Source organism: Camellia sinensis, chromosome 3 (genome assembly GCF_055761805.1).
Source record: "Camellia sinensis isolate YWXY chromosome 3, ASM5576180v1, whole genome shotgun sequence".
Classification (NCBI taxonomy): domain Eukaryota; kingdom Viridiplantae; phylum Streptophyta; class Magnoliopsida; order Ericales; family Theaceae; genus Camellia; species Camellia sinensis.
In genome coordinates, this window is record NC_138963.1 from 124,336,794 (window position 1) to 124,408,882 (window position 72,089).

General features: G+C 37.3%; 2 protein-coding genes and 2 long non-coding RNA genes across 4 annotated transcripts; 2 read left to right on the forward strand and 2 right to left on the reverse strand.

The window, feature by feature from the left end:
• Positions 1-15,057: 15,057 nt before the first annotated feature.
• Positions 15,058-21,010, reverse strand: LOC145821824 (uncharacterized). The gene is made up of 5 exons (XM_082918393.1): positions 21,002-21,010; positions 20,667-20,744; positions 18,244-18,370; positions 18,047-18,126; positions 15,058-15,524 (listed from the first exon to the last, which is right to left on the reverse strand). The coding sequence occupies exons 1-5, from the start codon at positions 21,008-21,010 to the stop codon at positions 15,330-15,332; spliced, it is 489 nt and encodes a 162-aa protein (XP_082774519.1). The 3' UTR covers positions 15,058-15,329.
• Positions 21,011-21,537: 527 nt separating this feature from the next.
• On the reverse strand, positions 21,538-24,010 carry LOC145822762 (uncharacterized). Its single transcript, XR_014364466.1, has 3 exons — positions 23,836-24,010; positions 23,413-23,728; positions 21,538-22,012 (listed from the first exon to the last, which is right to left on the reverse strand). It is a non-coding gene; the product is annotated as an uncharacterized LOC145822762 (long non-coding RNA).
• Positions 24,011-30,379: 6,369 nt separating this feature from the next.
• Positions 30,380-30,933, forward strand: LOC145821120 (uncharacterized). The gene is made up of 3 exons (XR_014363160.1): positions 30,380-30,485; positions 30,572-30,702; positions 30,793-30,933. It is a non-coding gene; the product is annotated as an uncharacterized LOC145821120 (long non-coding RNA).
• An 845-nt stretch (positions 30,934-31,778) lies between these two features.
• Positions 31,779-33,499, forward strand: LOC114271050 (transcription factor MYB124-like). Its single transcript, XM_082918394.1, has 6 exons — positions 31,779-31,831; positions 31,990-32,062; positions 32,373-32,428; positions 32,520-32,699; positions 32,788-32,972; positions 33,170-33,499. Exons 1-6 carry the CDS (start codon positions 31,779-31,781, stop codon positions 33,376-33,378), a joined length of 756 nt encoding a protein of 251 aa, XP_082774520.1. The 3' UTR covers positions 33,379-33,499.
• The last annotated feature ends 38,590 nt before the right edge of the window (positions 33,500-72,089 follow it).

The window sequence follows — 72,089 nt, forward strand, 5'->3', positions numbered from 1 at the left end:
GCAATTGGGCCTCCTCTGTCCAAAATTTCATTCTGCTTAACTACCGCTTGAGCGGCCAATCCATCGCACGTGCGACCAACATGGTAGGTTCAACCTATTTTTTCTGTCTATGTTTCTAACTTTTGTGCCTTCGTTTATATGGGTTTCAAGTGGTTTTCATGTGCATTTGCATTTCATAACTATGATAGAAATTAAGGAATGAAATGGAGAGATTTAGGGATGAAGTAACGAGTAAACCGAACCATTGAGACTATGTGCCTGTTTGGCAGAGCTTAATTACAGCTTATTTCAGCTTTCAGCTTAATTTAAGCTATTTTGATGTGTTTAGTTTAGCTTATAGCTTATAGCTTATACTTTTTTAGAAGTCAGAAATCAACTTATTCTTTGAGTGGGGCAGGAGATGCTTTAAGAATAAGCTGGAAATCAGCTTAAGCTGAAAGTTATAAGCTATAAGCTGTTAAGGCATAAGCTATAAGCACTTTCCCACAGCTCTACCAAACAGAGCCTATATGTTGAACCATTATGCTTGTATGTGTTTATGTAGGTCAGAAGCCGCATCCTAGCCACGTGGTACACGGAGCCAACAGTGAGTAACAATGTTGTAAAGATATGTGTAGTCACATTTCTTTTTTGCTTAATAAGATGCTTTATTTCACGTGATACTTGTTACTGAATGGATGAATATACTATTTACTGAAATGTATTCTTGGTCTATGCTCACGTGGCCCTTACTCGGGGCTAACAATACCGTGTTTGATGTTCACGTGGCCTTACCCGGGGGTAACAATACCGTGGTCGATGTTCATGTGGCCCTATTTAGGGTTAACAATACCGCGGTCTATGTTCACGTGGCCCTCACCTAAGTGTAACAATACCGCAACATATGTTCATGTGGCCCTCGCCTGGGAGTAACAATACCATTGCTAAATAATGTTGATTTATATGATCATTGATACCAACTATGGTCTTAATGACCACTTCATGTACACGCGGATCTTTATGACCAATTGAATTTATTGCTAATAGAAGCACCACGTGTGACTGCTATGAATGTAATACTATGTGCACTCTATTTTGTGAAATGATTCACTCCTGAAATTGATCAATTTAAATGACTAAAAGGATACCATTCATAACCTCTTTACACATTTGTTATTCACTGAGCTTTAGCTTACCATTTTATATATATGTGTAAGCTCAAGAGAGGACATAAGGGCGTCAACCTATCTTTTGTTTTTGTGAAGCCATCCACCGTTCCTCACTTTGAGGTTTCTTTTGGTCTCACTCTAAGGCTTCCGAGGTGATTACGAGTTCACCCTTTTGACTGTGATCAATAATATGGTTTTGAGTTAAGATTTTTTTTTTTTTATGAACATTTGTTATTGGGGATCATTTCCCTAGTTGATGTAAATGTTTTGTATTTGAATATGAGATGGACTATGTGCATATGTGTATAAATTAAATAAAGGTGTTAGGTCTCATGTATGTCACACAACTCATTGGACGCTTTTACTTTATTATTAATGGCTTCCGCCAACCCCTATTACTGTTTATTGTTAAGAAGGCCTTTGGTAATCTAAGATTACTGGCCGGTTACGTCTCTCATTCCATGGGGCGGGGATTGGGTCGTGACAAAGTGGTATTAGAGCACGAATTATACCACACACATACGTCCAAATGAGTTATAGGGTGTCCTAGAAAAGAAATTAGGGCATGTTAACTACATGTGTGAGTGTGTGTGGGCTTTTTATTTGTTGTGTGATGAAAATGTAAATCTAAAAACTTTGTTTCTTATGTTTATTATTACCTTGTTTGCATATAGACCAATGGAGAACACAAGACAAACGGATAAATCTAAATCTTCGAATGCGAGAATGGACTAGTTAGAAAGAATGGTAGAACTATTGGCAGAATCATTGAGGCAACAACAGAGACAATCATTTCCACCTCCTCCTCTGCCACCAATACTGGTTGAGCCACACAACAATGATGACATTATCGCCTTGACACAGAAATTTAATAAAATGAAGCCGCCAACCTTTTAGGGAGGTCTCGACCCTTTGAAAGTTGAAGCTTGGATTTTGGAAATAGAAAAGTTGCTTGAAGTATTTTTGTGTCCGAGGTACAAAAGGTGTCATTAGCCACCTTTACTTTACAAGAAGAGGCGAGACGGTGGTGGATGCTTGTCCGAGATAGCAATGGTTCCATGATATGGGCTCAATTTAAAGAGGCTTTTTATGAAAAACACACTACAAGAAAAAATACTTTTGGCGACCACCTATTTTTTTTGGTCGCAAATAGTCCACTTTCTGCGACTAAAATTTAATTTTTGGAGACCACAATTTTTTGGTCGCGAAAAATCACCTTTTGGCGACAAAAAAAAAAGTTAGTCGCGGAAAGTATACTATTGGCGACCAAAGGTTTTTTTGGTCATGGAAGATCACCTTTTGGCGAGCAAAAAAAAAGTTGGTCACGGAAAGTATACCCTTTGGCGACCAAAAAAAAAAGTTAGTCGCGGAAAGTATACTATTGGCGACCAAAGGCTTTTTTGGTCGCGGAAGATTACCCTTTGGCGACCAAAAAAAAAAGTTGGTCGCGGAAAGTATGTTATTGGCTACCAAAGGCTTTTTTGGTCGCGGAAAATCACCTTTTGGCAATCAAAAAAAAAAATTGGTCGCGGAAAGTATACTATTGGCGACCAGAGGCTTTTTTTGTCGCAGAAGATTACCCTTTGGCGACCAAAAAAAAAAGTTGGTCGCGGAAAGTTATGGCGGGATAAATTTTAAAAAAAAATGATACTACAATAATTACATGCTATTTTTCTATTTAGGCATTAAAAGTTTTATAAAATAATATAAAACCCAATTTTTATGGGTTATATATTTTTTTTGCCAAATATGAACAAGAAGTATGTTATTGGCAGAGTGGCAGAATGGATTGGGTGCATGGTGACTCCTTGGTCAGGAGTTCAAGTCCCAGGGAGCGCAAAAGAATTATTTTTTTTGGGTCAAGGCGCTGACTTTTGGCGACCAACTTATCTTTGGTCGCTAAAAGTTTACTTTTGGCTAATATGAATTGGACTTTCCGTGACCAAAAAAGTTGGTCGCGAATGGTCACTTTTAGCGACCAAAGGCTTTTTTGGTCGCAGAAAACTATCTGTGACGAGGCTTTAGCGACCAACTCGCGACCAACATATTTTGGTCGCGAAAAGGTTTTAGCGACCAAATATGGTACTTTTCGCGACCAAAATGTTGGTCACGGAAAGTGTTTTTTCTTGTAGTGACATTTTCCATAGTGTGTACACGACCTCAAAGTGTCGGAGTTTGAGCAGTTAAAGCAGGGCACCATGTCTGTGACTGAATACGAGGCTAAATTCATAGAGCTTGCTCGGTATGCACCACATATGATAGATACTGATTATAAGAAAGCCAGAAAATTTGAGGGGGGACTGAATGTTGAAGTGTTGGACTAGGTGAATGTTCTTAAACTAACAAAGTATGTCGATGTTCTTGATCGCGCTCTCATGGCCGAGGCTAACATTGCAAGTCTTAAACAAGCCAAGACGCCAGTGAATGAGTGGAAGGGGAAAAGACAAGGGTTCAATTTTAGGAAGGATCGGATCAATTCACAAAATAAGAGGCAGAATACAGGGTCAACAACTAGCTTCAGTTAGGCAAATAATTCTATACCACCATGCCCAGAATGTGGAAGAAGACATAAGAGGGTGTGTTATAAAATTTTTGGGGCTTGTTTCTGGTGTGGCAAAACGGGTCACATGTTTAAAGACAATCCTCTCCTATCCCAAGACTCCCAAGGCACAAACAGACCGTTGACAAGCTCTGCAGCATCAACCTCTACACCGAGATCAAATCCTAAAGTTGCTCCAAGAAAAGAAACGTTGAGGCAAGGTGGGTATTTGCTCTTGTATCGGGAGACATCCAGAATACAGAGACAATAGTGTCAGGTATACTCCCTATCTATGCCCAGAATACTTATGTTTTGATTGACTCGGGCTCTACGCACTCGTTTGTTTCATATGCTTTTTCTCAAAAATTAACTGGGCCCTTGGAACCGATGAATTATTTGTTAGTTATGTCTTCACCTACCAGAGGGTCCATGACTTGTACATATATATATCCTTCTTGCGAACTTGTTGTTGGGGATATGCATTTATATGTTGATTTGTTGCCTTTGAACATTAATCATTTCGATGTAATCTTGAGAATGGACTTGTTATCGAAATGTCATGCTACCATTGACTGTGAAACTAAACAAGTTGTTTTTTGCCCACTTGAATTGCCTAAATTTATGTTTTACGAAGTTGGTGTCGTGCCTCTCCCATACTTGATTCCATCTATGAAGGCGTGTAAATTAATTAGAAAAAATGTAGGGGATATTTATGTTGTGTTCTGACTGTGCCTATTGTTGACAAAGCTAATGTGGACAGTATCTCTATAGTCAGAGAATTTCCATATGTTTTTCCAGATGATTTGCCAGGGGATTTGATTAGCAGGGAAATTGAGTTCACTATTGAGATAATACCGGGTACACAACCGATCTCCAAGACTCCGTACCGAATGTCAACCACCGAATTGAAGGAATTGAAACTCCAATTACAAGAGTTGTTGGATAAAAAATTTATCAGGCCTAGTACGTCACCGTGGGGCACTCCAGTCCTGTTTGTGAAAAAGAAGGATGGTTATTGAGGCTCTATATTGATTATCGAGAATTGAACAATGTGACAGTTAAGAACAAATATCCGTTACCTTACATTGATGACCTGTTTGCTTAGTTGCAAGGTGCCCAAGTATTTTCTAAAATTGATCTTAAATCCAAATACCATCAATTGAAAGTAAAGGCTAAGGATGTAGAGAAGACTGCTTTCTGAACGAGGTGCGACCACTATGAATTTCTGTTATGCCTTTCGGAGTAACTAATGCGCCTGCTGCATTTATGGATTTAATGAACATAATATTCAATCCATTCCTAGATGAATTTGTTATTGTTTTTTATTGACGATATTTTAATTTATTCCAAAAGTCAAGAGGAACATAAACATCACTTGAGACTTGTTTTGCAAACGTTGAGGGAGAAGAGATTATATGCTAAACTGTCTAAGTGTGAGTTTTGGCTTGATAGTGTGACATTTTTGGGGCATGTAATAACTAAAGAGGGCATTTTAGTTGATCCGCAAAAGATAGAGGCAGTTGTCAATTGGCCTAGACCGACCAATGTTACCGAAGTTCGAAGCTTCTTGGGTTTGCCTGAATATTATCGCAGATTTATGAAAGATTTCTCCAAAATTGCTTTACCACTTACTCAGTTGACTCAGAAGGGAGTACCGTTCAACTGGACTAATCAGAGAGAATCATCTTTTCAAGAATTAAAGACTCAGCTTGTGACTGCACCAATTCTCACCTTACCCTCAGGTATGGATGGTTTTACTACTTTCAATGATGCATGTCATAAGGGTTTAGGGTGTGTGTTGATGCAGAATGGAAAAGTGATTGCATATGCTTCCCGCCAACTGAGGCCATATGAAAAGAACTACCAGACTCATGATTTGGAGCTTGCCGTGGTGGTTTTTGCACTAAAGATCTGGCGCCACTACTTATATGGGGCGACATGTGAAGTTTATACGGATCACAAGAGTCTCAAGTACTTTTTTACCTAAAAGGAGCTGAACATGAGACAATAGAGATGGCTAGAATTAATTAATGATTATGATTTGCAAATCTTGTATCATTTGGGGAAAGCTAATAATGTTGCCGATGCCCTTAGCCGGAAAGAAATTGGGAACTTGACTTGTTTACTCACCAGACAAAGTGAATTGCTCCAAGATTTAGAAAGATTTGTGCGATCGGTGATTATTGAGGAAATAAAAGAAAAACAACATCAAGATGTGTTTCTAAAGAAAGTGATTGCTAAAAGGGAATCCAAACCAAGATCGGGTTTTAGTATTGAAAATGGTGTATTGAAATTTCCATGGAGATTATGTCTGTCCAACGACATTGACTTGAAGAAGCAAATTATGCAAGAAGCCCACAGTTCTAAATTTTTCGTTCATCCAGGGAATACAAAAATGTATCAAGACTTGAAACTCAATTTTTTGGTGGCCGAGAATGAAGAAAGATATTGCCGAATTTGTGTCCAAATGCTTACAATGCCAATAGGTTAAAGCCAAGCACCAACGACTCGCAGGATTGCTCTAACCCTTACCAATACCGGAGTGGAAATGGGAGCATATCACCATGGACTTCATACTACCTCACTCCAATAGAGGTATGGACTCGATTTGGGTTATTGTTGACCGTTTAACAAAGTCTGCTCACTTCTTACCTGTGAAAACATTTTATAATGCGAATAAGTTGACTACAATTTATATTAATGAAATTATGAGATTGCATGGAATGCCAGTATCCATTGTTTCTGATAAACACTTGAAATTTAATTAAAGATTTTGGCAAAGCTTGCAAAAGGTGTTGGGAACTGAATTGAGGTTGAGCAGTGCATATCATCCACAAACCGATAGGCAACCGGAAAGAAAACCGATAGGCAATCGGAAAGAACAATCTAAACTCTGGAAGATATGTTGTGCATGTGTGTGTATTAGATTTTCAAGGAAATTGGGAAACATATTTGCCTTTGGTTGAATTTGTTTATAACAATAGTTTTCATTTAAGCATTGGCTTGAGGCTTTATATGGCAGAAAATGCCAGTCACCAATTTGTTGGGTAGAAGTTGGAGATGGATCGTTACTTGGGCCTGAACTTGTGCAAGAAACAACAGAAAAAGTCAAGCTAATTCATCAACAGTTAAAAATGACACAAAGCCAACCAAAAAGCTACGTAGATGTTCGTAGACGGGATAGAGAATATGAAGTGGGCAATCATGTTTTCATAAAGGTGTCACCAATGAAAGGGCAGACTCATTTTGGAGCCAAGGGCAAGTTAGCACCTCGGTACATTGGGCTATATGAGATTATTCAAAAGTTAATCTGGTAGCCTACCAAGTGGCTCTTCCTCATAGTATGGAGCACATGCATAATGTATTTCATATTTCCATGTTACAAGAATATCTTCGGGATCCTTTCCACGTCATTGAGCCTACTCACGTAGTCTTAAATGATGATTATACATACAAAAAACGGTCCATTCAGATTGTTAATCGCTGAATGAAAAAATTGAGAAACAAGGAAATCTCGTTAGTAAAAGTGTATTGGCAAAATCATGGTGGTGTATATGCAACTTGGGAAAGGGAGGACGATATAAAGAGAAGATACCCGGACCTCTTTCCTTTAGACCCTACATTCTTCGCGAAAGAAGGTACCTCGGTTTGGAAGACCAAACGTCCTAAAGGGGAGAGAATGCAACAGCCGCCTCCATGAGTAATTGTTAAATTATGTGATTTGCCTTAATTATGTGTTTATATGCAAAATTATATGCCATGTGTTATATGTGTCATGTGTTCTTTGTGCCATCTGTTAATTGTATTGAATTAATGGGAACAGATAGATGGAATGAAAAATAAACCTGTCTGAATCAGTAAATCATAAGATTAAAATTAAATATTTGGATTGGGCAATTAGAGCATGATTCACAGTGGCATGGATAAAGTTAGTGTGTTTTAAGGTAGTATGAGATGAGAATGGAATTAATTAAATGCCTTTGATTTATTAAGCTAAGTTATGATTGATTAAAACTTTATTTGGGTACCTCATTGAATTATTAGCTCAAGTCAACAAGTAAAAGGGGGAGATAGAGAGAGATATTTTTGTAGAGAGACTTGGGAGAGTTCTAGAGAAAAAAGAAGAGAACGGGAGAGAACTCTAGGGTTCAAGGAAAAGAAAGGGGAATTGAACAATCTTCATCAAATCATTAACTTAAGGTAAGCAATTTTCCCTAAATCTCATGAATTAAAGTTGTCCTTATCATGAAATTATGAAGAAAAATGGGGTGTAAGTTATTGTTTAGAACCCTAAAGAGGAAAATTCTTGGAAATAGCTCAAGGTGTTAACATTCATGGCATTATTCTTGGTTATTCATTTGTTTCTAACATAAGTTGTGAGATTTGAGGAGAAATCTTTATGGACTTTTAATTTGGGAACTCACCACATGCATAGTTTTGTTTTTCTTCTTAACTTCAAGCTTTTGGATCTTGTAAATGGCCAAATGGGTTGTGTTTTAAATCTATGTTTTTGTTTGAAGTTAGAGTTATAGAATTGAAGATGTTTTTTTTGAGTTTTGGGGATTGTTTGCATGAAGTTGAAGTTGGTTCTGGAAAAATGAAAGAGTCACTCACCGGCCTGAGCCACTGCACGAGCGACCTTGCCTCCTCTGTCAAAAATATCATTTTGCTTAACCACCGCTTGTGTGGCCAAGGCCACTGCACGAGCGGTCAATAGGGCAAGTTCAGTTTATTTTTCTGTATATCTTTCTGGCTTTTGGGCCTTCGTTTACATGGTTTGAAGTGGTTTTCATGGGCATTAGCATTTCATAACTATGATAGGAATTAAGGAACGAAAATGAGAGATTTAGGGATGAAGTAACGAGTAAACAAAATCATTGATACTATATGTTGAACCATTGTGCTTGTATGTGTTTATGTAGGTCAGACGCCACATTCTAGCCATGTGGTAGACAGAGCCAACTGTAAGTAATAATGTTGTAAAGATATGTGTAGTTATATTTCTTTCTGCTTAATAAGATGTTATGGTCTATGTTCACATGGCCTTTACCTGGGGGTAACAATACCGTGGTCAATGTTCACGTGGCCTTACCCAGGGGTAATAATACCGTGGTCTATGTTTACGTGGCCCTCGCCCGAGGGTAACAATACTGCGGCATGTGTTCATATGGCCCTCAGCTGGGGGTAACAATGCCATGGCTATATAATGTTGATTTATATGGTCATTGATACCGACTAATGACCACTTCATATACACGTGGATCTTTATGACCAATCAGATTTATAGGTAATGGAAGGACCACGTGTGACTACTACTGTGTGCACTCTACTTTGTGAAATGATTCACTCCTGAAACTGATCAATTTAAATGACTAGAAGGCTATCATTCATAACCTCTTTACACATTTGTTATTCACAAGGCTTTAGCTCACCGTTTTGTATATATATATATATGTACATGATTAAGCTCAAGAGAGGACATAAGGGCATTAACCTACCTTTTGTTTTTGTGAAGCCATCCGTCGTGCCTCACTTTGAGGTTTCTTTTGGTCTCACTCCAAGGCTTTCGAGTGATTACAAATTCACCCTTTTGACTATGATCAATGCCATGTTTTTCAGTTAAGATCTTTTTTTTATGAACGTTAGTTATTGGGGATCAATTCCCTAGTTGATGTAAATGTTTTGTATATGAATATAAGATGGACTATGTGTAAATTAAATGAAGGTGTTATGTCTCATGTATGTCACATAGCTCATTGGACGCTTTTACTTTATTATTAATGGCTTCAGCCAACCCCTATTACTGTTTACTATTAAGCAGGCCTTTGGTAATCTGGGATTACTGGCAGGTTACGTCTCTTATCCCGTGGGGTAGGGATTGGGTCGTGGCAGAAACTGTCTCTCTAACTTTCTCCATCTTTCTCCCTCCTTCTCTCCTTTCTTGTAGCAACTAATTAGCTTAGATTAAAAATAAATAAATAAATAAATAAAATAATAATAATTAGTTTAGGTCACTAATTGTTTTATTAACTTAAGCGGTCAGCTTTAACTCAAACTAATCATGCTTGGTTTCTAAGAAAGAGAATTTACTGAGTGATTGTAGTTTAACGATCTTAGTTTAACTTAAGCACCTCACTTAAGGTTTTCTAAATTACCTAAGTGTTCAATTCTCAAGTCCAAAATGATGAATTTAAATTCCTTTTGATTTTCTTTTTATTTCTCTTGCTTGCCTCTAACTTTCTTTTCTAGCTCTCAAGAAGAAACTCTCTCTCTAGCTTTCCCTATCTTTCTCCATTGTTCTACTATGGACCCAAGGTCGTTCTATTGTGGACCCAAGGTCGTTCTGCTGGGCCAGAGGCCATTGTATTTGCTGGACCCGAGGTCGTTTTGTTGTGGAATGAGATTACTTTATGGCTTTACTTTGCTATATATTGGACCTGAGGTCATCCTACTATGTAATGAGGTTATCTTATGATTTACTGTTGTATATAAAACTCATTCATATAACCTCTTTACTCTGATATTATTCACTGGGCATTAGTTCACTCCGTATATATATGTATGTAAGTGAGCAGCGAGACAAACAATCTCAGTCCTAGTGAACCTATGAAAAGATATCAGGTTTTTGAGGGGTCAACTAAGGATGCTTCACACAAGAGGCTTTTGTCTTTTTTGTTTTGTTAGTCATGTTGATCATGTTTTGTATATAAGCTTTTGAGTTTGTATAATAATCTTGTGAATAGTCTTGGCTGAGTACTATCTTCTGTATATGAATAGATGAAAGTTGTTAACTAAATGAGATGTCTTGATATGTTATATATGCACAGCTCATTAGACAAAATCTATTAGTTTGCTTCTGCTTTTGACCCCGTTATTAATTAAATATTTTTGTTAATTTTGTTTTTGAGGCCAGGTAATCTGGGATTACTGGCCAGTTACGGTCTAAATCTATAGGGGTAGGTTTGGGTCGTGACAGGGATGCACTCGATGGTTGTCTGGGGCTATGCACAGGTCAAGGAAGATGCATGGAGGAAAAGATTTAAGATTTGGATTTTCAATAGGCTCTAATCGAAACTTCACAAATCTGAGATCTAAGATCGACGACAGCACCGCTGCAGGGGTGGCGGCGGGATAGCCATCGACTGAGGTGAAGAAACCTTCGACGATCTGAGATCTTCGGTGACAAAAGTGAAGAGAGAAATAGGGCGACAGAGGTAGAGAGAGAGAGAGAGAGTAGAGTGTTTGATTAGGGTTTGGTTTGGTTTAGAACAATATATATATATATATATACATGAGGTAGTTTGGTCATTTTACATAATCATGTCCTTATGGACACCATTTTTGCGCGTGGACTATTAGGCAAAAATGATTCGAATTTAGATTTTTGAATTCAGCGTCCAAAAATGAATTTATATATGATTTTCTAATAATAAAAAATAAAAATAAAAAATTAGAAAAAGAGAAAAAGAGGGAACTATTGGAACGGAAGAATTGTCCTATTTTTCAGAAATAGTAATGATAGAGACTCTCACAAAATATAACCCCCAAAATGATCTGAACCATTTATGTCATTGTCAGACACAATCCCTTAAAAAAATTCAAACACATCAACGGTCAATACATCAGTAGGGGTCATGGGATCCTCCTAGATGGGAGTCCCAAACATTTTTCTCTCAGAAATTCTAATTAGGTTGTATGTTTTTCTAATTCTATTAGTTGTTTTATATAATACATTATAGAAAAAATAAAAAATAATGAATATGTAATTAATAAAATTATAAAGACATTTAACATAAAATATGGAACAGACCGATATAATTGTTGTTGTCAGAACGAAAAAGGATAGTAATGTTATGAACGGAAAGCCGAAAGTCATAGCCGATTTTTTAGCCCCGTAGACCGGGTTAAATGTATCGTTTAGACTTTGGTGGCCATGTGTCACGCGTCCAGTTTTGATTTGAACAGATCAGCGAGTCATGACTGCTACTTGCTCGGATGTATAGGTGGCTTGCCCAAGTTTCCACATCTCATTTGTTTTGTTTAAAAATCATGCCTCTAACTGTGCAAGAATATGTGACTTTATTGCCCCAGTTTACATGGATTCTTTGACAGATTAAGCTTGATGTAATTATTACGCTTCAGAGCATCTTCAATTTAGTACCAAATATTTTATAAAAACCATTGAATGAGATGCTCTAACTCTTTTAATAAATTTATATCAAATAGAAACAAAGTTAAAAGTTTCATCAAATAAATGCAGTTTTTCATATTCTATCAAATTTAATTTATCGTTGGGCCAAATGTCTATTCGAATGTCAACCAAGACCAATTTTGATATCTTTTTTATTTATATCCGAATAACCTCTAGAACATCTGCGTGAACGTCCTTCCGGACAATCGGGGATGTGAAAAAATCTGTTAAAAATTCTAATTTAACATTTGAATGAATGGTATCAAATCAAAATTTTCATCAAAATTTTATTCAAATTTGATAAAAAAAATTTATTCACTGTTGGAGATATTCTCATTTGGCTTAATTTGATATTTGTTTCAAATAGTAAAATTTTTAAAAAGTCATTATAAATTATAATATCACGTTGTTTATTTTTTGTATACGTTTTTTTGTAAAAAATTAACTAAAATAGCCAACTTCTAAATGAGGTCTTAATATAATAGAACTAAGTGAAATTTACTGGTATACTACTATTAGGTTGAAATTGTAAGATAAATTATGTTTATTTGTGTAGGAGTATAGCGACATTAGTTCGTTGAAATTAAATTTATGAATTTACATAGAAGTTTTCGATATATAAAATGTAATTTTATTATTTTTGTAAAATGAGATATAATAGTATTTTGGATTAATTATACTAAAAAATTATCAATTATTAGTAAATATCATTATACCTCATATCTATGAACTCATATATATTGACCACATCAACTATGAAAATTGTAATACATCTCTTTTAAAGATGGTCTAGTGGCGTTCTATAAGAAATGAAAGTGATATATTTTTACAATTGAAAAGATCAAAATATATGAGTTTATAAATAATAGGAATCAAATAATATCTGCTAATAGTTGAGAAGATCATAATGTAATTAACCTTAATATTTTTACCTCAAATCTCATAAAATTAGATGGTGAAATCCAACCCCATCATGGGATTGCTAAAAGCCCATCGGAGGGGATTCGTAATGTTACTCCCATAACGTTGATGCACAATAAATATGATTTATTTAAGATCTACTGAATTGTTATTTGAATCCCACCACCTTCGGATTATAATATATTATATGATTGGTATACAATTATAAATTTTATAATTTAACTAAAAGGTCATCGATTTCATTTGAATTTATGAATATTACATTCTTAAAATAATCAAAATTGATGTTTTGTTTGCACACTTAAATCTAGGTAAAATCCGACTCAGATTACATGCATGTGATAGGTGCACAACGATGTATAAGTCAAACCCCACAATCACAGAACGCATTGAATTTTGGCATCACTCGTTATTCACGTAGCTACTATTACTCGTCATGATACTGAGAGAAATTATTTCAGAATACGACCTGATCATATTTTAAGTTAATTATTAATTATTTAATTTTTATATTGTTCTTTTATTTTTAATATAAATTGTGGGCTTATACCTCTCTTTATCAATTAAAACCTTATGAAGCATTACGTATACATATTCCGAAAATATTAAATAATCACCTTTACTTACACTTGGTTCCACATCTCATTTCTTTTTTTTGGTTTAATAAGGAAAAAACTTGATTAGATATATATATATATATATATATACATAGGAACTTTGTGAGAGAAAGGTATATAATACTATTACATATTTAGAAAATTTATTTTAAAAGTGTATTCAAGGATTAAACATTTTAAGGCCTAGTTTGGAAACAAACTATTTTAATAATTTTATAACCTTTTACGAAAATATCTATAGAAAAATAGAGAGAGTAATGCGACAGTTTATAACGATTTTTAAATTTTTTGGTTAAAATATGTAACTGTCAAACGAGGCCTAAGTATGACTCATATCCCACTAAATTTAAATTTATGCTACATTTTTTTTTTTTGGAGTAAATTTTAAGACAAAATTCCATGGTATATAACATTTTCCAAAAATATATTCATGGCACAGAGAAAAAAGTTACCAATAAATAGACGATTCAATTCTATTTGAAGTTCAAAGCCAAAATTTTAATTGAGCTTGTTTATAATTTTTGCCGTGTAATTTTAGAGAGAGGATGTTTGCTCTCGTTTTTATTTATCAGGAGTCTAAGATAACCAAAAAAATGGTATTCTATTTGATAATTTAAGATTTAACTATTTTTATTTATTTTTAGAGATTTTTGGCTTCTTTTTTTTTTCCCCTTCTTTTTCCTTGGGCACTCAGTCTAAAAGTTCAATTTTCAATTTTATTTGTCCAAAGGTCCAAGCGTTGAAATACTTTGTCCAAAACGAAGAAAATGACTAAAATACCCTTCCTTATATCACTACAGGAAATGCCACTTTTGGCGACCAAAATATTGGTCGCCAAAAGCCCCATTTTTGGTCGCCGAAACAATTAGCGACTAAAATATTTTGTCGCCAAACTAGTCGTCTATACCCTGTCGGCGATAGTATTGGCGACTAAACTATTTTTGGTCGCTGAAAGTGAACGTTTTGGCTACTAAACTCTGATTAGTCGGCAAAGGTTATCTTTTGGCGACTAAAATATTAGTCGCCAAAAGTGAACATTCGGCTACCAAACTCTGAGTAGTCGGGAAAGGGTATATTTTGGCGACTAAATATTTAGTCGCCAAAAGTGTTCAAATAAAATAAATTAAATTTTCAGCGACTAAAACTTTTTGTCGGGAATAAGTTTTAGTCACAACATTACTACATTTAGGGACTAAAGAATTTAGTCGCCAAAAATATTATTTTTCATTTTATTAAACTTTTGGCTACTAACCATTTAGTCACTAAAAGTTCTACCTTAGGCGTGGTGACTTTTGCCGACTAAAACTGTTCGTAGCCAAAAACCTATTAAGTTTCATTTCTTTACTTTTTGCCACCAAAAGTTTTAGTCGCCAAATGATACCTTTTTTTCCGTGACTAAAAAATTTAGTAGCCAATAGTTTATTTCTCTCATTCTCAATTTTTTTAGCTACTAATTATTTGGTGGCAAAAACATTTTGGGTTATGTTTTTGCTACTAAATTATTAGTAGCCAAAACTTTTGATTACCTATTTGGCTACCAAAACATTTGGTGGCCAAATAATTTTCTGTTTTTTTTTTTTTAAAAAAAAATTGTAAACAACCTGTATTCATTTATATTACATGTACCCTGTATAAACAATATAATCCATCAACACTAAAATATATTATCAACCATTAAAGCATTCAACATAATACATGAATAACCATGATTTAAATCCATACATAATACATGAATAACCAACGTCAATAATTTAAATTACAACCTGTAAACATAATACTTTCTATTACATTTGTAATTAATACAGCAATGATACACAAACACCAGAGAAAATCAAACCAGCCACCTACAACGAGGAAGATTAGTGATTTGAAGCAGCTTAATTACGTCCTATAGCACCCAAAGCAAGAGAGATTTAGTCTTCTGTCCAGCTCTGCTCAACAATTTCACGCACCCTCCGGTTGTATTCACGCTTGTTCTCACTAAACAACAATGCTGCTTCTGAATTTGCAGGTGAGTTTGCATTTGGATCACAGAGCATTGACTGAAATGAGAAAAAGGGGAAACCTACATTTGGGCTTGGGTTTGGGTTTGGATCACAGAGCAATGACTGCAATGAGAAAAATCAAAAAACATCATACCTGAACTAGTGACCAGTAGCTTTGTGGAATCAAAACATTCCTAGAAGTTATATCTATTTGGTATGGTAGAGTCATGCTTGAACAATTGACAAACTGCTGAGTTTATTACATGCATTTGCCAGTTTTGCTCATTTATTTATTAGTAAAATGATTGCACAGTATGAATTTAATACACACCACGCATAAACACGTGCCCCAAGTTGTTATGTTATATCTATGAGCCTGTTAACAATTAATGAAAGGTTGGCCGCTATTTTGCCACACTAAATCCAAGGGATAGTATGCATGGAGTGGCCAACATGGGTTCAATTCTGCTACCTTATGAAAATTTGTTTAAAAAAGAAAAGTAAAAGTTCTGTTAAATAAAGTGGATAGATAGGTATGCACAAACCAATCAACTTTATTTTGCTGCTCTCAAATATTTTTGTATTTCATTCTAGATTTCTCATATTTTATATTACCTACATAGAGGAAAGTGGAAACCATAAAGAAAAAAAATAAATAGCACAAGAGCCAAAGGAGATATGTTTTGTGCTAGCATACTCTAAATTGGTTGCAGGCTTGACGCCCTTTTTTCTCAAAATCAACAAACACGAGTCTCTGCTAGTTCACCTATGGGTTTATAACTCCATAGGTTAAAAGGCATGCATGGAGACTTATTTCTCATTGCTTTAGACTATTTTATGCTAGTTCAGTAGACACCTTTCTTGCCTCTGCTAGTTCACCTATGGGTTTATAACTCCTATGGTATATCCTATGTGAGTCGGTTTGCGGACCCTTCATGGGCCACTTTTGACCCATCCATTTCTATTAGGATTTTTCTCTCATTCCTTTTTCCAACAGTGTTTCTCCCACCAACGCAAGTATGGCTGTAATTTCAAATTTCGAATTTGACCTTCATACAAAGAGTGATGCCTTTATACAAAATTATTCAACCTTGTTTGTGACATCTGCTAGATTTGAACCTTATCTGCTCTCCTTGTGGCTTTTTATTTTTAATTCGCTATCTTTGAGTTGGTTTTTGAAACTTTGACTAAAACAGTACATAATGCTATGTATCACTGATTCTTGTATTCAGCTACTATAGTGGAATTTACAGTGTGATTTGTACCATCTCTAGATGAGATGTGAGTGGAGAATAATTGTTATTCAGTCTAGTTGGGATCTCATTTAGATAAAGGCCATTTTATGGCATGCTCCAGCTTCCAAGAGCCAAATAGGAACAATAAATACCCACTATTATTTATCAAAAAATAAAAAAAATAAATTATGTATACCAACTATTTGGCTTCTAGACAAACAATTACTTGTTTTCTAAAGGTGGATCTAGGGACAACTTCACGTCATGATGTGATTATTGTTAGAGTCATTGTCAAAGCTGCTGAAAGAACCTTCTGACCCAAAGCTACATGGAACTGCTTTTCCATTCTTCTGTAGTGTCCAGCTTGGTTGTAGCAATGATGTTAATTGGAATTCAATGTTGTCACCTACTTATGATATTCTTTCTCCATCTTGTCTACCTAAGCTGTACAAATGGTTTGTGGAGGAAACTTAATTATTTAATTTCTCTGATAAATCCACCTTTCTGTATTACGATTATCCTTCTATAATTTTCTTCTTTGGGACAACAGTGTGAACTGATAAGCACTTAATAGTCCTGGGATCCAACCTTTCAAGAATCATTACGATGGTCTGGATTTAGAACCCTCCAATATATGGCAGAGATGGAATGGCTGGTATTTATTTTCCTGTCTTCTTTTTTGCTTCTTCTGTATGCTTGTGTGTGGGAGCTAGGGCTTAATTAAAGGAAAGAACTTCAACTAGATAGATGCCAATGACAAGTGAAACAGCAGATATTACGTTGAGCTTGGCAACAAACCTATCTGGCATTTACATGGGATTTTAATTTATTGGATCTTGGCATCCCTATAATCTTACGAAGATTGACTAGAAAGAAAGGAAGTCATCATGGAGTGGAAGCATTATGTCAGACATTGGAGCAATTTCTTTGACATCTGGCTAAAAGTCTTAGCCTGTCTGAATATTAACCTTGTCTGGTTTGGGCATGACTATGGGCCTGTTAATCTATAGATTTTAGGGACTGAAGAAGTTATGCAGTCAAATAGAATTGGAATTCTTTCATTTTTTGTTTCTTTTAAAGGCCAAGAACTAAAATATAGTTTTTGAAGGAGCTTTTGTTGACTTAAGCCTAATAGTGATAGTGTGCAGAATAGTTTCAGAGAACAACTTTGATAGTTTCTCTTTTTGTTTTTGTTTTTGTTTTTTTTTCTTTTTTCCCCTTGTTCTATGGAAATAAATCAGTTGCTTGCTTGTCATTTACATCTACACTGTCTCTCAAGGTAAGCCCTTATTTCTCATATCAAGATGTGTCCATACACAGCTAAAGTGGTATATGCATGATTGAAAAATACATGGTGATATAATGAGGTGAGAAAGGCACACAAGAATTTGCAATGAGTTTAAAGCAAACCAGGCTCAACAACCGCTTTAGTTCGCTCACATGGGAAGGATGATTAACTGGAATTGGTAATTCTATATACCCAAAGTGACCTGAAAGGTAAAAAAATGAACAAAACTTTAGCAATACTTCAATGTGTCCAGCGGTCATGACCATTCAAACTTCTCAGTGTAATCAGAAAATAAAAAGGATTAAAACATGAAAAATACCTTCGCATGTCCCGGGTTCCGCAGCACCACATGATTCACATTTTCCAGATTCAAGCGGCAAACTAAGGAACGGATTTGAAAGTTGACTAGCATGGCTTATAGGGAAATCACTATTGGATGATGTGCACTAACAAAAAAATAAATAAAAGGAATCATACCAACTTATTCAACCAGAATGGTCACAAGATCCAAAGTTGCACTTAATCAAATGCCAATTGTAGGACAATTTGTTCGGAAGGAGGTTTACATCCATCACAAGATCTAAAATATGTTTGGAACAATATTAGGACTCAAATCTTCTAGGGCCCAGTTTTTTTTTTTAAGAATTTTTAAAACTATAAATGAAAAAACACATCTGAGAACTGTTTTAGTTTCCAAAAAAAAGACAACAATTTTCAATTTCAAAATCTAAAGAAAAAATATTATTTTCAAAACAATTTTTCATTCCCTATCCCCTGCGTACCTCCTCCCTCCACTCACTGAACATTTTTTCTTAATCTCATTTTATATTTTTAAAAACATATGTATGATGTACCAAATATTGTTTTTTATTTTGTTTTATGCAAAAACTAAAACAAAAGAACAAAAACATGGATAGACAGAAAACAGGGCATTACCAAGCCCCACCCTAACAACATGAGTTTCAAAAACAGGATAAGATAGGAATTCTTTATTCAAACTGAAAAGAAAAGAAAAGAAAAGAAGCAAAAAAAAAGATTCAAAATTCCTAGTGATAATCAAACAATTCCACTAACCCCTTTTATAAAACTGAATTATGCAAGCTGAACAAATAACACCAAAAAAGAGATTATGGTCAGACTTTGTCTATGAGCATTAAGACTCTATTTACATTATCAATTACCTTGCCATGAATGTCGTTACCTTGCCATGAATGTCGTTACCTTGCCATTAAGACTCTATTTACATTATCAATTACCTTGCCATGTATCTTCTGGACTCTATTTACATTATGGTAAGACTTTGTCTATGAGCATTAAGACTCTATTTACTGAATTATTACCTTGCCATGAATGTCGTTAGTCATTTGAGCATTAAGACTCTATTTACATTATCAATTATAACTCATTTCTCAATGATTAATTCAACAATTATGTTGATAGAATATATATAAAACCATCTAAATAATAGAAAACACCTATGACAACCTTACAGAAAATAAACCTACTTTGCTGTCCACATCTCTATGGTTATCAATCATTTCATCCTCTGTTATTAATCTTTCTAATTTTCTCACTTTACAGCAACAACTAACATCTATCCGATCTGAGCTTGGATAGAAAACAAATTAATACAGTTATTACATAACATAGGTTTAACTAACATAGGTTTTTGCGTAGAGAAAAAAGAAAAAGAAAAAAACAATGCCTAGTAGCCTCATTGGGAGCTTAGCTGGTTTCTTGTTCTTCATCATCTAGGAATTGAAAGAAAAATGAGCATATTCTCAATGGTAGTGTAAAGAAAGAACAGAGGAAAGCTTAGCACCTAATTGCATACCAAACATAATAATGAAATGAAGATGTGAACTTGTTCATCTCCTCCAACCTTCTCTTCATTTTTTAGTACATTAGTATTGCTTTTGTTTTGCCTTAAGTGGTGATTACATAGTAGATGTGGCTCAATTATTACGCTACTGAAATTTGAGACTAGTGTTAAAATTTCTTCCCATAACATCTTACACCAAGTTCTTCCCATAAAATGTCTTAACATAACATCTTCAATTGTCCTATATTTGTTAGTTATTTCGTCTTTATTATTTTGAAAACAGTACACATCGCAGTGTAGTCAAAAGATTCACCAATTTGAGCTGTAAATTTCTAGTTAATGCCAGCTACACCATCTAACAACATACCTCTGCAGCATAATGGCAAATACCAAAAGCTCCACCTCTTTCTCCTTTAAAGCAAGGATTACCACTCAAGTGTTGCTTAAGCTTATTAGCAAAGGTCAAATCAGTGGCCTTGGGGAAATTTTAATCTTCATCCAACAAAGATATTAGCCCTATAGGTTTCTGCAAAATGCATAGCAGTGAAGCCATTAACACACAATCTACCACACATGAAGGAGTGAATTTAAATATGAAAACCTATAATTAGGTTTCATATAACATGGTATGATCAAAAAGATGAGAACTTGGTGTATAATTATGCTTAGGAAGCAATATATTCAATCTTTTATTTTCTTTACAACTTCAGTTTATAAGAAACAATATTACAATAAGAACATGGTTTGAATTATGCATGAAAGGCTAACAAAAATAGTCAGAGACCTAGGACGACCTATGTGGTATGGCATCATATGTATATGAAATATAGTCCAATGCTCACATAGATCAGCACAAGGAACTCTGAAAAACTCGACAATGAACATGTGAGTGTGTGTGTTTGTGTTAAAAACAGAACTACCTTCTCAAAGAGATCCAAACACTCTTGGTTGTCTTCAAAATCTACTTTTGTCCAATCAATTCCATCTAATTCATACTCCTAAAAACAAAATAAACAAGTTGCAACATTAATATACTGAGACATTCAGTTGTCCTCATCCAAACACTGTTGATAACAGATGCAATTAAATTGGAACCTTTATTTATTAAGGTCATTAATCACAGATGCAAATGAAAGACAGGGGAAAAGAAATTAAGGAAAACCTGAATAGATGCAAATGAACTACAAATAATAATAATAACAATAATTGACTAACCATGAAAGAGATTATACAAAGCAATTCAAAATAACTATACCAATGCCATGACCCATGAGCATAACAATTCAGCGAAGTAAATACATTTCAAAATAATGCAAATAACCATGGAGGCATAGCAACATAATGACAATCATAAATGCAAAAAATCCAAGAATATATGGAAACCTAAAAGCAGACTCTAAAAACATTAATTAAAACAAAAGACCAAGTTTGAAGCCATGCTCTCTCTCTCTCTCAATTAATCTATAACTAAGCTTGTTTAGTGTCCCAAATACTTGAGAAATAAAGAAATAAAATTTCAAATCCAAATCGATTCATGTAGTAATTTTTCCAAATTCAAAAGAAGAACAAACTCACAAAATTAGGCATAATCATCACAAAGCATCACCAACAAGAGTTACAGACAAATATCATAGGGTTGTGTGTGTGTGTGTGTGTGTGTGTGTGTGTGAGAGAGAGAGAGAGAGAGAGAGAGAGAGAGACCGATTGGGCGTTATGGTTACAGTGCCATTATGCTGTAGTATTCCTATCAAAAAAGGCATAGTTCCTACATATACTCCCCAAAAAAATACTAAATGTAATACTGAAATTGATGTTGAACTGAGCATTCCCATAGTGAGCAGTTTAACAATCATCATAAAATTGGCATGTTAAAATTTTCAATGTATTAAACAAAATGATACGCTAAGACTTAACCACAACCAACCCCAGCCACACTATCCCCATCCCACCAATACCTCTTCTTCCCTCACCAAGGCAGAGTTCTCATCCATAAGGCAGGGTAGAACCTCCATAGTTTAAACCTTGGTACTGAAACAAGCAGATTACATGAAACTCTTCGACAACTAAAATCTATATTGATTACATCTTCGTGTCAATGACTAGCCATTGCGAAAATTAATGAAAAGAATAGAGCACACATGCATGCACCATACATAGAAAGAAAGAGAAAGAAAGCAACTCACTTAATTTTCACAAGCACCCTTCCTAAACTTTTCAGCCTGACAAATTTTTGCACCTCTGTCACACCACCTCTGTCACACCCTTCCTAAATGTAAATTTAACAATTCAAATTAAAAAAAAAAGGAAAAAAAAAACTAACAAAATTAATGTCCCCTATTTATTGTGTTTTCAACATTATAAATTGAATGAATCAAGATATGAACAGGATATATAAGATATTGAATGAATTAACACTATAGATATATATAGAGAGAGAGAGAGCAGTACCAGTATATATGTATATAGAAAGAACAAAGAGAGTGAAATTTCTACCTTGGCCCCTCCTAAGTATAATTTCTTTGCGTGAACGGAAGAGTTAGATAGGATTCTCACAATTGATAATCTTATTTGGCAGCGGCAGATTATGGTCAATTAGTGTTGTATGTATCGTGGGGTTGCGGAGTCCTTGTCTCATCTTCTTCTTCATTGTTCTGTGGCATATCAACTTTGAGTGTTGATTTTTTCTATGTTTAAAATGGTTTGGGTGCAACAAGAAAGTGTCGAGGGTGTTTTTCACAGCTGGAGGCCAGAGGCTTAGGAAGATGTAGGCTTTGGCACCTCTGTGTTTGACATGGATGATTTGGTCATAGCGTAATTGGCATATCTTTAGGGGGTGAATGAATTGGTGGCTCGAATGAAGGATCGGATTTTGGTGATTTTGTACAGTTGGTTTTGGGGAGAGTGTCCTAGATTTGCTTGCTTTTGTGGATTTTTACATACTCTTCGTGCTTAGGTTTGGGTTTTCTATTGATTCTTTTTCATTGTATTCTTCTTTGTTAATAATAGACTTTTATTTGTCAAAGAGAAAATAAATATCTCTATCTTGCAACTGCTCTAATATGTATAAGGGCACTCGTCAACAATCACTAAATGGTTGTAAATATCTTACCTACCCCAATTTTATGATGAAAGTACAACCCTTTTAAAACTTGATAACCACCGTCCGGAACTGGTTAATTTGCCAATTTTCAACACAATTAGACATAACCCAGGTAATTAACTATTCAGACTTTATTTATATGACCTTACTAAGATAGAAATAGAAAATCCAAAATACAAAATTAAATAAGTATACCCAATCCTTTCAAAGTAAATATGCATCCCTGCACAATGCCAATAACCCATTACAAAATCGAATCAGACCCTAGCAAATATGGTTAGAAAAAGCAGAACCCTATTGCTGAAAGAGTAGCTTCTGTCAAGTTTCTAACCCATTTTTTAACCATTAATAAGGTGCATATATCTCAACTACTGATGAGACTAACAAAAACATTTCGCAAAGTTGGCGCGACCTCCTTTGCTTTTGAGAATGCAACAAAATTGTAAAAAAAAAAAAATTAAAATTCAATTAATAAATAACAACAAATCCCAATTTCCTATTGTTATCCCAAGTTTTCTCACCAACCAAACAAGGAAACAACAGAAGAAGAGAACTACTGCGCTTACCTGATCTTCAACAGAAAATCCCAACGACATCACTTTCTCTGCCTATCTATCTCTGAATCCGAAGCTCAGAACGCAGTGCACAGTTGGGAAATCAAGATCCTCAAACAACTACCTGATCCTCAAAACCAATCGGACAGAGTGAAGCCCTAGAATACCCACATCATATATATGCAATCATTTGAACCGTCTCAATAGCATACAGAAGAACCACACTGAACAAAAACTGTCCCCAAACAAAACAGCGAGAGAGAGAGAGAGAGAAAGAGAGAGAGAGAGAGATGAGTCGGCCTCACAACAGGGCTCATCGAAATCAAACCTGAAAATATTACCAAAAAACAATTTTTTAAAACTATTTAAGAACAAGGGTTTTGTGATTTGAGCTGAGAAAAGGCAAATACAGAGAAATGGGTTTTTGAGTAGTACCTGTGGAGAAGACATTGTGAGAAGTGGTGGAAGAGAAGCTTAGAGACCTGAGTGATGAAGTGGGTTTGGGGCGAGTAGAAGAATAAGGGTAATTGAGGGATAGGGTAATTGACAACGCTGCTCCGACGCCGTTCGCCGTCGATCGCGATAGAGAGAGAGAGAGAGAGAGAGAGAGAGAGAGAGAGAGAGGGGGTGGGTAAGTAGAGATTGGGGATTTTTGGGTTTGACATTAGGGATTTTTTTGGCGGGAATGGGAAAAAGAGGAGGGGGGTTGTTAGGGAGCGGGAATGGAAAAAAAAAAAGAGGAGGAATAAAATTTTTTTTTTTTGTCACAAATAAAATTTAAATAATAAAATAATATCGTTTATTTTATTTTTATTTTTTTTTGCTGCGGGGGTTGACATCGTCAAAAAATTTTATTTCTTATTAAAATATATATTTTTTTGTAGTTAATAAATTTTGTTAAAAAAATTTGTTTTTTTTTTAGTTACTAAGATTGCAAATTTATTTGTTTCATTTTTATTTTAATGAAAAAAATATTATTATTTTTTATTTGGTAGAAGTAGGGGTAATATTTTAATGAAAAATATTTTTCACTAAAATAAAAGTTAATTTTCTGTAGTCAATGAAAAATATTTTTCTGAGGCCTATTTTTTTTGTTACTAAAAATCATGAACTAATTTTTTATGGTAGAGGAAAGGGAGCGACAGTAGTAGTGAAGATGGTGGATAAGAGATGATGGTGGTGGTGATGGGGATGGCGAAAGAGATTAGTGGTGAAGTTGTGGTAGTGGTAGTGTAAATGGAGTGGCAGGGGTCAAAGAGAGGTAATGGTAGTAGTAGTGGTAGTGGTGGTAGTGGAGTGGTGGTGATGATAGTAGTAACAGTAGTCGTAGAGGTGAAGTGGCGATAGTGGAAGTAGTGGTGGGGGTGGAATGGCGTTTGTAGTAGTGGTGAAGGTGGTAGTGGAGATGGATGGTGAGAGAGAGAAATAAGTGAGAGACAGATAGAGGAGAGAGAGAGAGAGAGTGGTGAGCGAGAGAGAGACAAAGTGGTCGCTAAAAGTGCATTTTCTTGTAGTGAATCGATAAATCAAGAGGGAGCTAAGTAAATAGAGAGGATGAGAGTGAGAGAGTGAGCAACGCAAACACAGTGGGAGAAAGAGAGAGAAAGAGAAAGAAAGAGATAGAGAGTGAGAGTGAGATACAGAAAAGAGACATAGAGAGAAGAGAGATGGACGAGAGAAACAGAGAGATAGAGAGAAGAGAGATGAGCGAGAGAGACATAACGAGAAGAGAGATGAATGAGAGAGACAGAAAGAAAGATAGAGAGAAGAGAGATGAACGAGAGAGACAAAGAAAGATGAGAGATGAGCAAGAGAGATAAAGAGAAGAGAGATGAGTAAAAGAGACAGAGAGAGAAAAGAGATGAGAGAAGAGATAGATGAGTGAGAGAGAGAGACAGATAGACAGACAGACAGAAAGAGAAGAGTGATGAGTGAGAAAGAGAAAGAGAAGAGAGAAAGAAAGATGAAAAAATGAATGAAAAGATATAGACAAAGAGAGATAGAGAGCGAAAAGAGATAGACGAGAGAGAGACAAAGAGAGATGAGCGAAAGAGATAAAGAGAAGACAGACAGAGAGAGAAGAGAGATGAGAGATGAGAGAGATAAAGAGAAGAAAGATGGACGAGAGACACACAGAGAGAGAGAGAGAGAGACAAAGACAGAGACAGACAGACAGACAGAGAAGAGTGATGAGTAATGAGTGAGAGAGAGAAAGAGAAGAGAGACAGAGACATAGAGAGAAAGAAAGAGACAGACAGACAAAGAAGAGTGATGAGTAATGAGTGAGAGAGAGAAAGAGAAGAGAGACAGAGACATAGAGAGAAAGAAAGAGACAGACAGACAAAGAAGAGTGATGAGTGAGAAAGAGAGAGACAAGAGAGACAGAGACACATAGAGAAAGAGAGAGACAGACAGACAGAGAAGAGTTATGAGTGAGAGAGAGAAAGAGAAGAGAGACAGAGACAGAGAGATAGAAAGATGAAAAAATTGGTGAAAAGAGAAATGTTCGAAAGAGTAAAACAACGTCGTTTTTATTTTTTTATTTATTTTTTGTAACAGAAAAATACCGTTGCATTTATTTAAACCATTTTATGACCATATATATATGAAGTTGTCTTAAAGCCACAATATATATATATATTTTTGGCAACGATACGTATTACAATCGCAAAAAACTTTTTTTTTTTTTTTGCGACTGCAGTTGGTACCATCGCAATTACTCTTTTTTTTTTGTGACAGCAATTTCTGTCGTCGCAAATACTCTATTTTTTGCGACGAAAGTCACATTTTTTGGCGATGGCAAGTTGTGCCGTCTCAAAAAGTCACATTTTTTGACGATGGCAAGTTGTGCCGTCTCAAAAAGTCACATTTTTTGAGACGGCAAGTTGTGCCGTCACAAAAAGTTCCGTCTCATAAGCCCACTTTTCTTGTAGTGAGAGAGTGAGAAAGAGAGAGAGAGAGAGAGTCAGAGAGTGAGAGACAGAAAAACGAAATCTGAAATCTGTCCTAATATTTGTCCTAAAATTATAAATTAAAAATATTAAATTATCTTAAATATTTGTCCTAATATTTTTTTTACTGAAAAATATTATAATATATTTTAAAATTTTATATTCTTATATTCTTATATTATTTATATATATATATATATATATATATATATATATATAAAATAAGAAAGAAAAGAAAGAAAGAAAATTAAAAAAAAAAGAAGGAAAAAATTTTTTTTTAAATTTTTTGAGCCAGCCCAACCCATGTTTTTTTAGTCGCCAATTACTTTTATAAATTCCTCAAATTTAAATTAGAAATGTCTCCCTCCAAATTTAAATTAACAATAGTGTTTGATTATTGTTAACCGTGTATAACGTAAAAATAATTTTAAAAAGTTGAAAAAATTAATTATTAAAAAATTAAGAAAGATTTTAAAATTTGAAATAATATCAATAAGTCTTACAAATCAGATTTATTTACTCATAAGTCATGAGTGAATTGTTTTTATACACTTAGCCCTCGTTTTGATAATGAAATTTTTCTAAAACTTTTTAAATATATGTTTTGTGTCTGTGAAATGATTATTTCATTAGCACTAGTAATAATATTGAAAAATTTATTAAAATGATAAATAATTGGGATATTTTGTCTTTTATTTGTGAATTTTGATTTATTCTTAATTTATTAGTGTTATTGAAATATGATGATGTAAAAAGTATAAATAGTTTAATTGTACTTTTTAAAAATAACAAATTTATTATTAAAAATTAAATTCATCAGACTAACCTGTAACTATGCCTTTAAATTTTTACAATGTAAAACTATCGACAAACAGACAATAACAAGTTGCCCATTTTAGAATTTAATTTCTTTTTATAATACAATTATTACATTTTAAAAATATTAATTTATCAAAATTACCTTTTGATAGTATATTTTTTTAGAAATATCAATTGTCATAATTGTACTTTTTGTATTATTAATGGATTTAAAAAAAGGACAAAATAAGAAATTCATATTATTTTAATAATCAATTTTTTTAAAAAATTAATATTTTGAGATAATAAAAAATAAAATAAGATATTAATATTTTTGGATGGTGGGTGTACAACCTCTTCATAAAAATAAAAATAAAAATAAAATAAAATAAAATAAAACAACTATTTTGTTTAGTCAAATTTTCAAGTGGAGACTAATGGTATTGTTGTTAATAAAATAAAATACTATTTTGTTAATTTTTTTATTTTCATTCGGCTACCAAACAATTTAGTAGCCAAAAGTAGGCCTACAGCGACTAAAATTTGCTTAAAATATTTTAAAAAGTTGAAAAAATTAATTATTAAAAAATTAAGAAAAATTTTAAAATTTTAAATAATATCAATAAGTCTTACATTTTACACACTTAGCCCTCGTTTTGATAATGATATTGAAAAATTGAAAAATTTATTTAAATGATAAATTATTACATTTTAAAAATATTCATTACATTTTAATAATATTAATTTTTCATTACAACCCTACAGAAATTACCATTACCTAAAGGAACACCTTACCATTATTAAACAATCGGCTACCAAACTATTTAGTAGCCAAAAGTAGGCCTTTGGCGACTAAAAAGCAATTTAGTCGGTGAATCCCAGGTTTTTGGCGACCAAAATTTTGGTCGCCAAAGGTATTTTATAATTTTTTTATTTTTATTCGGCTACCAAACTATTTAGTAGCCAAAAGTAGGCCTTTGGCGACTAAAAAGTAATTTAGTCGGTGAATCCCAGGTTTTTGGCGACCAAAATTTTGGTCGCCAAAGGTATTTTATAATTTTTTTTTATTTTCATTCGGCTACCAAAATATTTAGTAGCCAAAAGTAGGCCTTTGGCAACTAAAAAGTAATTTAGTCGGTGAATCCCCAGTTTTTGGCGACCAAAATTTTGGTCGCCAAAGGTATTTTATAATTTTTTTATTTTCATTCGGCTACCAAACTATTTAGTAGCCAAAAGTAGGTATACAGCGACTAAAAGAAATTTTGTCGCCGAAACTTGACATTTGGCGACCAAAAGTTTGGTCGGGAAAGATTAAAAATTAATTTTTTAATTTTCATTCGGCTACCAAACAATTTAGTAGCTAAAGGTACCTTTATGGCTACTAAATTTTTATTTAGTCGCCAATTATCATATGTTTACACTACTAGAAAAGTGACTTGTTGCGACTAATTTTTTACGACTGACTATTTAACGGTCGCAAAAAATAATATTTACAACAACATCTGAGTCTTTCTTTTATTTATTTTATCTGAGTCTTTCTTTTATTTATTTTGTCCCTTTCTTATTATACCTATGCCCTAACCCCCTTTTCACTTTCACTTTCCCGACGATTCACAAACACATCTCTCTCTCTCTCTCTCTCTCTCTCTAAGATTGTGATGAGAAGCAGCAGACAACAATGCCGGAGCTACTAAGGTTTGATGATCAGAACCAGTAGAGATCATTCGATTTCGTCATCTTCACCGTCGCATCCAACTTCAGCCTCTTGTTTTCCGCTTCTAGTAGCATCGATCATTGCTCCTTCGCTTCTGATGTTCACAATCACGACTCTTTCGTCTCCCAACTCACTCAGGTTCCTTTTTTTTCATTTCAATTTCATCTTCCAAAAAAAAAAAAAGATTACGAGTTTGATTTTTGATTGATTTGTTGTTCCTTCGAGTTGAATATTGAACTGGAAATCAAGCAATATCAGTAACTTCATAGCATGCATGCATTTTTTGATTCAATTTTCCCGACTATGCTGAGATTGCTATTATTTTGGAAATGATGGAAAATGATCTACTATTCAAGGCGATGAATTTGATTTTCAGCCCTAGAATTTGAAATTCATCGATTTCAAAGAGTAATTTTTTTTTTTTTTTATTTGAACCAGCATTTGGTAGGACTTATTCGATATATGTTTCTTCTAACTGTTTTTGCTCCTCGAAGTTGAGTTCAGCTTGAAATCTTAAGTTTGTAATGCATTTCTGATTTTCTTTTTTCTTCTTTTTTGGCAATTTTCAAATAAATCCTTAATACATATTGTGGATTGCTTAATAAATAGAAGTTGAGTTTACACAGAACCAAATCATTAATACATAATCCAAATAAATCCTTGTTCAAGGACATATTGTGGATTGCAAAATCAATTCAATAAATGATACTACATTTTATATTACAGAACCCTCACTTGCCAAGTGTATTTGTTGACAATATGAGAACTCTAATATTTGTTGTGACTTTAGTGTTCATTAAAGAACATAAAACAGGGGGGAGAAAATGAATTAGGCTCAATTGATTTGAATGCAATTCTATTTCTAAATTTTGCACATTGTATTAAAATTTATGATATATAATACTATCTATTACTGTCTATGGTAGAGGCTTTTAGAGCTCTAAAATTATATAAAAAGTTTACATGACTCACAAGATTTTTAAACAAATTTATACCAAAAACTCAAACCTTACGATACATCTAAATTCATATAACTCATCAAAATGGGGCTAAATTCAAAGGTGAGTGGGGCTAAATTTTCTGCAAGCTATTGTTGAATGACAGCATAAGTGGCTACATGTTTTTCTTTCTTTCAATCTCTGCAGGGGCAATTGCCCCTATTTCCCCTAATGTCCTTCCACCTTCGCAACTCAATTACCTTGCTCTCAGTATAAGCTAGTAGTGTCTTTTAATTTTTGTGTTGAGAATCTAATACGGTGAACATGTTTCTTGCACTGAGTTAATCATTTTCTTAACAGAGGATATTAATTCTAATTTGATATAAACGTCAAATCAAATATATCTGCCACTTACCTTTTGTTTGTTATTTCTATGCTAGCTATATATATTCAGATCTTAGTTTTGTTGCTTCCATCATTGTAGCCTTCTAAAACTTATGCCACATTCAGTTATTTTATTTCTTTGTATGTGCTTGTGTGTTCTATATTCAAACTGAGGTTTATTCCATGAACTATTTTTATTCTAATTTCTGGTTCCCAAAGCAGCCTGGAATTCTAAAGGTCTCTGAAACAGATCGGTTGTCATCCTTGACTCCTACAGACTAGGAATAAGAATGATTAATGGTGATTAATTTTAAAACTTTCATCTAAGTAATATGCGGTAATTTGTTCATACGAGAACATATTTCATATGATGTCTTTTTGTCCAGGTTTAGAGGGATTACTATTGTCCAGTTTGGATGCTAAACTTGCTCTTAAACACTTGTTCCGCCTTTGTTTGGAGCATGAACAGAAATTAAATTCGTCTCATAAATCAGCTCATGCATATATTTTTTACAAGGTTTTCCAAGCTTTATTTCTATGTATTTTACAATTTACTTTTTAAACTCGTTTGGTCCTTAACCTTTTTTCTCCTTTTTTAATTGTCTAGGATTCAAATGCTCCTGTGATGGTTAAGATGGTGGAGCTAGTTACAATTCTCTTCTTCAACAGAGAATTGTATTTCTTTTGAATGAATGCGATGATCATCCAGCTCTTCAAAAAATCGTGGATGTGATAGAAATGATTTTAGCTATTCCTTTAAGAACACCGCTGGCTGAGGTAGTATATTTGACTAAGTTTGCATGGTTATTAGGACCAATTTGCTTAATGGAAGTGGTTTTAGACCACAAGTTAATCTAAAGTGCAAAATATAATAGCAAAAACAATTGTGAAAAAGCAAATACTGATAAATTGGGAAATCCACATAAGATACCATCTGATGAAAATAGGTAATGTTAGTTGTTTCCATTTCTTTAGTCTTGTAATGCACAATGAGCAATGTTGCTGTTATACCATGTGCTTAAAACGTTAGGCATTACCAATTGGCTCAGGCTCCCTACCCCCTGCTGTTCTTTTAAAAAAAGATAGCTTGTGCGCATTAAAGGTGCAGTAACATCTGTCTGCTTAAATTTGGGTTCTCTTTGCTGCTTCCTTCTTTGAAGGCTCTTTCAGGTTTGCAGTTCCTACTTAATAGGGTGCGGGTGCTACAGGAAACTGTTTCAAAATTCCCCCTCTCTAGTAAGCATTTAAATTTGGTAAGCATGAGTTCTTTTGTGGTTGTGCTATCAATTTTCTTCTCTCTTCACTCTCTCCTTTTTATGACTCAGCTGAACTGGATCCGATTTTTATCCTGGTATCCTTATGGCAAAAGTTGGAATTTGAGTCTTGGCCTGCCTTGCTTGATGATGTTCAAATTCAATTTGAGATTAATGCCGAGAAGGTATGTTATTTGCTTTTTTTATTTTTATTTTTTCTATTTAAGAATATATGGTTAGTTTGTAGTGAAAACACTCAAAAAGCGTTTAGACCTTACTCTAAATATTCATATCAAATTTGTGAGGATGATCTAGAAATTGATTTCAAAACTTCAACAATATGACAAAGAATCAGGCCAAGAAAGTTCAACAATTAAAAGTTGAGACAGGAAGGTAACAAGGGGATTGACTTCTGTAGTAAAAAAGTGCCAGTTCCAAAAACATGCATTTGTAATAAATCCTACTTAAGAGCTGAAAATTTGCTTTTATATCTTAGACACCAAAATTTGTTTTTTAGTTCATTCTGATTGGATGTAATGACACTATTGCAGATGGTACACTTATTTGAATTCTGATTTCAAGAAGGGGGGATGGTTTCCAGAGGAAGACTTGCTCTTATGTGAGGTACATTTTTGAAATCAAAGTTGCATATCAATACAAGGTAGTCTACCTTTCAAATGCAATTATTGGGATTTTGTTTTTAGCTATGTATTCTTTGATCAACCATTTGTTAGTTGATTAGCTTGCTTTGACAGTATCAGTAAGTTCTGAGTTTAAAGGAAAACAGAGTAAATCTATACTTTGGCCAGACTCATAAAGAATTGTTTTGTTGTCTCCCAAAAGTTCAACAGAAAATACCATATTATATTTTGGATTAGATAAGCATTTAGTTGTTGTCTTATGAGGGAATCTAATACCTTAAGCTCAACCGCAGGCTCAAAAAATATTTGGTAACAGATGGACTGAAATAGCAAAGGTGGTTTCAGGGAGGTATATAAAATTTTAAATACTTGTTTTCTGTTGCAAGTGGAAAAGTTTATGGTAATTATGGTTTAATTTCTTTGTTGCCATGCTTACACAGAACTGATAATGCTATGAAGAATAGATTCTCCACCCTGTGTAAGAAAAGAGCAAAACATGAAGCCTTAGCAAAAGATAACAATACTTCATACATCAATCCAAACAACAAAAGGGTCATCTTTCCAAATGGGTCGAGTACAGCTGGAATATCAGAAAATGCTACACCTCTGAAGAAGTTGAGGTACAATTGATGTAGCTAGCCTTCATTTCCAAGTGAATGCCAATAAGTTGAAATGTTACAAAAATAACTCTTAGTTGTCATGATTTAGAAGGACCCATATCTCTGATCTCACAGAAAACTGCCCGCGTGGAGAAAGGTTCCTTGAGGAATGTGCAACGACAAGAAGTCAGCAGCTAAGACCTCCATTTTCAGTACTTCAGCAAAACTTGCACAATGTGGGTGACCTGCCCACTCAGAATCATATCAACACCACCAAGGAGATCTCCAATGATGGTAATCCACCAAACTCTTTGATAAGTGAACTAAAGTCGTAGAAAATGTACAATCCACGTGCATCAATTACTTTAGGCCATAGAAATGTTTGTCATTTTCGTGCTTTAACAATACAAGTCTGATTTTTTTATTTTATTTTTTTCATCCATGATTAAAATGATGTAATAATGTGAACTTACTTTCTTTTCCAAGAGCAGCTAGCAGTTACAAGATTCAAGGAACATTTCTTAAAAGGGATGATCCAAAGATATTTGCATTGATGCAACAAGCAGAACTGCTCAGCTCGCTTGCAGTCAAAGTTAATACAGAGAACATGGACCAGAGTCTTGAAAACACATGGAAGGTGAGGAACAGTAGGGATCACCGGCTTGGTTTCTGCTATCAATACGTAATTATGAATGTCTGAGGCTGGTTGATATGATTGAGTGGGTGATATTGAGAGTTAAATTCAGTTTTTTTTTTTTTTTTTTTAGTACTTGAATCTATTAGTATTTTGTATAAATACTTTTAAGGATGGTTGATGGATATTTGTTTTGTGTGTATAGAAGTTTATATTTTGTATGCACATTTTTTTTTTTTAAAGAAAGATAATTTTGTTGAGCGAAGTGATGGAAAATAATACATGTGTATTAGAATTTTTGCAAATATCACTTTCTATTTATTGTATATAATACTTGAATATATATATATATATATATGAGAATATAGGTTGCTAAAACATTGTAGGTATTTTATTTATTTATATTTTTTTTTGCGACGGTAACAAGATGGTCGCTAATACATTGTAGGTATTTTTTTAATTTTTTTGCGACGGCAAAACATTAGTCGCGATAAGTAGATTAGGCGGTCGCAAATAGTTTGCGACTGTTTTTTTGCGGTCGCAAAAAGTATTTGCCACCCCCACATTCGCGACCCCTATTTGCCGTCGCATGGGCAGTCGCAAAAGGTTTTTTGCGACTGTTTTTTTATTATTTGCGACGGTTTGTAGCGGTCGCAAAAAGTATTTTTTTTAGTAGTGTTAGCTACTAAAAATTGTTTTAGTCACCAATTGTAATATCTTTAGCTACTAAATTTTTTTTAGTAGCCAATAATCAACATTCCCCTACTAAAAAAAATTAGTAGCTAAAAAGTGACTTTTGCCGACTAATATTATTTTTGGTAGCCAATTCCGTGACTTTTGGCGACTAAATTAGTTTTGGTAGCTAAAAGTGGTCGGTAAAAATGCTTTTTCTTGTAGTGTATATATAGTATACACCTCGGTTCCAAACTTCCAAACCGTCTCGCTTGCTCATAGCTCGCTCTCTCTCTCTCTCTCTCTCCCTCCCTCCCTCATTCCACCATCCACTAACGGTCCCAAACCCTCTCTCACTAAGATCTCTACCTCTAATGATCTCACTGTTGTCCACCATCCTCTTGCCACGCCCAAAACAACGGCGCTGTCGCATATATTAGCTCTCAAATCCTCTCTTGCCCACCGTTCAACGCCAGTTAAGACTCGATGTTGTGCCTCAGAAATTCTAGACATTAATAATTACCACTTCATAAAGAGTCTCAACAAGTTTCATATTGTTAGAAATTTGGTCGAGTTTAGAACCCATAACTGATTGGGTCGCCCCTAGTGGCATGACCCAAGACCCACAAGGAGAGACCTAGTCAAAGTAGACTTTGATTAACTTATCTTGGGGATAAGTGTGATTCACTCACTATCTCAGCTGTTGAGGAGATAGAGTTATGGGTTATTATAAATCTCCCCCATAATATACGTATTATATTTGGGAAAGTAAGAATTTAACCGAAAAGGTAATCAGTATCTCTCCCTCTCTCTCTCTCTCTCTTAGACTTTCTATTCTTTCTCTCCCCATAGAAACACATAATAGTCTTTATACTGTGAATAGTGTGGGTAGTTCTCTAATAGTTCTATTCCGCTGCTAGAACTTGTTCGAAGACATCAATGGAGGCACGTGATTCGCCAGAATGATTTATGGATTCGGTTTCAGCATAAAAGGTATGTCTGAATCCGTTTATTTCCTCTGTATATTATTTCTTATTTTTCCTACATTGGTATCCAAGATATTATTGGGTGTTTTCGTATTATTTATGCATGAATGTGTGTGTGTGATTTCTGCATAAAAATTGAGATTTTTCATACCATCTCTAATCGTCTTGAAATTCATATATGTTGTAGTCCATATTATTTACATCATTTCTACAAAGTTTTGAAAAAATTAACTGACCGAATTTTGAGAAAATTATTTGATTTTCCTAACTTTGACTGCATGCTAGTTTTACATGCTTTGTTTTCATGTTGTGAAAATTATATATTTGAAATCTTTGTTTCGAGACCTTCGAAACGGTATATTATGGGTCTGATTTTGACTTACAGATTGTGAGAAATCATAGACCCTAATCTGGATTTATTTGTGTTTTTGGTGGTTCATCATAGAGAATCACAAGAGAGAGAGAGAGAGAGAGAGAATGGATTACATTCCTTATTTTAGACTTTGTCAAAATAAAAAAGCAAGACCACCATTGGATTTCTCTCAAAAAATTAAGTCAGATAGTGCCAAAATTGAACCAAAACGAAGTCCGGGAGATGGTGCGTAGGCCCTACGTGCCGAAGGCTGCATTCACATGCTTCCAAGCTCTAAGGCGTTCTGATGCGAGCACTGCACATGTGCTGATGCGCTGACACACGTGATGACGTCTGCACTGACCCAAGCTATTAACGTCATCTACCGATGTAAGCATTGACGCAAGCGATGTGACTGTTAAGGCTCTGTTTGCGTGTTTTTAATTTTAAAACTACTTTAATTACTTCTACAATATTCGTTATAATTCTTATTGAAACATGGCGTATACCGTTGGACTCGTAATTCATTTTTCTACGATATGTTAAAAGTTCAGAATTGTAATGTTTTTCATTAATGAATAATTCAATACTTTTACGTTAAATTGCTTTTGGGGAAGCATGACTTGGATTCTGGACTTGAAATTTTTACAGTAGACTACTGCTGTGTAATCTTATTTACTGGTATGGGTTTTGTATTTTGTTCAGGTTCTGTAATATTTATTCCTAATTTTCTATGTAATTATTAATTATTTGTAATTCTAGAAAATTTCAGAAAATTACAAAAATTATAAAAATATATTATGGCATTATTTAAATATTGTATATGGCATGTTAAGTTCTTTTAAATGAATAAAACTTGTAGTATGTTGTTATTTTAAATAGCATGATTTATTTATATTGGTGAATTTTAATTTCATGATTAAATATTCTAACATATTTTGTTTTATGAATTACATTGAGATTTATCATGTGGAGTTAAATATGTTATTATGCTTTAGACATGTCGTAGTTAATGGGAGGTTGCTCGGTTGATAGAAATCTTTGTAGATTTACGCCCAAAAATTTATATTTTGCACATGAATTAAATTATATTTTGGATAATTGTCACTTGTGGTGCAAAAGATGATTACGAGTATAACGGATTTTCGATCTTATGACTTGTGTAATATTGTCATTATTTAATTTAGATTTTTGCGACAAAATTATATCGTGATATGCTAATCAAATTAATCTCAATGCGCATTTTTTTTCCTCTTATTGACTTTGCTTATGCAAGTTAATTTAGTTGACCTAGACTTAATAGAGATGTTCAAATGTGAACAATAAAATCTTATTCTTTAGATGAACAAAAAGTCTTGGAAACTTTAGGTCAAACCGTAATTAAGCCAGAGTAAGGAAACATGACTCAATGTCGTCGTGGTTTTGTTGCCTTGATTGGCGCAATAAAAATTGATGTGTGCGCTATGATTAGTGGTATGCTAAGTAGCTTTGATTGGCGAGTTTGGAGTTATGAAATTAGTAAGCCCTCAATAGATCTAGATATGATCCTGACTATTGAGCTACGTGGATTGACTTTGTAATTTGATTTGTAATAATGTTGCATCATCGGATAAAGCAACATCCAAGAGTCACGTCATCCAAGAAATGCAAGCTTAAATGAGTTAGTCATTAAGTATAAGCCGAGTATCCAGTATGAGCAGTGCTTTACTCTCTACCCAACTAATGGGAATAGATGGAGCCAAATTTCATGCACTATGATAGTGTGCGTTGAAGTATATCACTTGGAGTTAAAAGTTTAGCGCTTAGAAGATGCAAAATCTATTAACACTAAGTGAGAAGATCAGCACCTAGTGGCTGCAAAATCTATTAGTGCTGCCAACTTGTTTAAGTCTAGACACTTACTGTTTCCACATTTGAGTGTGAGACATGAGGAGGTGCTTCTTTGTATGATTCTTTAGCTAGGCTAACTCTTTTAAATGGCGTTTACCACTAAGCGCAAAAGTTGCAGCATAGTAATGAAAAGGTCAAGGCCGACAAGGTTGTTATGATTTAAGAATTTGGTGCATTGCTCGTGAGAACATTGTGTTGAATTAGACTCTTTAGCCTAATTCGCGCTTAAGTTGCTTCAAGAGCTGCCATTGATTGATAGTTTATTCTCTTTTTCTTGTGGATAGTAAAATTAATTGCAACTAACTATGAAGCGAGAAACAGAGAAGGCAAGAGAAATATCGTCATGTTACAACTAGATGCAATAAAGTGTATAGAGAACAAAATTGACTTAAAAGTGCAGGGGATTAGCACTTACTAGTTAAATTTGCGACTTAGGTGCACTTTATATCTCCATGACATCCTTTTTATGATCTAGTGAACATTAGTTAGTCATGAGTCATTACCTAGCTGGGCCTACACCTTTACACTTGTCTTTGAGAACTCACACATTAGGATGATTAGAATTAGTTTATGACATTGGTCATGAACCGGTAGCTTATTGTACTTAATCACATTGACGAGAAAGTGACATGGATGGTTTGAGTAAGCCCTCTTGGGCCCACTCACTAGCAACATCTTGCTCTTATGTGAATGTGTAACTTTGTTCACAATGGCTATGCACAAATAAGTTAGAAAGCCGCAAAAAGCCATCTATATTGGCGCATTTAGTCCACTATGATATTTGTGATTGGATATATGAAAGGTATGATAGCTAGCCCTAATCTCGACACATTTAAAGATTATGATATGCATCTTAGTCAAGACTATTTGATCTCCCATAAGTCAAAAGTTTTAAGATGATTTTTGACACTGCACATATGAGGTCGAGATCAGTTAGATAAGAGATTCATGCTTTTAGTTTTGACGGATGTGGCGTATATCTATTTGAGTTGTCTTTTTTAGAAAGCTCTATAAAGAGAAAGGGATGCTTAGAAAATTAATTATTCCTAGTACTCAACAACACAATGGTGTAGTAGAGATAATAAATTAACATTGTTTATGTTAGGTAGATGATGGCGCAATATGTTCCCCAACTGGGAATTGTACTTTAGTTTGTTGCTTATGTCCTTAACTAAGTACCCTCCATATCAGATTTTACTCCATTTGAGTAATGGGTTAGCAGAGAGCTGTAGACGCGTCCGAATGTCCTGGGAAAATCCCGTTTTGTTCATTGGGCTTACTACAGTTCGGACTCAAATGTTACAGTTCTGAATCTAATCTCGCAAAGCGCAATGCAAGACCGATAAATCACCAAAGAGTCCAAATCCAGCAAATCGTTTTGAAAACTGATATTTAGAAAGAAGTGCTAAACATGGACTGCTTTGCCAGATACAAAGTCGCCACCTAAATATTTTATTTTTAGGAAATTTAGGAAATCCTGACTCGTGCCTAAGGCCACGTGTCCGTCATCACCAAAGTTGCCTTGGCTCGGGAACTTGGGTATGAGAGGGGAAGGTTATGCAACAAGCACCCCCGCTCGCCCGATCGAAGATCGGCCTTTACTAACATGATATCTTGTTTTTGAAAAACACATGTGTTCTTATTCCGGTTATTAGTCTAGAATTACTATGTGATGTGCACAGCATACAAGTATAGACTAAATCGCCTAAATTGGAACAAAGCATCTCATGTTTGTTTTTGAAAGCGGTTTGCTACTCGCAAGTAGGCTACAATGCGAATTTTGCCACCCTTAAGTGGGCTTAGAAAACATGGTGATTTGCCACTCTCAAGTGGGCTTAAAACTCGCAGTCAATGAATTGTTCCAATTTAAGTAATCCAACCTTCACCCACAGGCATTCAGGCAGTTTATATCACATAAGCAGTTAGCCTCATGGCAAGCATACTATCATGGCAGTCACTCACACATATGCAAGGATGCTAAAGCATAAACACTCACCGAGTACTCTGAGCCAAAACAGAAACTAGTTAGTAATCAATGCATGATCCTAGTTTATGTTAAGATGGCTAATGCAATACACGCAAAATGCAGCTAAGATAGGCTCGACTATTCTAAAATGGCATATGAGATGCTACAGATAACATGTATTCAACTTGGAATTGAAATACAATACAGTTAGTATGATGCGCCGAGCCCAGTGCATGCAAGACAAATGAATGAATGCAAACATGCGAAGTATAAGGATGCTAATCGAAACATGCCCTAAAACTAACCATCGTAAGCTAGTAAGTAAAAGGGAGAAAGAAATGGGGGTTGGAAGACATGCATCACACACACGCACACTTATTACAACAGTTGTGCCCTCCCGACGGAGGGTCCGAATGAATAATACAGAACCAACTAGCTAATCTAAGCTAACCTAATTAAACTAGCTATTACACAACAAAATGAATAACAAGCTACAGCTAATTATTACACAACACTAACTAATTAACAAATTAACTAAATTAGCAATTAAATAAGCATGCAAACTACATGAAGTGGGCTGCCTCAGCTCTACCTTGGATGATGAGGGATGCATGCATGCTTGAATCGCCTCGCTCGGAAATCCATCGCGATGCCCCAACTTGCCTCTGTTTGCAATTAGTCTCAGAACACCTTGATGAACTTCTTCAAAGCTGTAACTCCAGCAGGCTTTTTGAGCTTAAACCAAACCAAAAACTCCAAAAACAACCTCAAGATGCCTCAGCAACAAAAGATGATGTTTGGATAGGAGGTTGTGTGCACAAAAGTGTGAAGAATGGTCACTTTAAGGCACAAAACAAGAGGGAAATGGAGGATTATAGATATAGATGATATGTATATCTCAAGCACAAAAATTCTGAACCTCAAGAAGAGAGAGAGGCCTCCCCTCTTATAGAGAAACAACTCTCAAGCTTCTTGGACAAGCTAAGAGCTTGTTTAAGTCCCTTCATACACGTGTATGAAGGATACAGTCTGTGCCCTCCAGCTGGCATAGCTGGCATCCATGGACTTTGCAAAATCTGTAGGAAGGCCGCCGACCAGTTAAAGTGGTCGGCCGACCACTTTTCTGGTCGGTCAGCTATGTTTAGTGGTCGGCTGACCACCCAAAGTGGTCTCCTAAGTAAAAATGTGGTCGGCAGGGGGAATTGGTGGTCTCCACACTAAAAGCAAGCCAATGGTGTGGTGGGAGACCAGTAAATGTGGCCCAAAGACTAAGAAAACCAGTTTCCCGATCAGAAAATCGGATGGTGAGAGGAAAAGTGGTCTCCAAGGGGAAAACGTGGTCTCCAGGGGTAATTGGTGGTCTCCATACTGAAACCAAGCCAATGGTGGGGTGGGAGACCAGTAAATGTGGCCCAAAGACAAAGAAAACCAACTTCCCGACCAGAAAATCGGCTGGCGGGAAGAAAAGTGGTTTCCAAGGAGAAAAACTGGTCTCCCACCCTTGTACCACCTCCCAAGCAAGGAAAACAAGGTTCATGCCAAAAACAAACCAACACGGATGCAAAACGAGAGTTCGAGAGGCAAAGCGCGCAGCCGGGGGCCTCGAAAACTGGCTGTCGAGCACCAGAAGTGGTACACCACCACAAAAGTGGTCTCTCGGACCACAGTGTCCTTCTGGACAGAGAAAACAAGGTGTGTTCCAAAAACTGTGCCAAACGGAGAATGTTAAGCGGTCCCGAGATAAGGCGCATGGCCGAAGGCTCCAAAAACCGGAAACTAGTCTCCAAACGGGAAAAGTGGCCTACGATCACGAAAAGTAGTCTATGACCACAGAGAGATGGTCTACAAGACCTCTCTCTCCCTTCAGGAAGGGAAACAAGGCTTGGTCCGCAAATCGAGCCGAAGCACAAGAGTTCGGAGACCCGATGGCAAGGCTCTCAGCCAAAACTCCGAAGCTCGAAACGAGCACAACACGCACTATCACCAAGCGCTCAATCGATGACGTCTGAGTCTTAAGGTCATTCAAAAATGGGGTGTCTACAAGAGCCATTTGTAGGCGATCTACAACCATCAAGCAGCTTATCATTATTTTACTTCTCATAAGGTTGCAAAGTTAAGACCTAGAATTCTCTGGCACATTATTGTATGATGTCTTGTAAATGCTTAGGGTCTTGTGGCACATTATTGTATGCCATCGTGTAAACCCTCTGGGTCATGTGTTTGTACGTGAGCAGTTTTGTGGGAGTGTAACTGAGTCACATAAAGTTTTCTTAGTAAAGGTGGCGTGAATACAATTTTAGAACTCTATAAGATAGAGAATTCTAAGTATGGTGTTTTATGTAGCCTAGTTGAGAATGGAAAGAAATTTCCAAAATCCTAGGGATAGTGGGAGCGATGTGCCTTCTAGTGGATTACTCCATTAGAGAAAAATGCTCTACATTCTCAGTTGCGTGGTAGCGAATGTGAAAGTTTTCCCCATCATCAATAGGTGATTGAAAGGGAAACATTCATGATTGCGCTACAAGATGATAAAGAGCCTATGATAATGCCAAAGGCTCTCTTGTCACGACCCAAACCCACCCTATAGGTTTAGCATCATGACCGGCCAGTAATCATATATTACCTATGGCCTCTATTAACAAAACATCCTTAGTATAATTTGCGAGGCTTAGCCGAAGTAATATAAGACTTGAAAATAATCCATTGAGTAGTGCTCATATGAAAAGACCTCATATTATAATTGTGCAACCATTCTTTATGTACATATATGACGAAGGTTTTACACATCTGATTCATATATCAAAACTCCATAACTTATAATTAAACAAAAACTCCATCATACAAAATTAAAGTACCAAAACCAGATTACAAAGAGGGGTTTAACTTGCTTGGCTCCACACGAGCCTAACTTGCTTCACTTCGAAAGTTCTTCAAAAAGGCTGACACGGGGTAGACTTCAAGGCTTTCCCTAACTTTGGCATTCAGCTTGCTCACCTACATATATATATATATATATATATATAAATAGTGAGCTAGAGCCCAGTGAGTAATTATAAGATAAAGAGGTTAAATGAATGAACTTCAATATTATTCCAAAAACAATTCTAATTTTGATTCAGTTCATAATGTTCTTTGATCTCTCAATAATAAAAATCATCCCAATAACAATTTATATGGTACATTCACAGTGTAACAATATTACAATAACAACGGACCATAAGGGTCACTCAATGGACCCCAACGGGTCAATCCAATGGATTACAATGGGTCATTCAATAATCCAATGGACCATTAATGTCTAACATCAGTGATCTCTGTGTTTCAATTAATCCAATAGCCATGGTATTGTTTCCCCCAAGCAAGGGCCTATAATCAATCATCGTTGTATTGTTTCCCCTAGGAAAGAGCCTATAATCATTAGATGCCACGAATACAATTTCAAAGGGAACTTCATTCATTAAGGGAAAATAACATTTCAATGAACCAATCACATAGAGAATTTGAGAATAGATATAACTTGAACACATCTTTATAAAGTTACTACTCACAGTGGGTTAAGTCGACGCTAGCCCTTGAAATGTCCACCTAAACAAAACATATAACAAATACACAATTGAAGTGCCACTCAATGTCCATTTCACCTTAATTTAACTCTCCTTATGTGTTTCTAACTCATTCCATTGATATATAAGTCCAATTGGTGCCTAAGAATACTTGAAATGATATAAGGATGCAAGTATGCACAAGTTAGTCAAAATTTGCTAAAAATAGGGTTTTCGCTCGAGCACAACTTTGGTCGAACGAGCGGTTTGCAAAACTCTGCAAAAGTACTAGTTGCTTGAATTTTAGACTCAAGCCAACTTTTTGTCGCTCGAGCCATGAGTAATGCAATAGAGAGTTCGCTCGAGCACAAGTTTTGCCGCTCGAGCCATCGTGTAATTGTCTGCAAAAATACTGGGAGCTTGAATTTTACACTCGAGCAACACTCTTTTCACTTGAGCGATCTGCTCGAATTCTGGAATTTCCAGAATTGAGTTTGAAGCTCAAAACTGATTTTTCAAGTGTGAGACTCGCATGTCTTGTTCCAAAAACATAGAAAAATATTGTGAATCATGCAAACACAATTACTTTGAAATTTGTTGTTCAAAATCATGGCCCAATTTCCCCAGCATCAAGTTGAAACCATGCAAGACATGATTTAAACTCTTTTCTTTCCAAAACACAACAAAGTGGTGAAAAATGTATGAAATCATGTAAGACCTTCAAATTCATGTCTTCTAGACCTCATGCATGTGTGAAGTTCATGAAATGTTAACTCAAAAATGTAAAATGAAGCATACATGTACACAATGCAACTCAAGTCCTCTAATTCATGATAATTCTAGACTCCACTATACAATTACATGCAAGTGAACGTAAGAACTAGATGAATTCAACTTCTATATGTTTTACCTACAAGGATTAAGGGTGAATTTCATACCTAGAGTGTGAATTCAAGAATATGTTAGCTTATTTCTTTGATCTCTCTTCAAATTCTTCACCAATCTTTCATCTCTCTTTCTAAGCTTGTTGAATTGCCAAGTCTCTCTCTAATTTCAGCTCATAGATGATATAAAATGAATTCTTAAACTCAATTAGGGCCTTATATATGTGTAGATTAACTTAGACTAATCAAGGTTGGTTAGTGTTGTCTAACTCCACTTATTTCTTTTTAATTCTAATTTATTATTCTAATTATTTTGATCTAAATCAAATTTCAATTAAAGTTGCCATAAAATTCTAAATATTCTAATTAGTTTGTTGGGCTAGTCAATTTCGATTTCTGAAGCCATTAAGGCTCTTAATTTATGTCTCTAAGTCAACAATTCTAACAGGTATTCCATATTCACACTTAAGCATATAATTAAGCAATTAAACTCACACAAATAAATATATAAAAATAATATACGTGTTGGGGTCGTCACAATCTCTCACTCTTAGAAAGTTTGGTCCTCCAAACTTAAGTTACCTCTATCGGAAAACAATTTCGAGTAGCGTTGTTTCCTCTTCTTTCTCTCATGTGGCTTCTTTTCCGTAATGTTCTTTCCACTCAACCTTTACCATAGGAATAGTTTTGTTCCTCAATTTCTTAACTTGCCTATCAAAAATCTGAATCAGCTTTTCTTCATATACCATATCTTCATCTAAGGCAATCCGATGATAATCAATCACATAAAAAAGATAGCCTTGAAGCATAGACACATGAAATATGTTGTGCATCTGTTTCATTCCTGGAGGTAAGACAATTCAGTAAGCCACGGGACCCAATGGCCCTGTTTGGTAGAGCTGTGGGAAAGTGCTTATAGCTTATGCCTTAACAACTTATAGCTTATAACTATGAACATAAGCTAATTTCTAACTTATAAATTAAGCTTCTCCTGCCCCACTCGAAGAATAAGCTGATTTCTGACTTACAAAAAGCTATAAGCTGCATTGTTAAGCTAAACCAAACACATCAAAATAACTTAAATTAAGCTGAAAGCTGAAATAAGCTGAAAAAAAGTTGTACCAAATAGGGCCAATCTCTCAAGAATCTGAAATGGTCCAATGTAGCGAGGAGTCAATTTTTCTTTTTTACCAAATCTTGTTTGCCCTTTCATCGGTGTCACTTTAATAAATACTTGATCCCCCACTTCATACTCAAAGTCTCTCCTCCGTTGATCTGTACAATTTTTCTATCGACTCCAAGCAGTCTTGAGCCGTTACTGAATAATTTTTTTCTTCTTGGTTGTTTCTTGCAAAGTTCTGTTCCATAGATAACTCTATCACCAACCTTTGTCCAACAAACTGATGACCTACACTTCCTGCCATACAGTGTTTCATCTGGTATCATACCGATACCGATACTAGCATGGAAACTATTGTTATAAGTAAACTCAGCCAATGGCAAATATGTTTCCTAGTTGCCCTGAAAATCCAAAACACACATACAAAACATGTCTTCTAAGGTCTAAATAGTCCTCTCAGTTTGCCCGTCAGTTTGCAAATGGAATGTTATACTAAACCTCAACTCTGTCCCAATTACACTCTGCAGACTATGCTAAAATCTAGAAACAAATTTAGGATCTCTATCTGATACAATGGACATTAGAACGCCATATAATCAAATAATCTCGTCAATGTAGATAGTAGCAAGTCTATATGCGTTAAAAGAAGTTTTCACAGCAAGAAAATGAGCAGATTTTGTCAATCTATCTATTATAACCCAAATATCATTCATACCTCTAGCTAATCGAGGTAGTCCGATGATAAAGTCGATGGTTATATGCTCTCATTTCCATGCCAGAATAGGGAGGGTTCGAAGTAAACCTGTCGGTTTTTAATGTTTTGCTTTCACTTGTTGGAATTGTAGACATTTGGAGTTGAAGTTAGCAATCTCTCTTTTCATGTTGGGCCACCAATACACTAACTTCAAATCTTAGTACATCTTGGTATTTTTGAGATGCATTGCAAACACTAACTTGTGAGTCTCTTTCAAAATCCTCATTTCAAATCTGCATCATTAGTAACACATAATCTTCCTTGAAATTTCAACACTGAATCTTCAATTGTGAACCCCGATTTAGGCTGTGTCAAAATCATCACAAATCATTTTCAAAAACTCATCATTCACTTGCTTTTATTTGATTTCTACAATAATCGTTAGTTGAGCGAACATTATGGCCATTGTAATAACCCGACCCTCGCACATGTTTCCTGATATATTTTCAGTCCTCGTTTTGTGCTTTTAAATGTTTACTGTAAAATCCCATGAAAAATTAAGGTTAAGTAAGTGAAATCCATGTTTAAGCATGGCTATCTGTTTAACAAGAAAAGTATCTATTATATCTAGAATGGTTGAATCAAAAATTGGAAGCCTTAACGGCTTAATTATCTGAAATTGATTATATATCTGTGATCAGCATATTTTTTAGGTAATATTAAGTATGTTTACGAAATTTCAATTTCGGAATGATTAAACGATTGACTTTGTCCTATATGTTTTTATTTATGAATATATACACCTAAGTCCTCTTGAGCCTTGATCAAAAAACGTGAAATACCTCTTGGAGAGAAATAAGGGTTTGTTTAGGGGAGCAAGTGAGGAAGGGAAAAGGAGGTAGATCATCAAAGAAGGTTGGGAATTTGAGAGATCTAGGCACAAGGTATGTAAATTTCACTTTAATTAACTCCTCTTCTTGTATTGGGGTATGAATTTCTTGGGTGTTCAAGTATGGTAAGAGTTGTGTTGTGGTGTGTGTGTGTGTTTGACACTTATGGAATTGAAGAAGTATGATCATCATGTTGTAGTTGTGTTAATTTGAAACATAAGAGGGAAATTACATACTCTTTATGATTTTACATGCTTGCATCCAATTATGTGAGAGATGAATTGTGTATGTATTTGTGAGAGAAATGGGTTGTGATGGTGAGAGAGTGAAGAAGATCAAATCCATGTGCAAATGGTTGTATGTTTGTACCCCTATTTACATGATTTTTTATCTATGTTTTAGTAGTTAAAGAATCTATTTTGGACCTTGTTGATGATCACCAAACATGGGGTTTTGTATGAAATTCGGACTGCCAAACAGGGCCCAGGCCGCACATGCGGAGGCCATGGCCGCACGTGCGGCGAAGAGGAAAAAAAATGTGTTTTCATTCTGTTTTTGGGCGCTCGAGTGGCCGGGTTCTTCCGCTCGAGCGGAATTGGGCCGCACGAGCGGCCAAAGTGGGTGCACGAGCGCCCACCCCTGTTTCAACTTATGCTAAGTAACTTTGAATAGGCATATCTTTTGCATCCGAACTCCGTTTTGAGTGATTCTTGAGCCTAAAATCAAGCACCAGAAGTCTAGTTTCCAATTATGGTAGTCTCACTCCAAAATTCTAAGTACAAAAATAGTTATGCCCAAATTAGTGACGACTGTTCACTTTCTATTTACTGAATTTGTACCGTTTCTTCGCCTGAACCTTTCTCCTATCGATTCCTCCTATTTTATGAGGCATGGATTATAACTTATGGAGGAAGAATGAGTCTAGAACCATCATAGCTATTGGGTGAGGAATAAAAAGAGATTGGTTTTATTCTCATAATCTGCTATGTGCATTATGTTTGTAGGTCAAGACGAGGACATCATTCCACCGCTATCAGAGACCTGCCACTGTGAGTAGTAGTACGGTAGTCGTACGTTCAATTATCGTTAATGATTCTTATAAGCATGTTAACAGTATGCTGATTGCAAAACCTAAGGGCATTATTGCGCAGTACATTTTATTACTGTTGATAAAGAATACTAACGTTGTTTGCAAAATAGCTATAGTGATTCACGACGAACCAAGGGAATGTATAAGCACTATGGAACCATGGTATTCACGTATCTCTGATATCATTCAATCTGTATAATGTGCTTACCTTTTGTTAATAATTATCAGGAATGTCCTGTTAGACTTAAGTTAACTATGTTAACTCATGTGAATGATGTAACAGACGGTTTAATTACAAGTCAACTATGTTGAACAATCAAACAAAGGTGTATGCTTCTATATGCTACTGATTAATAGACCAAATGAACTGCACCGTTTCTTAAGGAATAAAGAGAAATTATGTTCATCCTTGAAGAACGGATTTTAAATAAATATGAGACAGTTATACGCTAACAAGTGTAGACACCTTCGAAGAATCAGAATAATTGGAAAGCTATGAGTATTTGTGTGAATTGGAAGTTATTCAGAAACCACGACATAAGGGCAAAAGTTTAACATTTTTATGTGACCCTCATGAGAATGTGAATTATTCTATCTTCGTTAAGCGTACGATAATAACATGATATGACAAGAAATGCCCTAATCTCTAACATGTTATGTTTTGAATCACTGAATGATTGTCCATTTATGTAAAGGTATTCAAGGCATCCTTATAAAGGTATTTAAGGCATCCTTAGCACAAGGCCCTTACTAGGGGGGTAATAATACCGTAGTTCACGTATGTTACAAGTTCACGCATGTTACAAGTTCACGTATGTTACAAGTTCGTATATATTACAAGTTCAAGTATGTTACAAGTTTAAGTATGTTACAAGGTCAAGTATGTTACACGATCAAATATGTTATATTAATTGTTAGTGCTCTTGGATGTACCATGTATAAGCAAGCATGAACTCTAATTTCTGTTTGTGAATTAAGCATAATTAAGAATATATATGACTTGGGTTCTGTTTATCCGTTCTGTTTATGCTATGTTATGACATGATATGGATTGATTGGTTTACAAATTTTTCAAGGGCTTCATGCCAATCTTTCAAGGGCTTAATGCCAATCTTTCAAGGGCTTAGTGCCAAACTTTTCAAGGGCTTCATGCCAATCTTTCAAGGGCTTAGTGCCAAACTTTTCAAGGGCTTCATGCCAATCTTTCAAGGGCTTCATGCCACCATGTTTCAAGGGCTTATAGCCACCATGTTTCAAGGGCCTAGTGCCATATGTTTCAAGGGCCTTAGTGCCATATGTTACAAGGGCTTTATGCCACAAGTTTCAAGGGCTTATAGCCCCCATCTTTCAAGGGCCTAGTGCCACATGTTTTAAGGGCCTCGTGCCACAACGTTTCAAGGGCTTATAGCCATTATGTTTATGTTGCAGGATTGGGCCTAAGGCCGTCATGTACTTAGCACAGAATCATATTAACTATATGAACTCTGCATTTTTATATGCATTGATATGTATTATGTTTCAAGTTAAGCATCGTTTTATTTATGTATTATTATTCACTGAGCCCGGCTCACTTTCTGTTATGTCTGTTTCTGTAGGTCCCCAATCAGGTGGTCAGTCCTAGCCATGACGCCCGCTTTGTTTTGTCAACCTTCGTGTATCCAAGCACTATACACGGGCCATTTATTTTGTTTAGCTGTTAAGATGTTGGCTGGTTTTTGAGTGTCCATCTAAGGTTAATGTATGTAATTTTCATGTTTTGTGTATGCCTAATTACAGGGCTGGGGCTGTATATGTGTATGTATATAACCAATGCTCCGGGTTATAATTTGGGACTTTACCTATCCACTATGATGCATGTGATGTATGAGATCCTGGCATGTAGAAGTAGCTCAATGGAGTTTATTTGTATCATTATTTTTTTTTTTATATTTCGTGCTTCCGATAAGGCCCTGTATGTTATGTTACCAGGTTACATGTCCGTTTCTGATTAGGTCATGCCCAAACTTTTAGGGGCAGGTTTGGGGCGTGACAGCTATCAAGCTATTATGTTCAAAAGGCACCAGTTCAATCTCAAGCTTTTCAAGTTCTTACAGTAACTCTCTCTGATCTATGGGCAAACAGGCTAGATTTCCCACAATCTTTCTGCTGAGTGCATCAGCCACTGTGTTGGCCTTGCCTAGATGATAGTGGATTTGTAAATCATAGTGCTTGATCAGTTCAAGCCATCGTCTCTATTGCATATTCAATTCCTTCTGTGTGAAAGAGTACTTTAGACTCTTATGATCGATGTTCACTTCACATTTAGCTCCATACAGGTAGTCACTCCATATCTTCAATGCAAACACAACTGCAGCAAGTTCCAGGTCGTCTGTTGGATAGTTTTTCTCATGTGGTCTCAACTATCGGGAGGCATAAGCAATCACCTTGCCATTCTACATTAAGACACAACCCAAACCCTTATAAGATGCATCACTATAAATTACAAATCCTTCTGTACCTGAGGATATAGTAAGAATTAGAGTTGTGGTCAATCTTGTCTTCAATTTTTGAAATGTAGATTCTCTTTGGACTGTCCACTCAAATGGTTCCCTCTTTCGATTCAATTGGGTCAATGGCACTCTAATTTTTGAGAAGTCTTAAACAAATCTTCAATAATATCCTACCAGTCCCATAAAACTACGAACTTCTACCACATTAGTCGGAGTAGGCCAATCAAAAATTGCTTCAATTTTCTGAGGATCAACTGAAATGCCATCTCTGTTAATAACATGCCCCAAAAATATAATTTCATTAAGCTAAAACTCACACTTCTTAAATTTCCCATACAGTAGTTTTTCTCTAAGTGTCTAAAGAGTCATTCTCAAATGTCGTTCATGTTCATCTTTACTTTTCAAATAAATAAAATATCATCAATAAATACAACAACAAAATCATCTAAGAAAGGTTTGAAAACTATATTCATCAAATCTATAAATGCAGCGAGACAAGGGCTGACCACACTGATAGCAAGACAAGGGCTGGCCCCTGCCCTGACTCTGGCCCTGAGGTCTAGCTGATGAAGAAGCAGCTCGTTGACCCCCTCCCTTCTGCGGGCAAACCGAAACTTTGTGACCCAGCTGGCCACACACAAAACAAGTCAAGCCTCCCTGACTGCCTCTCCCCGAGCCTGCACTCGGCACCGGAAAGGTCGATCTAGGAACTCCATCCTGAGACTGCTGAGAGTTATAACCCCTCTGTCTCCTGCCATCACCCTGACCCTCCTGGCCCCGCTTGGAGCCTCTATGTTTCTCCTCGTCTTCCTCCTGCATCATGAGCTCCATATGAGCTGCAGCATCCACTAAATGTCTATACTCTCGGATGTAAGACCCATCAACCCTCAACTTGAGGCCCCGCCTCAACTTCCGTTCAAACTCATAGCAACGGCGTTCTTCGGACGCCACCAATTCAGGTGCAAACCTGGACAAACTAGTAAAAGTGGCCTCAAACTCTGCCACAGACATACCCTGCTGATTAAGCCGGCTAAACTGATCCCTCACCTTCTCCCTAGCCACTGCAGATAAGAACCTCTCTTGGAAAGCATTTACAAATGCCTCCCATGTACCACCAACACGAGCCTTCTCGTACTTCCACCATTGACCCGCATCTCCTTTCAACTGGAAGGATGCCAAGGTCATTTTCAATGCTCCGTCCTCGATGCCAAGCATCTCGAATGACTTACTCATTTGTTCTAACCACTCGTCAGGCTTCAGTGGTTCCTTTGGATCTCCAACAAACTCGTCCGGGTTAGACCGGAAGAACTCCCTCTTCAAGAAAGAAGGCCCTGCCTCAGCTGCCTGATTTCCTGCTCTGAGAATACCCAAAGCTCCTGCTATCTCTCGTGCCAAGGCACTCATAGCCTGCTGACCTGCTGGCTCGGCCACATTGGCCTGACCAACTCCCTCCTGCACTGCCGGAATATCATCTGGTAAGGGCACTTCCTGCCTCGCAGGCCTACCACGTCTAGCACCACTTCCTCGCCCTGACATCCTAAAAGGGTAATACAGAACGTTAGCACATTCACAAATGTGCCAAAACTAAACACTCATGTCCTAATGCATGGACAACTGTAATTCATTCCACGTAAGCACATAAACACATAAGCACTTACGAATTTCATTTCCGGATAATGATAGTCCCGAGGCGTTACTAGAGTTCCGGTTAGAAACAGCATTAATCAAGTGCCTTTCCAACAAGACTCACAGAAACCCAAGGATCCAATCAACATCCTAGAAATTAAATCCCATACCACATAGTCACATAAGCATGTTATCAATTAAGCACATAGCATATGATTCTACATCTAAGTCTCTATCAAGCGAGACAAACCCATTGTGATCCTAATCACTTCCCACGTACCCAAAGTATTCGAACCCGGTACGCTCTGATACCAAGTTGTCACGCCCTCAAAATAATAACATTAAACCCATCAATAGAGACATGCATTGATATATAAACGCTACACTTTCTTCTATTCATCCGAGTTTCATTATCAAAAGTATTACATGTTAACAACAAAAGCAAATGCCCTAAAGGCTTACAGCTTTCCAAGTTAACACTTGGTTACAACAAAAGAGTGCTAACTCATTTACACATTAAGCCCTTGGCTTGAATATACATGTAATACATCCAAGAAATAAAACAACAAAAAGTGTGTCCGCCTCTAGCCTCCAAGCTATGTCCTTGGAGGTGGCATGCTACCTGTACCTGAAAATGATGTTCCCATATAGGGTGAGCCACAGCCCAGTAGAAATATACTAAACCAAATATGAACTATGACTAAAAGATTAGCAGTTGACAAATGGCTAACACTGATACTTTCCCTTATTACATTTTACAGTTTTATGACATACAAGCCCATGTTACAATCCATTTTCCAATTCTTTTCAAATTCTCAGTTTATAACCCTGGCTCAGAACCTGGCCAAACAACTCATATGAGACCATAACTCACATTAAGCACTTTCCCATTTCATCATGGATAAGCATACTAGCCACATCACACACCAACAGATAAGCATACAAGCTATATCATCACTTCCACAGATATGCATAAGAGCACTATCACACTTCCAATGACAAGCATATGAGCTCTGTCAACACATTACTAGATAAGCATATGAGCTCTATCTATGGAGTCCATCCCCTATCTCCTCCCAACAACATCCGGTTTAGAGGTCCATCCCCTATCTTCCCCTAAACCATGGAGTACATCCCCTATCTCCTCCAACACAACACAATGCATATAAACAATAATTATACACATCATCACACAATACATAAATTTAATGTATTCTTTCAACCATCATGCTCAATGACCCATTCCAGTGATTAGTTTCAGTTTGCCTAATCACCATGCATTGTCTACAACAATCAAGACTATCCTCCACCGATAGCCCAAAGCAGTTATTTCTATACAGAAAATAAGTGCAACAGTGGATATATAATCAACATTTCAACTAGGTGAGCGATAAATAATCCAACTACACCCTTTCACCCCATACCTTTCCAAGTCAATTCCTCATTTCTCATAATTAATTATACAAATTAATTAATCAATGTAATTAGGGCATATTCCATAATTCACATTACAACCTTTAGGTTCCATTTTCATTAATGTTTCAACGTTAATTTCACATTCCCATGCCAAACATGCATCTAGGTTTTATAAAGCCGAAACCCCAACTTTTGTAAAAATTACACAAAGGCCCAAACTCTCTCAAAATTACCCAACAACCCCCAATATATCAAAATGCAAAAATTTAAAGACAAAGCTCATAAAGAGGAGTAGGATATTCTTACCTCGAAGTTAGAGCTCGGATGGAGAAGAGACCAAAACCAAAGTGCTCCAAAGACCAAGATTTTCGGATCAAAACAACGCCCTCGACGATCAACACAACTTTTACAAAGGCCGAAGAGAATGAGGACACTCTAACTAGATCAAACCCTAGAGAGAAGGGAGTTTCTAGAGAGAGAGGCTCTCAAAAATGGGTTTTAGAAAAAGTAGGAGAGAGAAAGAAAAGCAAAAAGTGATTTAAAATCACCCAGTGGATAGCTCATATACGTATGACCCGCTCGAGCGGAGAACACGACGCTCGAGTGCCAAGGACGAAAATCTGAACACGCTCGAGCGCAATAAGGCCCGCTCGAGTGCCAAGACACAAGAACAAAGCACTTCCGCTCGAGCGCGAAAACCAGTCCGCTCGAGCGTAGATTTCCATCTCCCAGAACTTATACTCAGAAAGTACTACCCGCTCGAGCGCCACCAAACCCGCTCAAGCGCCACCGCTCGAGCGTAAACAAACCCGCTCGAGCGTAAAAATCACATCTGCAGAAGTTTTGCAAGAACACGAAATACTAGAGGTGTGCAATCCCCACTCGAGCGCCAGAAGACCCGCTCGAGCGAATCGCCTAAAAACTGGACAACAAGGAATTGAAACCAAGGCCTAACCAACCTGTAACAACCCTGCTCAAAACATTCTAAAACTCAATCAAGTGGAATTAAAGGATGGCAACAAGGTAGATACCACTACCAACTTCACGGAACCGAGTCCGGAACACAACAGAACAGTAAAGGGGCAACCGGGATCGCTATACATGCTCTATGCACTTGTAATGCAATTCCATGAAATAGCCTAACATACATCATGCTTTAATATGTCTTTTTAGCATGCTTTTGGCTCAACTTAAAGAAGATTTTGTTCATGTTTTACCATGTTTAAGGTCTGATTTTAGTTGTTTTGGCCATGAATGACTTGCTTTGTATAGCCTTGGTTCATCCTAGCTTGTTAGCTTTGTGCATCAAGTCCACTAGTATTCATTACTTGGACTATTTTAATGATTTGGCATCATTTATTATGTGATTTCAGTCCATTTTTCATGGCCATGCATTTACATTTGTCATTCATTCAATGCAATGGAGGGTTTGCCCCTTTATGCCTTAACATGAATCATTGCGTATGCCTTCATGCCTTAGCTCGCGAGCCATCATTTCAATGTGTTTTTGGGGTTATTTTGCCATGATATAACTCTGATTTTTATTGGTCGAGTCATCCCATGCTTGGTCTTAATAGGTATAGCGTAATCCACCTTATTTGCCTTGTATGCACCATGCCTCATGCCCGCCATGCTAGCTTGTTTTGGCTTCCTTCCATGCATGCTTTAGACTCATTTTGACATGTTCTAGGACTATTTTGGGTTGCCTTGGCCACATGCTTCATGTTTTGAATACTCTTAGTACAAATGCTCTTGCTTGCCTCAAGCTTTGAGCACCATTGCATGCTTCATTTGTGTTGTACACATGATTTGGCATCACTTAACATGACATTTCAGAGTTATAACATTGCCATGTTCCTACCTCAATCATGCTTTAAGTGCCTTTGAGTGTTATGCATTGTTGCCTAGTTTATGCCTTAGCTTGTGTGCTTGCATGCCTAGGCCTTTGGGCCCTCATCTCAGCATGTTTAGGTCCTTATTTTGACCTACTTGAGCTCTGTCCATGTTTAGCTCATGCATTTGTGCCATGTATTGCATGCCTCCTTTGTGGTCCTCTTTACTAGCTTCATGCTTTAAGGACCCTAGCATGCCATACTTGTGTTGTTTGAATGATTTGGCATCATTTCTTACCTCATTTCAGTGCACTTAGTGTTGCTACACTTCCATGTTTTTCACTCTTTAAGTGTTCTTGAGAGTTGCACCTTAGTGCCTTAATTGGTGAGCCAATTGGCATACATGCTTGTATGTGCTTTTGGTGTCTTCGTTTTAGAATTATGGCCTCTGTTTTGGCATGGCTGAGGTCTACCCACATTCGGTTTAAGCCCATTGAGCATTGTGTATGCCATGTCACATCACATCGTGCATGTTATGTTGTTGTTTGCATTGCACATGTCATGCTCTTGATTCGCATTGTGTATGCCATGATCATATTGCATTAAGTATGCCATGTTAGTCATTGCATTGTGTATGCCATATAGTTCATTCGCATTGTGTATGCTAGTATGTTAATTACATGTTTGCATGCTTATCCCTCCCATGTTTGTATGCTTGAGTCGCATTGTGTATGCCATGTTATATGTTGCATTGTTGTTTGGAATAGGTGTTAGTCCAAACACGAGGAACAATGGACATTTCATACTTCAAGTGATGAAACGTGCCTCAATTCTCGATCGCTGACGCTCTTGATCATACATGATAGAGTTCTAGGCTTTATGTGTTTGCTTGTGCATTTTTTTTACACTGAATTGTGCAACTTCGCCTTTCCGCCATCATGCATTAAAATGCGCGATTGGTGGCCCGAGGGTCGAGAACCACACCCCCTTGAGTTCATGACATGATAGGGAGGGTGGTTATGCACACATATCTTGCAAATACATTGCCATACCCTTTCTTGCTCTCTATTGCAGCAAATTGCAGTTCAGCAACAACAACTGGCCGGCCAGCCAGAAAAACTAGCTAACCGACCACTTTTCTGGTTTTTCGGCAGGTGTCTGGAGAGACCAAAAGTGGTCGGCCACCCTCCCGCAGGTTTCCCTAGGCGGAGTTTCATCTTTCTGGAGCTTGGTGCAGATGAAAACAGAGGCAAATCAGGGCATCGCATTGGATTTCCGAACGAGGAGACCGGGCTTGCATGCATTCCTCTCCCTCTGAGGCTCCTGATTTACTGCTTTCCTTAGCTGTCATGCTTAGATATCTCGCTTTTGCTTTGGTTTGTACTTTAATTAGTTAATGCGTTAGCTATTCAATTCGTTCTGTAATAATTAGTTAACTAGGATTAGTTAATTAATCTGTTATGTAATAATTAGTTTAATTAGCTTAGATTGGCTAGTTAGCTTCTTATTTGGTCCTTCCCTCAAGAGGGCGTATTATTATAATAAGCGTGCGTGTGTGTGATGCATGTCTTCCAACCTCCATTTGTTTCTCCCTTTTACTTAACCGCTTACGATGGTTAGTTTTAGGGCATATTTCATTTAGCATACCTTATGCTTGCATGTGTGCATCCATTCATCTATATTGCATGCACCGGGCTCGGCGCATCATACTAATTGCATTGTATTTCAATTTCAATTTGAATACATGTACCAAGTTGCATTTCACATGACATTCTAGAATAGCCGAGCCTATTTTAGTTGCATTCTCGCATGTGTTGCATTAGCCATCTTAACCTAAACTAGGATCATGCATTGATTTCTAACTAGTGTTTTGTTTTGGCTCGAAGTACACTGTGAGTGTTTACGCTTTAGCATATTGCATGTGTGTTAAATGCTGCCATGAAAGCATGCTTACCATGAGGCTAACTGCTTAGTTGATTAACTGCCTGAATGCCTGTGGGTGAAGGTTGGATTACTTGAATTGGAACAATTCATTGAAATCTACATTTTAACCTACTTACGAGTAACAAACTTCAAACCGTTTTCAAATGAATATGCAATGTTTTGTTCCAAATTAGGCGATCTAGTCTATACTTGTTTGTTGTGTGCATCACATAGTAAGATTAGCTAATTAACCGGAATAAGAACACATGTATTTTCAAAAACAATATATCATGCTTAGAACAGGCCGATCTTTGATCGGGTGAGCGAGGGTGCTCATTAAATTACCTTCCCCAATCGTACCCAAGTTCCTGAGTCGAGACAACTTTGGTGATGACAGACACGTGGCCTTAGGCACGAGTCAGGGTTTCCTAAATTCTCCCAAAATAAAATATTTAGGTGGCGACTCTGTATCTGGCAAAGCAGTCCATGTTTGGCACTTCTTTATAAAATCAGTTTTCCAAAACGATTTGCCAGATTTGGACTCTTTGGTGATTTATCGGTCTCACAGCACACATTGTGAGATTAGATTCAGAACCGTGACATTTGAGTCCGAGCTGTAGTAAGCCCAATGGACAAAACGGAATCCCGCGCCATTTTTACGTGCAGAGTGCCGGGGCGTTTGGGGCAGGTCCACACCAACGATGATTGATGAAGACCACTAAGGCATGATCAATGGTCCAAAAAAAGTTTTTTCTTAGTCATTATGAGCCAGGAATTATAAGGTTGTCGCCACCTAGGATTGGTAGTCCACTATTTCAAACATTATGGACATGGGTGATGTAATTTATATGCTCGAATGTACGATCCTTAGGGATTGTTCCCGGAAAATTCTCAATTTGTCTTTGATGACTTACATAAGTAATATCCTAGAATGATTCTAGATGGGAAATTGCAAACCCATTGACTTACATATCGATAAAAGCTAGTGCCTCAACTATTGAGTGAATCTTCAGATTGTTTGTAAGAGAAACAAATGACCTATATTCCTTATTTTTTTGTTATGGGAGCTTAAAGTCTGCTCTGTGGGCGTATTCGGTATGATGAGTATTATCTTTTGTAAATGATCAACTGAATAGTTTAGACCTTGACCTTGGTCATTATATTGTGGATACGATGCTCTATTGGTAGTGTATAAATTTTTCCCTTGTAAGATTCAATGCGCATGTTGGGCGCATCTTGAATGAACTCAAATTGGTCACCAAAATATCTTTAGGGAGTTAATTGCGCAAGAGGTAGTGATCTTGAACCACTTCATGTGAGGCACACATGGAGGATTCCATTGTATATACTTAGCACAAGAGGTGCTGATAGGACTTATGTTTGGAATCTAGAATTGCACAAACTGTGGTTGTATTTTTTTTAATTGAACACTTATTTTTGTAAGATCGTGGGATATGGATGCTATTATGGCTTGTGTCATAATGATTAGAAGATAATGATGTCAGTAGGCCAGATTGGCTTACTCACACGAGCCAAGAAAGGCTTAAATTACCCACTATATATGTCGCCTTGGTTGTAACCAAGATAAGGTCATGTTAAAGACCAAACATGGATATTAGTACCTACTTTCCATGTTGTGCCTGTTAGGATTAGCCGAATGCGAGATCACATTTGACGCCTAGAGCCTAGAAGCCGAGCAAGGCACTAGAAAGAGACTAGACTAAAATCTGTACGGTGTATCGAGTATGACGTCACTCTTTGGAAGAGTTACTCCACTGTAGCATGTATTCATACTATATGTGCTTGGAGATTGAGTAATGAGGTGAGAGAATGGATCACTGTTTCCTCACTGTATGAGTCTTACGTGTCATTATTGATATGACTTTCATTTATGTACCCTTTTGTGACTTTTGACTATGTCATAAGGTAAGGGGTTGATGTTCTGCTACTTTGGTATGTTGTCTGAGGTCATGTATATTCGGCCTTAAGGGACACCACTGAAAAAGTGATCAATCCTAAACTAAATGGCATGAGGGCGTAGTAAAGATCATCTAGTATTACACCACTGTTATATATTCATTGCCGACAACTCACATTGCTCTGTATGAGAGGCAGACTGAGTGTGAATATATTGCAAAAATTGAGAGGGTTAAACATGCTCTTTTGAGGGATTAGAGATGTTTTTTGGACCGGCATAATTAGATAAGTCTAGGGTATATGAGACACTATTTTTATTTTCGAGTTGATGTCTTTATGCTGGCTTTTTTTGAGTTTCTAGTGTAGAGCTCCCGCATGCAGTGTTCTTAGCAATCACACGATTCATTAGCTAGTATGATCGTGTTTGATGAATAGATTGAGATAAAGAAAGCGCAATGTCATGCCAACGCATGTTCTAGTGGGAGATGTTGGAAATTAGGTCAAGTTTAGAACCCATACCTGACTGGGTCGCCCATGGTGGCATGACCCAAGACCCATAAGAAGAGACCCAGTCAGAGTGCACTTGGATTAACTTATCTTGGGGATAAGTGTGATTAACCCACTATCTCATTTGCTGAGGAGATAGATTAACTTATACGTATTATATTTGGGACAGTAAGAATTTAACCTGAGGGATAATCAGTATCTTTCTCTATCTCCCCCCTCTCTCTCTCTCTCTCCCTCTTTACTAGACTCTCTATTCTTTCTGTCACCATGAAAACACAGAATAGTCTTTGTACTGTGAATAGTGTGGGTAGTTCTCTAGTAGTTTTATTCCACTGTTGGGAATTGTTTAAAGACATCAATGGAGGCACGTGATTCACCCACATGATCCATGGTTTCGGTTTGAGCGTTAAAGATATGCCCGAATCCATTTATTTCAATTGGGTATTATTTCTTATTTTTCCTACACATAAACGATGGTTTTCAAAGAACTCTTTTATAATAAAAAGTTGGTTTTTAATATGATATGCTCTCTTTCTCATTGAACTATAATCAAAAGTATACAAGTCTGACTTTACAATAATTAGAGTTACAATATCATAATTTAAGAAGTCTGAGAGTTTCAAGAACACAAAATACCTTAATGGCTCACAAACAACAAGGCAAGAGCCTTGGTACACAAAAATGGACTCTCGGTCCCAAAACAGGTAAGCTCGGAGTTTCACAGAATTCACATCCATGAGCCTTCATGCTCTATACACAAAATCCACCTCTTGCTTATTGAAGTGGAGGCACATTACTAAGTCCTGAAATGTTAGATAATGATATGCCTAGTAGAGATACATTTAACAGAGCATCTAAATACTTGAATATCCATATGACATTAGCTTAACAAAAAAAATTACAATTAATGTTTTTGAACGAAAAGGAAATAAATGCACTGTTGTTCAAACTTAATTATTTCCTCAACACTGAGGAGGTAAATACACTGTGAAATCCCTTGTAGGCGTCCCAATAATAAATATACATAAATTCATAACAAAAAATGTCCCCACATTTGTCAACTATTAATACAGTAAGGCGATGGGCACCCAAAATCAACCTTTTTTCACTTTTACTGGCTATTAATATGGCAAGACCAATGGATGCCCAAAAACATTTTCCCACATTCATCCGTAGATAAGCTCAAGAAAGGGCAATTGGGCACGTTGACTCCCTATGTAGGTACTAATACAAAACACACCTCGTTTCCAAAACCCAACTCAACTACTCAGACTTATACGCTATTCACCCCCTTTCAACATTTCCAAGTTTCCAAAAGATTTTAGAGTTCATGAGATAAAATTTGTAATGCACGTGATGCATGAATTTGCAATTCCCAATTTAATTGTAGTTTATCCAATTCATAAGTAAGAGAGGACAACAACAATAAACAAGGAATTTTCATCATTTCTCATTTCTATAACTCCACATTTCTCCAATTCAATACATGTTTCCAACATAATCTAAATTTCATGTCTCAACACATTTATATCAATCATTTACCGAATTTCAAGAATTAAGGGCCAATTGAACAATCCATCATTTTTAAATCAATTTTAAAAATTAAGGTTTTGGAAGATTTGGGGCTTTTCCTTTTTTTTTTTTTTTTTGCTTTAGGAGCCACTCCTCAACATCAAAATCCATAATCCACAAGGAAATATTTGTAACCTTTCACAAATTTGGGTAGATGTCCCCTTTCAAGCATAAAATCTTATTTTATGTATGAAATCACTTCATAGACACTATAGTTAAGAAAACACCACATAATCATCTCAAATCAAAGAGCAAAGAATGCAACACCACACCACACTAAGTTAAAAGTAAGTCTACCTCAACATTGAGAGCAAAGAATGCAAGACCCAACAAGAAATTCGCATGAAAATGAAATCCAATTGGTGAAGGTGATGATCTCTACATGGGTTTCACTTTTGCCAAGGGATCAAGGTTTGAATCTTAGCGAAAAAAAAAGAGATTTTTATATAGAAAAAGCTAGGGTTTTTGGAGCTTAGGAGAGGGAAAATGAGGAAAATAAAAAGTGAAAGAAACGATCCAAAAATCAACTTTTAAGTTGCTGATATCGCATAGACCACTCGACCGGTCTTTCCATTGCTTGAGCGGTGAATTCACAATCCTAGTGTTTTTTCCTGGAAAATAAGATATTGGCTACCCCTTGTTCACCGCTTGAGCGATCACTCAGGGACAAATTTTTACACTTGAGATCTGCTACTCCGATAAACTTGCAGACTTAGATCTCACCACTATCCACAATTCTCTTGTCAGGGCTAAAGCAATGGTGCCGTCACACTTATCAACTCTTAAATCCTCTCATTGCCTCTCTATTTTTACCATCACACAGTTGAAAAGTGCCATGAGTCATCATCATCAAAGCTCAAAAATATATCTGTTTCATTATCTTGGTCATCCTCGAATATGTTTTTGTAGACACTCCATTTTTTACCGTCCTCAAGACTTGGACGTCATCGTTTGAACACTCGATGATCATCCATGTTCGTGTTCGTTTTGAGTTCCCAGAGGTCTCGGTCGAGCGTCTTGCCTCAAGATCTCTTAACTTGCCTATTCTGTGCTTGGTTTTGCACCAAGGACTTGTGTTTTGTACTTCTGAGGGTGGGAAGAGGCATGTTAGCCGTCCCTGAAACCCACCGGCCGTGGCATGATGCCACCGGCCATGCCATTTTGCTACCGACCAAATGTTTGGTCGGTCGGCACTTATGTTGGTGTATCAGCTCTTTGTGTGGGTTGACCGACCATTTATTTGGCCGATTGACTCCTTTTCTAGCCGATACCTCTTTTTTGCCTCTTTGAGGCATGGTGCATGCCAGCTGTGCCAGCTGGAGTGCACGGACTTGTCCTCCATACAGCTGTATGGAGGAATTTGCACCCTTTGCACCCTTTTGGTCTAGCTTCTTGGGGAAGCTTGGACCTTTGTCTTAGCTTCCTCAAGAAGCTTGGACACCTGTCTCAGCTTCCTAAGGAAGCCTTGGCCCCTTCGCCTTAGCTTCTTTAGGAAGCCTTGACCCCTTTTGATAGCTTCTCTTGGAAGCTTAAGCCTCTATCTTGCTCTATATAAGGAGACCTTCCCTCTCCTTTGTGGGGTTGAACAAAAAAAACCATACCTAATACATATATATCTGATATATACACCTTCTCTCTCTATATCTCCCTCTCTCTCTTCATTTGTGTGTGTTAGAGAGCCAAAAAGTGTAGTTTGTTCTTAGTTTTGCACTAAAACACATACCATTACACCATACTTTGACTTGGGAGGTGTTAAGAGGTTGTTCTTGGAGTTTTGAGCTGGTTTTGATCATAATAAGGAAGAGGCTGAGGTTGCTGTTCTTCAAGTGTTCTTCAAGGGTAACACTATTTGCTTTATTTTCCCCAATCTTGCACTAGTTTTTAACCCACTTTGCATGCTGTTTTAGACTTTGTGTATAACTTGAAAAAGTCTTGTATTTGCATGCTTAAGATCTTTCATTAAGGTCATTTTGTTGTTTGGGGTCAACCTCCCCCTCTTAGGCCTTGTTTGGCTCTTTTTGTGCTCTCTCTGTTAAGCTTTGAATACTATTGTGTTTTGGCCTTCTCACCACTAAAATCCAGTGGATTTTCAGTGGTGATGAAGAGGGTTTGAGGTCTTGCATAGGGGAGGGACACCCATCTCCCTTTGTCTCTCTTTTGTTTGCATTTTTGGCTCATAAGGGTAGCATGCATGCTTTGTTGCTTTTGGCTTCATTTCAAAGATTTTTGGGTGTTATTGGGTCATATTACATCTCTGTTTTTGGTCGGATTTATGCCCCTTTGCATGCATAATATACTTACTTTGCATTCCTCCTCTTTGCCTAGAAATGCATCTTGCCTTTAAGACCATCATGCATGCATGTTCTTGCCTAACTTTGTGAAGTTCTTGGTCATATTTCATCATGTTTGAGGTCTGTTAGGCACTGATTTGATCATATTTGCCATGTTTGGTATAACCTCTTTGCATTTTGGCTTGTGAGCCTTTAGTGTGTGAGTCATGAGTATGCTTGAGTCGGGTTGTTTTAGTGATTTGGAATCATTTCTCATGCCATTTCAGTCCCTAATCCATGCTTTTATGCTTGCATTCATCATCCCTTTCATGCCTTGAAGTGTTGTTCTTTTATGCCTTGAAATAGGTCTTAAATGCATGCCTCTTGGTTTGTGTCCCTTAGCTGCCATATCAGTGGGCGTTGGAGGTCCTTTTTGCATGCTAAAACTTTGTTTTGTATTAAAAAGTTCATGCCATGTTTGCTTGGGGTAGGTGTTGAGTAATGCCCTCTTTCGTGCCCTTGAATGCCTTCTATCTTACACCCATCCCCTAGCATGTTTTGGCATCATTCTTCGCATGCTTTTCAGAGTTTAACATGAGCGTTTAATGTCCATGTATATCACCTTTGAATGTTCTTGAGAGTAGCCTTCCATGCTTGGGTTTTTGGCTCATTGGTGTGCATGTTTGCATGAGCACTTGTCCATCATTTTTGGCACTTTTGGCCACTGTCTTGGGGTGTGGCTGAGGCCTCCCATTTCAGTTTAAGACCACCCTTGTATATAGTTACATACTTAGCATGTTACATGTTGCATTCCATTAGTTGCATGCTTGCATTATGTCTTGTTTGCATGTTTGCATATTGCTTAGTTAGTTGCATCACATAGTCTTGTTGCATGCTTGATATGTTCATGTTTAGCTGCATGAATAGGTAGCATGGCATTGCATTAGTTGCATTACTTTGCATTGTATATGGCATACATCGCATTACATTTTGCTTGGTTTGGGGTGTCAAACCAGGTATGAGGATTGAAAAGTGTTCGTACTTGAAGTGACGAAACACGTTTCAATCCTCGGTCGCCAATGCCCTTGATCTCAACATGATAGGGCATTGGCACTCATTTGTTTTCTTGCATGCATTTACATTGATTGGCAAACGTGGTGTCTTAGGCCATCATGCATTGGAATGGGTGATTGGTGGCTCGAGTACCAAGGGCCACACTCCCTTGAATCCATAACATGATTGGAAGAGTGGCCATGCACACATTTGCTTGAAAATTCCATGCCATACAATGCTTGCCCTCTGCTGCTGTCAACTGGAGGATTCTGCAGGAATAAATGGCCGACCGGCTATCTCTAGTGCCGATCGGCCATCAGTGTCCAGCCGATGACACCATCTTTGGTTGATAAGCCTATTCCCATGGTCGGTGACCTTTTGTTCTGGCCGGTGGCACTCCACAGCCCTCAGAAGGAAGCTCAAGGCAGTTCTGGGGACTTTCATAATTTTCAGAGGAGTGAGGCAATGTAAACAGAGGCAACAGTTGCATGGTACCGGGTTTTCGGGCAAGGCAAATCAAGCATGCATCATCCACGCATCCCGAGGCAGGGCTGCGGCCACCTTCCTTCTGCATTTAATTTGTTAAATAATTAGAAGTTCTGTAATAATTAATTTAGTAATATTCCTTTGGTTGTGTAATATTTATTCGGACCCTCCGAGCGAGGGCAATTGTGTAATCAGTGTGTGTGAGTGTGTGTATGTTTTTCAACCCTCACTTCTTTCTTCCCATTTATTTACTAGCTTTCGATGGTTAGTATTGGGACATATTTAAATTAGCATACCTTATGTTATGCATGCATGCATTCATACATTTGTCTTGCATGCGCCGGGCTCGGTGTATCATGCTAACTGCATTATATTTCAATTCCAAATTGAATACGTGTTATCTGTTGTGTTTCACATGCCATGTTTAGGATAGTCGAGCTTGTCTAGATTGCATCTTTGCATATGTTGCATTAGCCATTTTAAACATGAACTAGGATCATGCATATGATTACTAACTAGTTTCTGTTTTGGCTTGGAGTACTCGGTAAGCATTTATGTTTTAGCATCCTTGCATGAGTGTGAGTGTTGCCATGATAACATGCTTACCATGAGGCTATATGCTTACGTGTTATAACTGCTTGAATGCCTGTGGGTGAAGGTTGGGTTACTTAAATTGGAACAGTGCATTGAATACAAGTTTTAAGCCCACTTGAGAGTGGCAAAATTATATTTTCTAAGCCCACTTGAGGGTGGCAAAATTCATGTCTTAAGCCTACTTGCGGGTAGCACCATCAAACCATTTTCAAATAAACAAACATGACATGTTTTATTCCAATTTAGGGGACTTAGTCTATACTTGTTTGCTGTGCGCATCACGTAGTAAATCTAGGCTAATAACCGGAATAAGAACACATAATGTTTTCAAAACTAGATATCATGGTTAGTAGAGGCTGATCTTCGGATCGGGCGAGAGGGGCGCTCATAGCTGACCTTACCCAATTGTACCCAAGTTCCCGAGCCGAGGCAACTTTGGTGATGACGGACACGTTATAGCGATCCCGGTTGTCCATTTACTGTTCTGTTGTATTTCGAATTCAGTTCCGTGGAGTTAGTAGTTGTATCTATCTTGTTGTCATCCTTAAATTCCATTTGTTTGAGTTTCAGGATGCCTTGGGCAGAGTTGTTACAGGTTGGTTGGGCTTTGGTTTCAATTCTTTGTTGCCCAGTTTTTAGGAGGTCCACTCGAGCGGGTCTTCTTGCGCTCGAGCAAAGATTGCACACTCCCAGTATTTGGTGCTCTGCAGAACTTCTGTAGGCATGTTTTTCATGCTCGAGCTGGTTTCTTTGCGCTCGAGCGGTGGCGCTCGAGCGGGTACTCTGGCGCTCGAGCAGGTAGTACTTTTTGGTGTAAGTTCTGGGAGGGGGAAATCTACGCTCGAGCAGACTGGTTTTCGCGCTCGAGCGGATGTACTTTATTCTTGTGTATTGGCACTCGAGCGGGCCTTATTGCGCTCGAGCGGGCCTTATTGCGCTTGAGCGGACCTAGTTTTTTGTTCTTGACGCTCGAGCGTTGTGTTCTCTGCTCGAGTGGGAATGTCGTATATCAGTTGGCAGCTGGGCATTTTAAAATCACTTTTTACATTCTCTCTCTCTCTCTCTCTCTTACTTTTTAAAAAGACATTTTGAGAGTTCCTCTCTCTAGAAACTCCCTTCTCTCTAGGGTTTGATCTAGTTAGAGTGTTTCCTTTTCCTTCGGCCTTTGTAATAGTTGGGTTGATCGTCGAGGGCTACGTTTTGATCCGAGAATATTGAGTTTTGGAGCACGTTGAGTTTCTTCATCTTCTTTCCTTGAGCTCCGAATTTGAGGTAGGGATTCCTACTCAGTCTTATGGTCTTTGACCTAGATTTTTGGTTGTTTTGATAAAGTGTTGAAGTTGGGTAAATTTTGGGACTTAGGGTTTCAAAATGTTAAAAGAGGATTTGTTATTTTGAGTCTAAAATGTGTATTGTGGGTTCAAAATAATGATATCGTTATTGGTTGTTGATATTTATACCATTGGGTCAATATTTGGAAATCAGGTGGAAAACCCTAATTTTGGAAAAATTGTGACTTTATGGAATTGAGTTGGAAATAATGAAATTGGTTCATTATATGGTTGAATAGTGGAGTTAAATTTATTAATCGCTCACTTTTGAAAACATTGATATTTTATCTGTTGGAGCTTTTATTACCTGTGTAGAAATAATTGCTTGGGCTACCGATGGAGGATAGTTTTGATTGTTGTAGACAATGCATGATGATTAGGCAAACTAAAACTAATCAATTGGATATGTCATAGAGTATGATGGTTGATAGAATACATTAACGTTATGTATTGATTGATTGTGTATATGACCTTTGTGTATATACGTTGTGTGTGTGGGAGGAGATAGGGGATGTACTCCACGGTTTAAGGGAAGATAGGGGATGGACCTCTAAACCGGATGTTGTTTGGGAGGAGATAGGGGATGGACTCCACTGATACAGCTCATATGCTTGTCAGATAATGTGTTGATATAGCTCATATGCTTATCTTTGGAAGTGTTGATATAGCTCATATGCTTATCTTTGGAAGTGTTGATATAGCTAATATGCAAATCTGTTGAAATGTGGATACAGCTTGTATGCTTATCTGTTGAGATGTTGATACAACTAGTATGTTTATCTATCGTAAAAATGGGAAATGTTTAATAGGAGTCACTGTCTCATATAAGTAGTTGGCCAGGTTCTGAGCCGTTGATGTAAATTGTGAAATTGATAAGAAATGGAAATTGAAATGAAACATGATCATAGTGGTCATGAAATGGAAATGGGTTATGAATTGGTTTATGAAAATTGAACATTTATCAATTACTAATGTCTTAGTCATTGCTCATACTGTGTTTAACATATCTCTACTGGGCGTTGGCTCACCCTTTATGGGACATTATTTTCAGGTACAGGTAGTATGCCACCTCCAAGGGCATAGCTTGGATGATGATGAGAGTTGAAGACTCTTTTTTTTGTTTATTCTGTTTGTATTACATGTATATCAAGCCAAGGGCTTATTTTGTATAGAGTTAGTACTCCTCTTTTGTGTAACCAGGTGTTGACTTGGAAAGCTGTAAGCCCATAGGGCATTTGCTTTTGTTGTTAACATGTAATACAATTGTAAGAATTACTCTGATGAATAGAAATGGTTGGTTTCTTTTATATCAATGCATGTCTAAAGTGTTGGCTTTTATGTATTATTTTGAGGGCATTACAACTTGGTATCAGAACGTACCGGGTTCGAATACTTTGGGTACATGGGAAATGATTAGGATCACAATGGGTTTGTCTCGCTTGATAGAGACTTAGATGTAGTGTCATATGCTAAGTGCTTAATTGATAACATGCTTATGTGACTATGTGGGTATGGAATGTAGTTTCTAGGATGTTGATTGGATCCTTGGGTTTCTGGGAGTCTTGTTGGAAAAGCACTTGATCAATGCTGTTTCTAACCGGAACTCTAGTAACGCCTCGGGACTATCATTATCTGGAAATGAAATTCGTAAGTACTTATGTGTTTATGTGCTTACGTAGAGTGAATTACAGTTGTCCATGTATTAGGATGCGAGTGTTTAGTTTTGGCACATTTATGAATGTGCTAACGTTCTTCGTTACCTTTATTAGGATGTCAGGACGAGGACGTGGTAGACAAGGCAGACGTGGTAGGCAGGAGATGCCTTTACCGGATGATATTCCGGCACAGCAGGAGGGGGTTGGCCAGGCCAATGTGGCCGAGCCAGCAGGTCAGGAGGCTATGGGGGCTTTAGCCCAAGGGATAGCCGATGCTTTTAGGGAGTCTGTGGGTATTTTCCGAGCTGAGAATCCAGTTCAGGCTCCAGTTCAGGCCCAGGTTGTTGAGGCAGGGCCTTCCTTCTTGAAGAGGGAATTCTTCCGATCCAATCCGAACGAGTTTGTTGGGGATCCGAATGAGCCACTTAAGGCTGACGAGTGGTTGGAACAGATAGAGAAGACGTTCGAGATGCTTGGCATCGAGGACGGGGCTTTAAAGGTGACCTTGGCATCCTTCCAGCTGAAGAGAGATGAGGGTCAATGGTGGAAGTACGAGAAAGGCAGTGTTGGTGGTGCATGGGAGGCGTTTGTGAATGCTTTCCAGGAGAAGTTTTTATCTTCAGCTGCTAGGGAGAAGCTGAAAGAGCAGTTTTGCCAGCTTAGACAGCAGGGCTTGTCAGTGGCTGAGTTTGAGGCTACTTTTACTAGTCTGTCCAGGTTTGCACCTGAATTGGTGGCGTCCGAGGAACGCCGTTGTTTTGAGTTTGAGCGGAAGTTGAGGCGTGGACTCAAGTTAAGGGTTGGAGGGTCCTTTATCCGAGAGTACAGACGTTTGGTTGATGCTGCTGCTCATATGGAGATTATGATGCAGGAGGAAGACGAGGGGCAGAGAGGCTCCAAGAGGAGCCAAGATGGTCAGGGTGACGGCAGGAGACAGAGGGGTTCTAACCCTCAGCAGTCTCAGGGTGGTTTGGCTAGATCGACCTTTCCAGTGCCGAGTGCGAGCTCTAGGAGAGGTAGTCAGGGAGGCTTGACTTGTTTTGCGTGTGGCCAGCTGGGTCACAAGTCTTCGGTTTGCCCGCAAAAGGGAGGGGGTCAGCGAGCTGTTTCTTCTTCAGCTAGACCTCAAGGCCAGAGTCAGGGTAGGGGCCAGCCTTTGTCTTGCTATCAGTGTGGTCAGCCTGGGCACCTGAAGAGGTTTTGCCCACAATTGAGTGCCACTTCAGGAGCGTCTGGTTCTAGGCAGACGCAGAGTTATCAGCCAGCTCAGTCTGTGCAGGCCTCGAGGGCTAATCCGGGAGCTTCGCCATCCCAGTCAGTGCAGCAGTCTTTTGCTCCTAGAGGTGAGTAGGTAGATCAGGGGCCTACAGGGCGCGTGTATGCTGTTACCGCGCAGGATCTAGTACCGGCTCCATCAGTAGTGAGAGGTACCTTTCTGTTTTGCAACTCGGTTGCTAGTGTTTTGATTGATGCGGGTGCATCTCATTCTTTTGTGTCTGCTGCATTTGCATCTGTTTTGGAATTGGAGTTGGCACAGTTAGCATCTCTTATATGTGTAGTATCGCCTGTTGGTGGTGAGTTGATCTTGAAACAAGGTGTTAGAGGTTGTGATATAGAGGTCACCAACCATAGGCTTCCTTTTCCATTTGTGGTCATGCCCATGAAGGGTTTTGATGTTATTTTGGGTATGGACTGGCTATCATCATACCGGGCTGTTATTGATTGCTACCGCCAGAGGATCACAGTTTGTACCTTGAGCGGGGAGTGTTTCCATTTCTTGGGGGATCGGGTTGGTAGTGTGTTGCCACCGATGTATGATCCGCGAGGGCGGAGTGAGCTTAGTGGTCTACTTGCTAGCCTTTTGAGTGGTGAGTGTGATGAGACGCAGATTGTATTGCCGAGGGTGGTTTGTGAGTATTCAGATATTTTTCCCGAGGATCTCGTTAGTTTGCCGCCTCACCGAGAGATAGAGTTCTCTATTGATTTAGTGCCCGGCACAGCGCCAATTTCTATGGCACCTTATCGTTTTGCCCCAGCCGAGTTGAGTGAGTTGAAGATTCAGCTCTAGGAATTGCTAGATAAGGGTTTTGTTCGCCCTAGTGTTTCGCTGTGGGGAGCACCGGCCCTCTTTGCTAAAAAGAAAGATGGTGCCTTGAGATTATGTATCGACTACCGAAAGTTGAATCGAGCTACGGTTAAGAATAAATACCCTATGCCCCGTATAGATGATCTGTTTGACCAGTTGAAGGGTACCTGTTGTTTCTCTAAGATAGACTTGAGATCGGGTTACCACCAGTTGAGGGTCAGGGAGGAGGATATTCCTAAGACGGCATTCCACACGCGGTATGGCCATTATGAGTTTTTGGTGATGCCATTCGGGCTTACCAATGCACCGGCAGTCTTTATGGACTTGATGAACCGGATCTTCCAGGAATTCTTGGATCGATTTGTAGTCGTTTTCATGGACGACATTCTTATCTATTCGCCTTCTGAGGAGGAGCACGAGGAACACTTGAGAGTGGTGCTTGAGTTGCTTAGAGCCCATAGGTTGTATGCCAAGTTTGGGAAGTGTGAGTTCTGGCTAGGAGAGGTCAAATTCTTAGGCCATGTGGTATCCGGGGAAGGGGTGTCTGTTGATACATCCAAGGTAAAGGCAGTGCAAGATTGGGCACAGCCTAAGAGTGTGTTTGAGATCCGCAGTTTTCTGGGATTAGTTGGGTATTACCGTCGGTTTGTGAAAGATTCCTCCAGGCTAGCTTCGTCGTTGACTAAATTGACATGAAAAGGGGTCAAGTTTGTGTGGAGTGAGACTTGCAAAAAGTCGTTCCAAGAGTTGAAAGTTAGGTTAACCACCACTCCGGTTTTGATTATTCCGGAGAGAGGGTTGGGTTATGCGGTCTATTGTGATGCCTCACAAGAGGGTTTGGGTTGTGTGTTGATGCAAGAGGGGAAAGTGGTAGCTTATGGCTCACATCAGTTAAAAATACACGAGAAGAATTACCTTACACACGACCTAGAGTTAGCAGCAGTGATCTTTGCCTTGAAGATTTGGCGGCATTACCTTTATGGTGAGAGGTTCGAGGTGTTCTCGGACCACAAGAGTTTGAAGTACCTGTTTACACAGAGAGACTTGAATTTGAGGCAGAGGAGGTGGATGGAGTTCATTGAGGACTATGATTTTGAGTTGCACTATCACCCGGGAAAGGCCAATGTTGTGGCCGATGCCCTTAGTAGGAAATCCATTAGTGATGTAGCTTGTATAGCCATCCGGGAATAGGAGATGTTGGGTGCACTTGGTGAGTTTGATTTGCTTCGGGGCGAATCTGTTGAGGCTGCGGCCTTGTTTTCTGTTGTTGCGCAGCCTACACTTGTGACCCAAGTGTTAGAGGCACAGAGAGGTGACCTTGAGGTAGAATCCCTCCGAGAGAAGATCTCAAATGGGAAGGTTGAGAAAGGTTTGACGGTGTATCCCGACCTGAGTGTGAGATACCGAGACCGTTTGTTTGTGCCGGAGTCTTGCCGAGAGGAAGTACTCCGAGAGTTCCATCATTCATGTCTTGCAGTGCATCCGGGAGGCACTAAGATGTATCAGGATTTGGGTCGCCAGTTTTAGTGGCAGGGTATGAAGAGAGATGTGGCTGTTTTCGTATCAAAGTGCCTTACTTGCCAGTAAGTGAAGGCCGAGCATCAGAGGCCAGCGGGTTTGTTGCAACCCTTGCCTATTGCCGAGTGGAAGTGGAAGCATGTCACTATAGACTTCGTTGTAGGTCTTCCGAGGACTCAGCGGGGTAGTGATGCCATTTGGGTGGTTGTAGACCGGTTGACTAAGTCGGCGCACTTCATTCCTATGCGCGTGAGAGATTCGGTAGATCATCTCACCGACTTGTATATTTAGGACATAGTGAGATTGCACGGGCTCCCAGTGACGATTGTCTCAGATAGAGATCCTCGTTTTACTGCTAGGTTGTGGCAGAGTTTGCAGAGTGCCTTGGGCACTAGGTTGACCTTTAGTACGGCTTA

Bases quoted from the DNA above. Each gene is read 5' to 3' on its own strand.
- LOC145821824 (XM_082918393.1), bottom strand. The intron at 18,371-20,666 runs GTAGTTCTGTTT...TTTTTTTGTTAG, and splicing joins GTTTGGATCTCTTTGAGAAG to TGCACATCATCCAATAGTGA. The intron at 18,127-18,243 runs GTATTTTTCATG...TTTACCTTTCAG, and splicing joins GGAACCCGGGACATGCGAAG to GTCACTTTGGGTATATAGAA.
- LOC114271050 (XM_082918394.1), top strand. From the start codon at position 31,779: ATGACAAAGAATCAGGCCAAGAAAGTTCAACAATTAAAAGTTGAGACA. The intron at 32,063-32,372 runs GTACATTTTTGA...GCTCAACCGCAG, and splicing joins AAGACTTGCTCTTATGTGAG to GCTCAAAAAATATTTGGTAA. The intron at 32,429-32,519 runs GTATATAAAATT...ATGCTTACACAG, and splicing joins GCAAAGGTGGTTTCAGGGAG to AACTGATAATGCTATGAAGA.